Below are 72,089 nucleotides of genomic sequence, written 5' to 3'. Positions count from 1 at the left end.
GTCTTCCGCGCTCCGCTGTAAAGGCCGTGCCTCGGTCGGTGATGAGGACTTCTGGGGCGCCATGTCGCAGCAGGATGTTGATACATGCAAGCGCGTCCCGCGCTCTGCGATTACAGTTGTTAAGCGGCGAAACGTGGTTGCCCGATAAAGATAAGTACACGTGTCATTACCCCCCTCTTAAAAAGCATCGACCCGATGCTGCAAACAAACGAAAGTAACAAAGAAAAGCACTCGTATCAAAGAAAACAACAAACTAAGGAAGTTCATCAGCGTCCGTAAAATGGTTTAAGGCGCACCACGTGGACCACTTCAGATCGTGCGCGGCGCCGCTGTGAGTGCGAAATGCCGTCTGGCACGACCTCATAGTCTAGTGCGCCAATACGTCGGATGACCTTGTAGGGTCCGAAATAGCGTCGCAGCAGCTTCTCACTGAGTCCTCGCCGGCGTATCGGGGTCCATACCCAAACACGGTCGCCGGGCTGGTACTCAACAAAGCGTCGTCGGAGGTTGTAGTGTCGGCTGTCGGTACGCTGCTGGGTCTTGATCCGTAGGCGGGCGAGCTGTCGGGCTTCTTCGGCGCGCTGGAGATAGCTAGCGACGTCAACATTCTCTTCGTCAGTTACATGCGGCAGCATGGCGTCAAGCGTCGTCGTCGGGTTCCTGCCGTAGACCAGCTTGAACGGTGTGATCTGTGTTGTTTCTTGTACCGCCGTGTTATAAGCGAATGTTACGTACGGCAGGACGGCATCCCAGGTCTTGTGTTCGACGTCGACGTACATCGCTAGCATGTCGGCGAGGGTCTTATTCAGCCGCCGACATGCCTTCCAAGGAAGGCGTCGTCATCCTCGTCATCTTGCGGCGGCGGGTCAATGGGGGCACGTGATAGGCAATCGGCGTCTGAGTGTTTTCGTCCGGACTTGTATGTTACAGTGATGTCGTATTCTTGTAGTCTGAGGCTCCACCGTGCCAGCCGTCCAGTGGGATCCTTTAAATTCGCTAGCCAACACAAGGCGTGGTGATCGCTGACGACTTTGAATGGCCTGCCATATAGGTAAGGGCGGAATTTCGCTGTAGCCCAAACGATGGCGAGGCATTCCTTTTCGGTTGTAGAATAATTGCCTTCCGCTTTTGACAACGACCGGCTAGCGTAAGCTATCACGTGTTCATGTCCATCCTTTCTCTGGACTAGGACGGCACCGAGGCCTAGGCTACTGGCGTCAGTGTGGATTTCGGTATCGACATGCTCGTCGAAGTGCGCAAGTACGGGCGGCGACTGCATGTGTCGTTTGAGTTCTTGAAATGCGTCGGCCTGCGGCTTTTCCCACTTGAACCCGACGTCACATTTAGTTAGCTGCGTCAGCGGCTCAGCGATGCGCGAAAAGTTCTTGACAAATCGCCTGTAGTAGGCACACATGCCAAGAAATCTACGCACTGCCTTCTTGTCGATGGGCTGCGGGAACTTTGCTATGGCCGCTGTCTTCTGCGGGTCGGGGCGGACTCCAGATTTGCTGATGACGTGGCCTAAAAATAGAAGCTCCTCGTAAGCGAAGCGGCACTTTTCCGGCTTCAGAGTAAGTCCTGATGACCTGATGGCCTCTAGTACTGTTGCAAGCCGCCTAAGGTGAACGTCGAAATTTCCGGCGAAGACGACGACGTCATCCAAGTATACGAGACAGGTCTGCCACTTCAATCCTGCTAAAACCGTGTCCATGACGCGCTGGAACGTTGCAGGCGCCGAGCACAGTCCGAATGGCATAACCTTGAACTCGTAGAGGCCGTCTGGGGTGATGAAGGCGGTCTTTTCGCGATCTCTTTCGTCGACTTCTATTTGCCAATAGCCAGACTTGAGGTCCATGGACGAGAAGTATTTGGCGTTGCAGAGCCGATCCAATGCGTCGTCTATCCGTGGGAGGGGGTATACGTCCTTCTTTGTGATCTTGTTCAGACGACGATAATCGACGCAGAAACGGAGGGTTCCGTCCTTTTTCTTCACCAGGACAACAGGGGATGCCCACGGGCTTTTCGACGGCTGGATGATGTCGTCGCGCAGCATTTCGTCGACTTGTTCTCTTATAGCTTCGCGTTCTCGCGGCGAAACGCGGTAAGGGCTTTGACGGAGTGGTCGAGCGCATTCCTCGGTGATTATGCGATGCTTGGCGACTGGTGTTTGTCGAATCCTCGATGACGTCGAAAAGCAGCCTTTGTATCGTCGGAGCAGACTTCTGAGCTCCTGTTGCTTAATCATAGGGAGATTTGGATTAATGTCGTAGTCTGGTTCGGGAACCACAGTCGTCGGGGTAGATGCGGCGGAATCCGAGAGGACAAACGCATTACTTGTTTCCAGAATTTCCTCGATGTACGCGATCGTCATGCCCTTGTTGATGTGCTTGAACTCCTGGCTGAAGTTTGTCAGCAACACTTCAGTTTTTCCTTCATGCAGTCGAGCGATCCCTCTTGCGACGCAAATTTCACGGTCTAGCAGTAGACGTTGGTCGCCTTCGATGACGCCTTCTACGTCAGCGGGTGTTTTGGTGCTGACCGAAATAACAATGCTGCAGCGAGGCGGGATGCTCACTTGCTCTTCGAGCACACTCAAGGCGTGGTGACTACGAGGGCTCTCCGGCGGTATCGCATGATCTTCCGACAGTGTTATTGACTTCGACTTCAGGTCGATGACTGCGCCGTGTTGGTTGAGGAAGTCCATACCGAGAATGACGTCTCGTGAACACTGTTGGAGGATAACGAAGGTGGCAGGGTAAGTCCGGTCATGGATGGTTATTCTTGCCGTGCAGATCCCAGTCGGCGTGATGAGGTGTCCTCCAGCGGTTCGAATCTGAGGGCCTTCCCATGCGGTCTTAACTTTCTTCAACTGGGCGGCGATGTGTCCACTCATTACGGAGTAATCGGCCCCTGTGTCGACTAAGGCAGTGACTGCGTGGCCGTCGAGAAGCACGTCGAGGTCGGTTGTTCTTTGTCTGGCGTTGCAGTTGGGTCTTGGCGTCGGATCACGGCTGCGTCGTGTTGAACTGAAGCTGGAACGTTGCGTCGTCAAGTCGTCTTTCGTCGGTGTAGTCTTGGCTTCCCGACTTCTTCGGGACGGCGGCGTGTCGTCATTAGGTCGTCGGGATGGTCTCTTCGTCGTCTTCGTCGGCGGCGGAGGATCTTCGCCAGTTCGACGAACAGCAACCGCAACTCCATCGGTTGCTGCTTTTAGTTTTCCGGATATGGGCTCGCAGAGCGGCCCCGGGCTGGGCCGGTGTACGGTCGGCGCTGCGGCGACAGGTAGCGGCCTGGTGACGGCGAACGGGACGGTCGTCGAGGGCTCCACTGAGTGGCGGCGAGGTAGTCGGCGATGTCACGTGGGCGCTCTCCAAGCTGTGGACGCGGCGCGTTGACGGCGAAACCTCGCAGTCCCATCTCTCGGTATGGGCATCGTCGGTAGACGTGACCTGCTTCTCCGCAGTGGTAGCAGAGCGGGCGGTGGTCAGGAGCACGCCAAACGTCTGTCTTCCTCGGGTAGCTGCGCTGGGCGACGGGTGGGCGTGCTGGCGGCGGCGGTGGTGGTCGACGGAATTGCGGCGTTACGGGGCCCTGGCGCGGTCGTGGAAGGGGACCTTGACGGCGGGCGACGGCGGCGTAGCTCATCGATTGCGGCTGAGGCTGCGGCGGTTCTCGTTGCACTTGAGGAACTCCAAGCGATCGGTGCACCTCTTCGTTTACGATGTCGGCGATCGAGGCCACTTGAGGCTGCGACGAAGGCAAGACCCTCCGCAGTTCCTCGCGCACAATGGCCCTGATGGTCTCGCGCAGATCGTCCGTGGCCAGCGATTGAATTCCTGCGTAGTGGGTAGAGCCTGTACGGCGGTTGAATTGCCGGTTCCGCATTTCGAGTGTCTTCTCGATGTTCGTCGCCTCAGAAAGAAACTCTTCGACGGTCTTCGGTGGGCTTCTTACCATCCCGGCGAAAAGTTCCTCCTTTACCCCACGTATCAGTAGGCGGACTTTCTTCTCCTCGGCCATATCCGGGTCGGCGTGGCGGAACAAACGGCTCATTTCTTCCGTAAAAATGGCAACGTTCTCGTTTGGTAGCTGCACTCGGGCGTCCAGCATAGCTTCAGCCCTTTCCTTGCGCACGACGCTTGTAAAGGTGCGTAGGAAGCCGCTACGGAACAGGTCCCACGTTGTCAAGGTCGATTCCCTGTTCTCAAACCAAGTTCTGGCGGTGTCTTCTAAGGCGAAGTAGACATGCCGCAGCTTCTCGTCGGAGTCCCAGTTGTTGAATGTTGCGATTCGTTCGTAGGTCTCCAGCCATGATTCCGGGTCTTCAGTCGCTGCTCCATGGAAGGTTGGTGGGTCCCGAGGTTGTTGTAGGATAACAGGGGACGCCGGGGCAGCCATTGGCGTTGTCTTGACCACGATCTTCTTTGTCGTCTCAGGCAGAAGTCCGTGCTCTGGGGGCAGTCCTTGCAGTCTGCGGCTAGCACGCTGGTCTTCGGCGATGTTGGTTCTGTCCTCGGGCTTCGGGCTTGGGTCGCGACTTTGCGGGGGCGTTCGGTACATGAACGCACAAGCACCTCCACCAGATGTCACGTGGTGGTGACGTTGAATAAGACAGTAGCAATACTGTGAACAAGAAAACTAACTTTTATTGGGCGAACCTGTGCCCACAAAACAGGCTACACTTATAGCGCAACGATAGCGGCGAACACGCTCGGCGATCGTCGAAAATCTGATCAGCGGGTCAAGCGCGTCGGCTTTTATAGATCAGCCATCGAATGTTCCAGATTAACTGATGGGACCCGCGTGTCTTCCACAAAGTTCTACACCATTCGTGTCACGCGATGAAATCTGATAACACAAGGTTCGGCGACAACAGACACGCGGATAGAAGCATCGATAACTTTCCAGAAACTTCGGATACATGCAAGCGCGTCCCGCGCTCTGCGATTACAGTTGTTAAGCGGCGAAACGTGGTTGCCCGATAAAGATAAGTACACGTGTCAATATCTTAGATGGTAGAGCGGCTGTCCCGGAAAGACGGTGGTCCCGGGTTTGAGTCCCAGGCCTGGACGGTTTCTTTTTTTTCAACTGTGAGGCTTTCCTTTCGAGGAATCCGTACGGGTTTATTTTGTAGCAATTGCTACGAGCGGGTGGATGTGCGATTTTCCCTTTATTATTAATGTGTGTGCGTATGCAACAATGGGGGTGCTGAGAGCAAGCTTTAAAATAATGTGTGCTATGTCCCCAACAAAGAATTTAGTGTCTGCAGCATTTTTACAAATAATATGTTCACAGGTTGGCAGGTATGACATAATGTACAACAATAATGTACAACACTTTTGCTGTAGATGCCATATTCATAACGTCCATTTTCTGTCTACTTGAATCGTATATTTAAAATTTGGCCCACCTTCAGTTTGACCAAGTTACATAGGTAGCCCCCTCTGAGGTAAATATAAGTAGGGGCTATTGTAGATAAGCATGATATACCTACTCACTGTATTGTGACATATATTTTTAGGGACTGTGTTGTGAGGCATGCATATCCTTTTACCTGTGTGTCTTGCTGCAGGTTGCCCGACAAAAGCATAAGTGCTCTGCCCACCTTTATTATTATGCTTTCATGCAGACTTCTATCTGTGCCCACATAGACTCCATGTTCTTAATTACATTTTTCTAAGTATTCACTGTTGTGCATTACATTATTGTGTTACATTACTGTGCATTACATGTTTTATTTTGGAGGGGGGTATTCATTTCTATAATAGTACAGAGTATAGGACTTCAAAACAAAAAGCCACGAAAGGTGGCTTAAAAGTGTATGAAGCTTGTAATTATACATTCCATCCCCTAAAGCGCTGCCAGTAGTAAAACATTCATAATTCTCTTTTTTAAAGCTAGCTGCCAGATACATAGTCCCTTTATGAGAGTATGTTACTTTTTTTTATCTTTGGTCTGACTTGTTTTCTTGAATGTTCTCCTTGTTAGTTCAGAATTTGTTTTCTTGCCACCTCATGCAATACTCCAACTGGAGCCTATGAGCTATGTGTATAATAAATAAGTAAATTCCTAAAGCATGCAGCAAACCATGCAGCATAGCATTTAAATGTTGCCAGTTTATAATGCTTCTCGAGTGCAGCGCAGCATGGAGCTTGAGGCTGATCTCTTCAGATGTAAAACAAAAATTGCAGGTTATGAAAATGTGGTCGTACAAACTGCTGGTTACGCATGTCAGTCAGCCTGTTGCAGTGGTCACAAGTGAGAATGTAACCAAAAGCTGGGCGTGCTCGGCCATATTGCATATGGCACAGGATAAAGCCTCACCTCTTCTATTGCTTCTCTTATAATAATGGCCTCCGAGTATACATGCCGAGTTATGCTTCTGGGGACACTTATTAGTTAACCTTATCAGGTAATACCATTAGCCTTATGGGTGCTATAATCTTGAAGTGCCTGCAGGATGGCCAGCATTACAATACACATTAAAATTATTGTACAAGTCATGCAATGGTATCGGGATTGGCCCACCAAGTGACAACCTTTAATTACACTATACCTCGGATCAGCCCAGCTCACTCAGTCAGGGAGACATCCATGCATAAGGGGAGGGGTATAACAAATAGAGGGCGTTCGATTAATGTTTCTCACATAGATAGCTCATATATATAATCTTTCTTAAATTGGATGCTTTGTTGCTCAAAGTGAAATTACTTATGTGCATAATGTCAGCATTTCGATCCTATTTATGCTTAACGAAAGTTGCTTTGTTCAGTGTCACTTTTCATATTGTTTCGCGTGTGATTCTAAGCTCACTTGTTTTATAGCTGCTATAGGTATGGCTGGACCTGGAGAAGAAGTGTAAGCAGACCATGCTATGTTGCTGATCTGCGCTGATCTCCACATCCAAGTTGGTCCCACGACAGTTGGGCGCCATTGTGCCTTGATTCATTGACAAGGTGATATAATATGGTGAGTTTGTCCTTCAATATAGGTATTGAAAATTATGTTAAGGAAAAAAGACAAGGATTGGTCTTTATGATAGATACACTCATGTTCTTTCTTTAAGGTGTTCTTTTGACACTTCTGCATGGACATATTTTTAGAGAATTATAACAGTCCTTTATTGCAAAGTGCCATGTCGCTAGTTTATGCGTTAAACTAGCACTCTTTCACCAAAAAAAGCCTTAATTAGCACACAATTCACAAGGAAAGAAAGGAGGCAGCAGGACAGAGTGCTACTAACAGTTTAGTATTATAGCTCGCACAGTGATATTGTGCAAAAAGGTGAAAGGGGGAGAATAGATCTGAATATATGCTGTTTGCACAGAAACGAAAAGGACGCATCACATGGTGAGCGTTACACTTGTTTTACAATGATAAGAAGCAGTCTCACTGTCTAGTAATTCTCTGCATGGGGAGCTAGTGCTAGGTTCCTTGTCATACATATAAGAAAAGTCTCAGATATCTCTCCAGCGCTTTTGTCTTTATATTTTGTCACGATAAAGCAGCTTTCAAACATAGGTGCATGTGCACCGAGAGCAGTGCACTACCACTGCTAACTGACCCACGCATCAAGTTTGCTTGGTCACGCTGCCAGTCATTTATACATTGGCCGGTTTGTCCGATGTAACCTCTACTGCACGAAATGCTATGTGATAGACTCTGCACCAGTGTACTGTACGTGCTTTCTTACATGATTTATTTTCAGAGATAGTGATGCAGGCCTTTTCATTATTTACATGCCTACACAACAAACCAAGCATTATCTGTGCTTAGAAAGAATTGTAGGAAAATCCAGCATGAGGCAACTGTTCTTAGCACGAAACAAACTTGATTCGTTGGTTTTCGTTCATTATTGCGATCACACTAAGGCATACAAGCTTGTAGGCTGTGCTTCTGCAATTTGTACAGCACACTGACAGCACTGGTGTGGGCCTCATCTGTGGGCTGACTGATGGCACCTGCTACGGCGTAGACCACTTGTGTTGGGCGAGGCACCAATGTTGACGTTTGTTCCCTTGTGCAAAACAGCAGTCCTAGGTTTAGAGTAGTTGTAGGAAGACAAGGTAAATATAATTTCCATGGCTTGAGTGGGCTCATTTCTCTTGGGGCATCTAGCTTTTTTTCTTGCAACTGTGCAGAGGTGCATCCCTAGAGTCGGCGTGAAAATGGTATAGAGTTGTGCATTCGGGAACTCCTGAACAATGATCTGCTGTAGTTAGGGCTTTGCGAAAATGCACTATCTACCAATTGGTAGAAGGTGCATTATTCAGCCACTGATTTCCTGTTGGCATGATTGCACTCGTGCTGTGACTAATTTCTTGGCTTGCCGAATTATCTTGAGGCCCCGTGCTGATGATGCTACCGATGTCTTCATGTGCAGACTTTTCAGGATGAGGTTTTTTGCTTTGCAAATGTTGTTGAAAGGTAGGTGGTGCTTACAGGTAGCAATTCTAGATATTAGTGAAATGAATTGGCCCATCTTGCTTCTTCAAACATCGTCGCGCCGACATCAGTTGCAAAAACAAAAAACCTGGCCTACTCGCAGCGTCGTGCACGAAGAAACAAACAAATCAGCTGCTGGATTGTCTTGACATCGCATATTAAGCTGAGACCGGAACTGCTGTACCTACAAACCAGGCAGAAACGATGATGATGAGCAGGGATTTGCAGTAGCGCCACTTCGTGGGGCAGCAAGGAGGCTCCGTTCAAAACAAAAATGTTGTTCAGCAAGTAGAACCTTGCAACGGTCAGAGTCGGTGCATGGTGCTCTCTATCAAGTTGGCTCAAGGAGTGTCCGAAAAATCAGACGAGAGGATGCAAGGCATCCGAATTTTCAGAAGTTCTTATACATTATGGTCCATGGGGAGAATGGCGGTGCCGTGAAGCAGACCGAGTAATCATGTCCGAATTTTCGGAGTCCGGAAAATCAGTGTGTGACTGTACCTATACCTATGTGTCTATGTATACCTAGGTGCAACAGTGTTTGCTATGATCTGTGCAAGAATTGCTGTTGCCCGTAGATGCCCAACATGTCGAGTGTCAAATTGTAAAATACCTTGCAAAAGTGATCTACGGAAAAATACCGCTTCTGCTATATTTCGCTTTTGCAAGAAATTTAGCGGCTGCTGGCACCTACCTTAAAAGGCTTTACGTATATGGTCTTCGCATGGCCAGGGCCTTCTACTTTTGCGAGTTTGCTTATCTCGAAATTTACCCCGATTTTTATAACTTCAAGTTGGCGGGATCCCTAGTCTCCTTTAACGTGTACCCAATAGACCTTACGTAGGGGTTTTGGCATTTCCCTGCCATCTAAATGCAGCCATTGTGGCCGGGACTCAATCCTATGCCCTCTGCCTGAGCAGCGCAATGTCAAAGCCAGTACACTACGGAATTTTGCTGGCAGAAGGGTTCAGTTTCTGAATAATTTATTATCTGAACCTGTCGGTGTTGTTTTTATAAGTATTTCATGTTTGTATTCTGTTGCTTCAATACTAGTAATTATTGTTAATCAAACGATGTGTCCATCTTTTTTCTATAAGACTTGCTTCAATCGCCTGCTAATTATGACAGCTTATTCTCCCACAGTAATCCATGTTCCCTTGAAACATAGGCATTGCGTGCAACCACATATTTTTCAATGATTTATTCATTATCTTCTATGACCGGAATGATGAACCTTTCTTATCTGTGAGAACATAGGCAAATTTGCCTATGTGCTAACCTGTTGCATGAGTCAAGATAAATCATTGGCTTTACTTTTTCAGGTGCCCTGCTCGCTCTCACCCAAGCAACCCACTCCAGCGGTCTTCTCTCGGCAGACTGGATGCATCGAAATACCGTTAGAAGGTCCAATAAACAGTGCTTGGGACATTTATGACATGCTTTTATTTAAGCCGGAGGACTTCAGGCTTAATGAAAGCTCAAGTGGGTGTACAGAAATACCTACGTAAAGTATACTTGTCTTTTTCACTTACAAGTACATGCCAATACTTTGCCTGACATTTTTCACCCCAAAATTACGCTTTACTGTGTATTTGTGAACAAACCATTACAGCAAAAAGCACTGCATTAAGACGAGTACAAGTAATCGAACATATAAACTTGCAAGAATTACATTTGCATACTTGCAGTAAATATGAAAATGAGGTACAGTCTTCTTCAGGGTGCATTTTCTTGTTGGTCATACATAGAGAACGTACTCGTGGGTCATACAAAACTTGTTCATGATGTATCACATCAGTGTTGGTAGTGCTAATCAATTTATGCCGAAAATTGTGTTCGTCTTCGTATCAAGCAATGTACCAGGCAAACCTACATATGAAAGTGCCATTCTTGTTGCGAACCTAATGCAGATCTACTTCTCTTCAATGCTGATCGCAAATACAAAAGTGTACAAAATAGGTGTAAAGAGTAAATTATATTAAACAACATCAATCCACTCTGAAAGGACCTGGTATGAATGTAGCAAAAAAGAGGTCTGAACAGGGGCAAACAGGTCTGGCTTAGATAGGACAGGGGAGTAAACGGGTCAGGATTAAACAGGATTTAAACGGGTCAGGTTTAAACAGGATTTAAACGGGTCTGGTTTAAACAGGAATAAACGGGATTTAAACAGGTCAGGACTGAACAGGATCAAACGGGGTCCCGTTCCATAACCCTATTTGATGAAACCCGTTTGAAACCAAATAGGATTTTCTAGTAGGGAAGGCCACTGGTCCCGTGTCTTCAATGTGACTTCTAACCATGCGGAAAAGCTCAGGACGAGGGAATGAGTGAAGCAAGTCTTCTGCATCAATAGAAAAAGCGAACCTCGTTTAACAGCTCTTCGCATAAAGTAATAACCTTCTTCACCTTAACTAACGACACATCCACAGGGACAAAGTTTTTTGTGATGGCCTCATTTGCCTTCTGTAGAGAACAGAGCTTTTGGCATCACAACAAAGCCACCCTCTTTGTCCCCAACTAATAGGGCCTGATTCTTGTTCTTCAGGTAGTTAACAGTGCATTTGACACGTAATTTTGGAGCAAAAGGCGCACCTCTTATGTTCCGGCGACTCTACGCCTTCAGCTATATATCGCTCGCGCTCATCTGAACTGGCTCCCGCAGCCACATTTCTGGCTATAGACAGATTCGTGCCGCTTCTCCTTTAGGCTCGATACAAAACTTAGGATCACGGCTTAGCACTTCTACAACCTATTCCGGCAAGTCACACTCACCGATGCGGGTAAGTTGCTTTGGTGGAACTTGTTGTCGCACTTGCGCTTTCTTCAACGCACACAGATTTTTAAGACACATGATCTACAAAAATTTGGAAGTTCTTGTAGCCTCGAGGGTCAGCGTTCAGAAATGTAGGTCACCATTCCGATCAGACACCTGCAGGTAGTTCTGCAGGTGTCTGATCTGTCGCCACAGCTCGGAGTGCATAATTTTCATTATCCTTCTTGAACATCTGGCAGACGGGAAGCACGGCGCAAACAGGGCATGAACACCAGATATGTGACTTCAAGGAAGGCTGCAAACGGCGTTCGATTACAGCTTGACGTGGCAGAGAACGTGTTCGACTACTTTCGCCGCGCAGGCGACACAGTGATCTTTAGTACGGGGCACAAGTTCGCTCCACAATAAATCCTTAATTTTTATCAACCTGTAATGATTGACTGACAAGATAGTTGGTTCATTATCACACCTAGAGCAGCGCTTCAAGACGGGACACACAGGAGGAACCACGCACACATTGCGCTTACATGAAAAGAAGGCACACCTTGGTCAAAAAGAAAGAAGAAAAAAGCGTGAAGACCTCGCACCCAGCACATTGTTACAAGGCACTTTTCAAAAAATTGATTTCTTTCTCGTACACTTAAGAGACGGGAAGCTGACGCAATCAACATTTAAGCGCTTAATCTCAAAAGCCTCTAAGATTTTCCTGGTGTATCGAAGCATTGCATAAACAGCCTGATTAGTGCCCTTTCTTGAGCCTAATCCACTGTCCCTATTACGGTAGTGGGAGAACCCTTTAATATTCCTTTTGAACATGTTCCCGCACTTGCGTTTTCTGCTGGTCGCTGAAATCGGCAATCGCCTTCTCTGGAGTAGTTCTCCCGGTAATAGCCCATCTTCTAAGGGTGTTGACCTGTAGCTAAGTATCCCCAGCCGGAAATTATCTCTTGCTTATTTCTTTTTTTTTTCAAAGTTGTTTTAGCTAACGGCACGCCTTGCTTTGGTAGTCTATTGCACCTTGCGAACTTCTGCAGCTTGCTATGCAGCAGAAGTCTCGGGTTCTGAACTGGGGTCCATCGTACGTACAAACCTCATATGGAATACCATATCTCGCAAATATCGCTCCCAGCTTGTCGATGACGGTCATCGCTAATCTGTGATACAGCTCCTCCACTTCTAGAGACGTAAAAAGAGCGTCATACAGGGAAAGATACGACCTTCCTACGTATTCGAATAGCTCACCACCTATGCTATAACGTAACTTATGGGGTGCAGACCTAACGATGAGTGGTGCGCTGGGTTGATTATCTGCATAGAGTTTGCAGACAGCACACCTCTGGACCATTTCTGCGATATCTGCCTTAACTTTTGGTAAAAAATGAATCTTGTTGCGTTCGCTTTACATCTATTAAGGCCCATGTGGCTTTCATGGACTCATCCCATCATCTCGCCTCTCACTGACACAGACAAGATCACTTTGAACCTTTTAATACAATATATTTCACAGCTGACAGTTCGCCTGTGAAGTGTATAAGCAGTTTTTTATTACTTCATCTATGGTCTTGCAACCCGACCATCGGCTGTTCATAGCTATAGCTCAAAAAGCAATCGCTGATATGGCGCCTAGACTACAAAGGTTTTTCACGCGCCTGATCAAACATGACTATGTTCTTCGATACATTCCAAGAAAAGAACTTATCTTGGCGGACATACTCTCGTGAGCCATCACCGTGAGGCCAGATCAGGACGATACAGACGCTGATATCACGTTGAAGCGGCCGCACGGTGCAACCCCTTCCAGCGGGAGCAGGGCCTCGGGCGCACCCAGGAGCACACAGGGATGTGCTGAGGCCACTGGGACTACTACTCATGACAGGTCACATGGGCAAGAATTGGCAGCAATTTAAGCAAGCGCTGGAGCTCTATTTCACGGTAACAAAGCCGCATGACAAGTCCCCGAGCAAGGCAGCCAAGACAACAGTGCTATTGAGCTTATGAGGGGAGGGCGCATGGGAAGTCTTCAGCAACTTCTTCAGCAAAGGTTATAGCAAAGCGATCGCCGTTGTCCCTTTTGACGCGTACTTGGCTGCTGAAACAAATGAGGTCTACAAGCGATATCTGTTCCGGAAGCGGATGCAGACAGCGGGGAGAGTTTTGCACATTTCGAATGAGACGTTAGGATGCAACACCGATCGCGCAATTTCGGAGAGCTAAGAGACTGCATGATTCGCGACAAAATTGTTATCGGCAATGGCAACGACAGCCTGCGGGCCAAACTCTTGGAAGACAACGAGCTCACTCTGGCAAAAGCCGACAAAATATACAAAGCATCAGAGGCAGTTTTTGGCCCCAGTTTTACGCCCATCACCATGTCGACGTGGTCAACGCTTCGCATTGCAAAGCAGCTGCCTGTGATGCGTCGCAATGCGAAGCATTGACCACGTCGAGATTGTGAAGGGGTAAAAACTGCTTGCGTCCTTTATTGCCCTTGCTTATAAAGTCACGGCAATTTCGAAAAAGGAAAAGTAAAGGTAAAGGGCGCGGCTCGTGCGGAGTAGAAATTTTCGCGGGCCCTTCATACCATCCTGGACGCAAGTTCTTCAGCCGCTTACCGACCTGCTGCGTCGCGACTCCAAAAACACGCCACCTTCCACTGGTCCTTGGAGCACGAACAGTCATTCGAGCAGGCCAAAACGCGATTGGCAATTGCAGTGTTGCTGATTGAACCGTTCCCTGACGCGCCAACTCGCCTTATGGTAGACGCGTCGACCACCGCAGTGGGTGCAGTACTGCAGAAGCATGGTAGCACAGACTAGAGTAGGCTGGGCTTCTTTTGAAAGCGCCTCAAACGTACAGAAGCTCGCTCAGCACCTTCGGGATGGAGATTTTGCCTATGTATTGTGCTGTCATGCATTTCCTACTTTTTGTTTTTTTTTTAAGGCGGTAGCTTTTACATTCTGACTTACCACAAGCTGTTAACGCGTGCTTTCAACAACAGTTTTTCATACTCAGAACGTAAGCTTCGGCTACTTTCCTTTATCACCAAATTTTCAACGGACATCCGCCATTTTTCTAGGACCGAAAATCAGGCAGCTGGCGCACTGTCGCGCACGGGCGCTTTGCTTGATGACACTGTGGATTTCCATGTTGTAGCCTGAGCCCAGCAAAACGACCCTGAGCTACCCTAATTGCGAGAAAACGGCCCGTCATTCTAGGTAGCAGAGCTGCCGCTTCGCTACATAACAACGCCAGTGATGTGCGACACATCGCAAAGAGCTCCTCAACTGTTTGTGTCCCATCAGTTTCGGCGGCCAATATTCGGTTAACTGCAAGGGCTAAGCCATCCTAGCATAAGAGCGACACAGAGGCTTATGACAGACCACTCCGCCTAGCCAGGGATCAACAAAGATGTTCGAAGCTGCGCAAGAAGATACCAAGCCTGTCAAACCCTGAAAGTGACCTGGTACACGCGTTCAGAGGTGCAGCCGTTTCGACCACCACAGAACCCTTTCGATCACGTGCATTTGGACTTGGTGCGGCGTCTTCCGCCCTGCCAAGGTTTCAGTTATTTTTCAGGTGTGTCGATTGGTACTCAAGGTGGCCTGAGGCGACGCCTCTGCAAGACGTCATGGCCAAAACAGTGGGGGAAGCCTTTGTTGCGTCGTGCGGGTCGCGTTACGGTTGACCCTTTGCGCATAACTACTGACCGAGGCCGACAATTACAAAGCTCGCTTTTTTTCTGCCCTGGCGAGTCTGCTTGGTACGCGCCTTCATCACACGATGGCTCGCCGCCCACAGAGCAGCGGCATGCTCGAGCTTCTCCAGCGACAAATAATGGCGTCATTTACCGCCATGCTAGACAGACAGTACTTGGTGGAAACGATACGTTTTGCACTAGTGAAGCTGCGAACAACAATTAAGGATAACCTCGGAGTCAGCGCAGCCGAGATGCTCTAAGCAATTCGCGTTCCAGGCCACTATTCGGGCACCCAGCAAGGCATACCAACAATGGCCGAGGAGCACTTAGGCTACATTTCTGGTTCGACCAGCTTCGACCTACACCCCAACGTATCGCCCGTGCACAGCTTGTGTATAGTTTCCCCACAATGAACACAACCACACACCTCTTACTGCGGCGCGCCTCTATCAAGCCACCATTTACTGCTTCTTATAAAGGTCCTCTTCGTGTGGTTTCACGTTCAAAGAAATGCATCATGTAACCGCGCAAACAACAAGGGACAAAGAAGGAAACACACAAGACAGGCGCGGAGTGTGTTTTCTTCTTTGTCCCTTGTTTGCGCGGTTCCATGATGCATTCAATTATCGACCACCAACTAGCCCACCTATACCTGTTAAATACGTTCAAAGAAAGCCTTGAACATTGACACTCGCGGCAAAGAAGATACATTGTCGTGCGATCACGTGAAACCAGCCCGTCTTGAACATTGTTAACTCGTCACTCCTTCCGTCATTGACACCTAAGCCCCCAGCATTCTAGGGACAGAGCCCCTTGTGGCGACCGTTCGTCACTTCGTTGTCCCCACGGTGAGGATCATTGTCCCTTGCAGCGGAAACCCAGTTTGCCTCGGCATTGGTGCCCCCTACTCTATTTTGGAACCGAAGAGATCACCTGACTGGGGTGCCAACCCTGCCACTCGGCAAATCTGCTTTTACTTTGAATAAAGCAAGTCAACTCCGTACTCAACCTCTAAGAACGAGCTCGGTTTGGCCTCCGCCAAACCGAGCTCTCAACAGCAGATAGGGCAAGTATAATAAAGATTAATTACGATGACATAACTGATCCCTAATGAATGAGTCATAGTATTTAAGGGCAGTGACAAAGATTAAATTTAAGCTAGACTGACATTATGGGTCTTATAAGGAGCAATTAGAGTGCGCTGCACGTGGTCTCTGTTTCCTGTCGTTTCACTACTTTTCTTCCACCAAGCTTCCAAACGCCTCCTACTAATTTCTAGAGCGGATATTTTTACTTTTCGCCTGCTCTTGCTGAACCCTAAGGCTTCAAGGATGCAAAGGCTTCAAGGTGCATTAGTAGCACAATAAAGAAACCCAGGCAGTCAGAATTATTCTGGAGTCCCTCACTGCAGCGTGCCTCTAAATGAAATCATGGTTTTGGCACCCAAAACTCCAAATTTAATAAACATTAATAAAAATTTATCCAGTGAAGGTTTACAAACGATGCACTCACATGCCACGAGAATGGCCTGAGGACGACGGCAGCACGTCCAACTTTCCTGGGTGCACGAACAACGAAAGTGGTGCGGTCCAGCAGGTATGGGCTCGAAAAAAGAACCCAGGCATGCCTATCAGCCAGTACACTCATTCCACCTGCTGCAATGTCGGCCTCCTGCACATCAACGTTTGTAAACGTCAATATTGTAACTGACGAAGAAATTTTCCATTTTTGCTAGTTCCTTATACATAACAACACATGCATTCCTGAAACGCAAACTGGCGGCACCAAAGATTATTTCTGAGACTAATTTATTACTCCCAGACTTCTAGCGAGATTTCTATTAGGATTGTCCTACGGCGACAACAAAAAAAGCGTCAAAGATAGCAGACATGTTCATCATCATCATCATCATAAGCCTGGTTACGCCCACTGTAGGGCAAAGGCCTCTTCCATACTTCTCCAACTACCCCGGTCATGTACTAATTGTGGCCACGTTCTCCCTGCAAACTTCTTAATCTCATCCGCCCACATCACTTTCTGCCACCCTCCGCTACGCTTCCCTTCCCTTGGAATCGAGTCCGTAACCTTTAATGACCATCGCTTGTCTTCCCTCCTCATTACATGTCCTGCCCATGCCCATTTCTTTTTCTCGATTTCAGCAAAGATATCAATACCTCGCGTTTGTTCGCTCACCCAATCTACCCTTTTCTTATCCCTTAACGTTACACCTATCATTCTTCTCTCCATAGCTCCTTGCGTCGTCCTCAATTTAAGTAGAACCCTTTTCGTAAGCCTCCAGGTTTCTGCCCCGTACGTCAATACTGGTAAGACACAGCTGTTATATACTTTTCCCTTGAGGGATAATGGCAACCTACTGTTCATGATCTGAGATTGCCTGCCAAACGCACCCCAGCCCATTCTTATTCTTCTGATTATTTCAGTCTCATGATCCGGATACGCAGTCACTACCTGCCCTCAGTAGAGGTATTCCCTTACCACTTTCAGTGCCTCGCTACCTATCGTAAACTGCTGTTCTCTTCCGAGACTGGTAAACATTATTTTAGTTTTCTGCAGATTAATTTTTAGATCCACCCATCGGCTTTGCCTCTCCAGGTCAGTGAGCATCCATTGCAGTTGGTCCCCTGAGGTACTAAGCAAGGCAATATCATCAGCGAATCGCAAGTTACTAAGGTATTCTCCATTAACTCTTATCCCCAATTCTTCCCAATCCAGGTCTTTGAATACCTGCTGTAAACACGCTGTGAATAACATTGGAGAGATCGTATCTCTCTGCCTGACGCCTTCCTTTACTGGGATTTTGTTGCTTTCTTAATGGAGGACTACGGTGGCTGTGGAGCCGCTATAGATATCTTTCAGTATTTTTACATACGGCTCGTCTACACCCTGATTCCGCAATGCCTCCATGACTGCTGAGGTTTCGACTGAATCAAACGCTTTCTCGTAATCAATGAAAGCTATATATAAGGGTTGGTTATATTCCGCACATTTCTCTATCACCTGATTCGTTGTTCAGTAGCCTTTCCGGAATCCTGCCTGGTCCTTTGGTTGACGGAAGTCTAAGGTGTTCCGGATTCTATTTGCAATTACCTTAGTAAATAGTATGTAGGCAACGGACAGTAAGCTGACCGGTCTATAATTTTTCAAGTCTTTGGCGTGAACTGACATCATTTTATCGCGTCAATCCTAAAGTAGTGATGGAATAAAATGATGTCAGTTCAAAGTAGAGCCTTGTCTTATCGTCTTTCTTGTGTCCGTTGTTTTGATCTAAACAAAGAAATTATGGATTCGCACCAACTAACCCGCCAAAGCATTGTGCTTATGTTGCTCTGCGACCGTTCTTTTGCGCCAAGACGGGCAAAGAACAGTATTCGTTATTGTCATAGTCATAGGCAAGGAAACATGGCAAAAACCAAATGTAGCCGCGTTTTAAAAAGATATTTTTTGGTGCTTCCGTTTGACATGGTGTAAACGGCGCAAAATGTAGACGGGACACGAGACGAGTGGACAACACCACGAGCCACGTGTCCTGTCTACGTTTTGTGCTGTTGACACGAGGATGGGAAACCATCAAGCCGAAGCTGCTATTCCGTTTGACAATCCACTCTTACTGATAGCTCCAGTGTCCAAGTAACATTCACTGGTGCAGTTATATGAGATCACGTCAAATACATGTTTCTTATTCCGCAATCTGCAGTTGCTACCAACCCACCTGTGATTGTCGTAGGTGAAATACGCAGGAACTGTTAATGTTGCAACGAGATGGAATTGGGGCTTGTATCAGTCCCGTGCTTTGCAGCGTGCTCATGGCGAAAAGTCACCATGCACTGATACGGCGTAATAGAAGAGAAGGGTGCTGTAGCATATTTTGGGTATATGGTTCTATTTTCCATTTGCGAACAACTTACAAGCTATTTCTGAAGATGTTTTGGCAGATTCCGTAAAGAATATGAAAGACTGGAATTGGTGCTTGAGTTAGTTATTTCGTTTTTCTTTTTCTTTCGCATAATCAACTAAGGTCAGGAAGCGCCATACACAACGTAAAAATCATGTAATGCAAGGAGAAAAAAATGCGCCCACTTGTGCTTAAGTTTCTGTAGGTAGCCAGTTCGTTCTAAAACCAGAAATATTTCGTTCTGGAAAGCCATTGCGTTGTCTCCAAGGGGTAAGCATGGGCGCAAAATGATTAGTTGGTTTTGTAAAAAAATCGGAAAATATTTTGCCTTTTGGTTTTTGTAACGGGACATATAAATAAAATGCAATTTACGGTGATTTGCAAAGAAGGAAAAGAAAGGGGGTTAACCGAGGGGCCCGATGTCATTAGAAGCCAACTAACCAAAACAATAAGGACAACATTGGAGAAATTGCTTCTACTTACCAAGTGAATGAAAGAAATGGTAAATAAATAGAAATAAACGTAGGTCAGCTGCGATACTCTGTGCGCATGCATGGCTGCGCAGAGGCTGACATTTGTTTTGTTCCTATTTTCTCGACTCAGAAACTGGGTGTGTGATAAGATACCTCGCCAGCTCGGGCAGCGTCAGCAGTTACAGCCCCGCTGGGGCACTCGTGATGCGGTCTATAAAAGCCGCTGCTTTCTGATAATAAAGGTTCTTTGGTTGTTGCTTGTCGAAGGTGTAAGACGCACATTTCTTTGAGTCTGTTCGCGACGCAAACATGGTGTCAGAAGTGGCGCCCGCCGATCTGAGGCACCACGGCTCTCGGACGTCAGACTAGCCCTGAAATGAGTACGACGCGGGCCCACTAAACAGTGCCAGACACCGGACACGCCAACGAGTGCCTTACAAGGAAAGACCAAGTAAGATGGCTTTCTTTCAAATTCCTTCTCACGAGCCCTACAGCTTCGCAACGCCCAACGATTGGCCTCCCTGGAAATAGCGATTTCTTTGCTTCCGAACTGCGTGTGGACTAGACGGGAAGCCAGAAAAAAGTCAAGTTGATGCATTGGTGTATCTAATGGGACCTCAAGCCGAGGATATCTTCAAAACGTTCAAGCTTGAGCCCGGCGACCAGAAGTTTGAGGTCGTACTGCAAGAGTACGAGGCCTACTTTGTTCCTCGATGGAACATCGCATATGAAAGGGTCAAGTTTAACACCCGAACGCAACAAGACGGAGAATCCGTCTAAGATTTTGTTACTGCACTGCACGCGCTTCCTTCCACGTGTGACTACGGGGAGCTGCGGGTCGATTTAATTGGAGATCGTCTCGTGGTGGGTCTTCAAGACCATAAGATCTCGAGAGCTCTTCAACTCGATCGGGACCTAAATCTACAGAAAGCATTGTTGGTGGCATGACAGCACGAGACCGTCAACCAACAGCAGGCAGATATTCTCCGCGTGCGAGAACAGGAAGTTCACCGAATAGCGTCCAAGAGGAGTACGTGACGAGTTGGGGAGAATGCGCCTTCGCCTGAAAGTGGAAACAACGTTCCCAAACCACGCCGCTGGTGCGGAAGAAACAGGCACAGTCGCGCGTCCTGTCCAGCGAAAGATGCAGTCTGCAGAAAGTGCGGCAAAAGAGAACACTTCGAGGCGGTTTGCCGATCAACCAGAGCTATCGGGAACGTCGAAAACCGGACTGAGGAACCAGGCTTCCTCGGAGTCGAGTCCCATTCATCCGCTTACAGGTGGGAAGTTCCCATTCTTGTTGAATCCTCGAATGTGGTATTTAAAATAGATACTGGAGCGGACGAAATGGTCATTCCGGCGGAGCCCCGGCCTGGAGCTTCACTCGCATCTTTCCCGCGATAAAACTTCAACCAGCAAAGCGCCGGCTTCAGGGGCCTGATGGTGAATCCTTTGCCATATCTGGTATGGCTGCCATGAATATGACGTTTGCAGGAACGAGAAGCCGGGAGGGCGTGTACGTACTTCAATGCCTCCAAACCCCTCTTCTTGGGAAACCAGTGATAGAAAGGCTCTGCGTAATACTACAAATCAACGTAGCGAAGAAACTGGACCCCGAATCTGATTTTCCACAAGTGTTCCAGGGACTGGGGACCTTCAAATAAGAGTACGACCTCAAGTTGAATACGGAAGCAAAGCCTTTCGCGCTGTCGTCCCCACGTAGAGCCTTTGTTCGAAAAAACAAGTCGAGAGCTCGAGCGGATGCAAGCAGGGGCGGGGGGGGGGGGACAATCCTCGGTTTCGGCGGCACAGGAAATTGGCGTCATCTCTGTAATGGGCGAACGCAAAAATCCGTTTCTGTTGCATGGCCTCGTAGATCGTCGCGCGCACGCGCGCCGATCCAGGTGGCCGAGCCCTTCCCCATCCCCAACTCCTCTCCAATCGCCCTCCCTCGTTACTACCCTCTAACTCCCTCACCTTCGACTGCTCAGCCCACTGCATGACGTTTCATGTTTCGTTATCTGCTGTTATCGCGAAGCATGCGCTGCTGTGCGTTGACCGGCGTGGCTAGTTTCGTCAGTTCTGTGGTCCTCGGTAGCTGTGTGTTTGTGCTCCGCGATGTTTCACCCGTTTCACGACTCCTACCGCTCGTGCATCGTGCGGTGGTGCACAAATACCTCAAAAACAAGTCCTGCAAGGTTGTTCCGGGTGCCTAAACACAATAGGTGAGCGCTCAGGCCCAATGACATCACAAGGCGCATGTACACGAACACAGCCCTGTCCGTTTGTGTGCTCCATGAGGCTCCGGACGTCGTTGCGCCTTGAGTGTGCTACACTTGCCTCTTCCCGGTAGAGAAAGCTGACAAATAGATGTTTCTCCTCATTGTCACCTGGTCTGTGACTTGTGTTTTTCTGTGCCAAGTCTCATTCTGCAACTTCAGTAACTTGCCCCGCTTTCCATACCGCCCTCAGTGCTTTTCCTGTGTATCACGTTCTACAAACCTACTAACAGCTGAAAAATTACTGTTAGTGTTTGTGTACTATCTCAGTAAACCCCGATGGGAAAACAGCACGAACAACCTTCATATGTAGGCATGATACGCTTTGTTTTTTTCTGGAAAGCATGAGCATTGCATGTGTCGCACATGCAGATTTTTGCAGTTCATGTTTATTATACAAAGGACAGCCCAGTAGGTACGACTTAGTGCCTTAAGTGACGTAATTTTATTGCTTAGCATTGCATTCGGGTAGAAAGAAAAGACTTGTTGGCTTGTTTTACCTGGTCTTTGATTGAGGAATAAGCCTTTCTGCGAATTTTTTCTATGTGCTGCTGCAAAAGCCGACTACCTTCTGTTCCCCTTGCCACCGTTACTCAAGTTGTGGCCAAGTGCAGAGTAATGTGTTAATGTGTGTTTCAGTTTTTAGGACAATATTATTTTTTCTGCCATGTTTTTTTTTGAATTTGTTCAGCAGTAATGAACATGTCACGCATTTCGTATACTTTCGTGCAGTTTTATAAGTAAGCTTTCTTTTAGTATGGCTCTCAAGCAAACAATGTTAGCATTTTATTCTATCTTTCAGGTATTTTGCGTGTCATTGTTTTTGCCATTACCAGTGAGTTTTCCTTTCTTATATATGTCATGACTGTGTCATACACCTCGTCCAATTTTGTGCAATATCTTGGTGCACATATCAGGAGCTCATCTACACTTAGGTCTTGAGGACGTTACATAAAAATCTTGTTTCTTTATGTGTGTACATGAAACGGCCTTCGCGTATTCTACCGCTTTCTTTTGTTATTTCACCATCTGTGAACTTTTGTCTTTAGCACTCTTGTATACGCCATGAACCTTTCACTTCTGCTCATTTTTTGAGCGTGTATCACACCACGTTGTAAGAAAAATCTGTTTTCGGAAACGAAGTCAATATAGCGAGACTAAACACCTGTTGTGTTGGAAGTGGAATTTTTTTTATGTCCCAGCACATGCTGGTATAATATGAGTATGGGCAAGACTGCGTGCGCGCTAACGCATAGCCGACGGCGCACCACGCGCCAGCTCGCAAGCAATGCCAATGTGCGGCGTAGCGCGCGCATTGTTTGCGAGCTGGCGCGACGCGCGCCGTAACAAGCGCGCTATTAAAAAAAAGCGCCGTTTACGGGTAAAAACAAAAATAAGTAAGCGGCGCGCGTGGCATGGGGGAAAAGGGGAAAGGGAGCGGAGCGGGTTGACATAAAAAAAAAGGAAAGAAAAACGTTTGGGAGATGAGGTGCCGCGCGGCTGCTGTTGCTGTTGCCATGACAACGTAAACAATCATTTGCGTCGCCATTTTGCTTTTGCGTCGCCCATTGGTTAGGGCCGTAACTGAAGGGAACCTTGGCGCTAGCGTCGAAAGAGCGCCTGCTCGGAAGCGGCCAATGGGAGCCATACGGAGTGTCCCCCCCCCCCCCTAATGGAAGCACTAGGCGTCATTTCTCCTGTCACCGAGCCTACTACATGGTGCGCACGTATGGTTCTTTTATTGAACGACACCTATGGTATGTCGTTCTTAAACCCTCGGGTGCTGTTCGAATCTGTGTTGACTTCACGGAAGTCAACAGATATGTTCAACGAGACCGGCATCCCATCGCAGCCGTCGAGTACACCATCGGAATGCTACGGGGAGCCAGCACGTTTTGGAAACTCGACGCGAACTCGGGTTTCTGGCAGATACCGCTGCGTGAAGGGAGCAGAGAATACGCAACTTTTATCACACCGTTCGGACGATTTTATTTCAACCGGCTTCCGTTCGGAATTTCGACGGCCCCCGAACATTTTCAAAGTCGTCTGCCACATGGACGATGTGCTTATTTGGGTTGCCACGCATGACGGTGATGGACCGCCTCCGCACAGCGGGCATGAACAGAGATAAGTGCGAATTCAGTGTCAGGCAGATTTCATTTTTGGGACATACAATCGGGAACAACGCAGTGTGTCCCGATAAGCAAAAGTTTGACGAGGTGACAGAAACGCCACACCCGACGTCCAAGATAGAGTTACGGCGCGTATTGGGCATGGCAAATTATCTGGCCTGATTTGTGCCCCGTATGGCGGAAGTCCTTCAGCCTCTTTCGTCCATCATGAGCTCAAGACAGGATATTGTGTGAGGTCCCGCGCAGGAAGCCGCCTTCAAGAAGTGGAAGACTCTTCTTTCATCGGACCCTGTTCTCAGAATCTGATTCAAAGATGGAAACAGTGGTCACAGCAAATGCTTCATCAGACGGTCTTGGAGCTGTCCTGCACCAAAGACAAAAAGACGGTCAATTCAAAGTGATGTCTTATGCTTCCAGAAATCTTACAACCACCGAGCGGCGATACGCCCAAATTGAAAAAGAAGGACTTGCCCTCGTGTGGGCTAATGAAAAGTTCCGTGATTATCTCGTAGAAAATCACTTTAGCCTCAAGACAGATCACAAACCACTCGTATCTTTGTTTCGGTGAAAAAGATTTGACGAACTAACAGCGAGGTTACAAAGAATGCGCATGCGTCTGATGCGCTACACGTATGACATTGTGTACGTTCCAGGCCGGGTCTTGACGGTGGCGGACGCGCTTTCTTGGTCACTTCTTCCCCAAACGGAATCCCTGGAATTGGAGGACTAGATCTAGGGCTATTTGCGATTGGTGACTTCATCAGTCCCGGTAATAGCGCCGAGGTTACAGCTTATCGCCCAGGAGCAAGAGCAAGACCGGTATGTCAAGCTCTTATGAACCTGTGTACAAAAGGCTGGCGTTGGGTTTGACATGAAGCCTTCCTGGAATGTGAGGCAAATCATTGCCCTTGTTGAAAACCTGCTGATGTGCGGCTCTTGGATCGTGATCCCATCGACACTACGGCAGCCTATCCTTAAAATAATTCACGAGGGACACTTCGGCATTGAGAAGTGCCGGGCACGTTCCAAGAGCTCAATTTGGTGGCCAAGTATCGACGCGGACATTGAACGACTTGTTAAGAACTGCCACAGCTGCCTCAAGCAGAGCACCTACCGAAAGATGCCTCTGCAACAGATTAAGTTTCTAGATAGGCCATGGCAGCGCATTGCGATGGATTTATTTTTTCTTGAGGGAAAATGGTGGCTGATCATCACGGATTATTTTTCACGATACCCGGAGCTCGTAGCGCTGAAAAACCTGACTTCGTCAGCAGTAATAAACCACTTCAAATCCATTTTCGCCAGACACGGGATTCCGTAAGTAGTTGTTTCTGATAATTGGCCACAATTCTCAAGAGCCTTCGGCGCTTAATTTTCAAAGTTGGCATCAAAGTACAACTTTCAACACGTGCCATCTAGCCCTCACTATCATCAGAGCAACGGAATGGCAGAGTCCACCGTGAAAATTATCAAGGGCTCCATAAAGAAAACTGCTGACGCTTATAAAACTCCTCTGGCCTACAGAGCAAGCCCACTGAAAAACGGATACAGCCCCGCCGAGCTGCTCATATGGAGACGACTGCGCATGGCCCTACCCACATCCAGCGAAAGCCTCTAGCCTCGGACACCAGACTTCCAAGAACTGGCAGCTTTCGAGAGGTCGCAGCGTCAGCGCCAGAAGTAGAGACTACGACCGACGTCACGGAGTGCGCGATCTGCCCGAACTGTCCGAAGGAACAGACGTATGGATCGTAGACCTCGAAAGAAAAGGAGTTGTTCAAGGAAGCACAGACGAGCCCAGATCGTACTGGGTCGACTCTGGGGAAACTTCTCTACGGAGAAATCGCACTCATCTCCTCCTGCTGCCTCTTACTAGTTTAGAAAACAGCCGAGGAAGAACGCAACTGACAGCGGAATCACCAGAAATAGGCGATGATGAAAGAAGTAGCGCGCGACAGTGTAACGATCCCTGGCACAATCACCTACGAAGCGGAAGGTGTGTGGTTCCTCCAGAACGATTTCAAGCTTCGTAACAAAAGTGGCTTCATTAAAAAAAGAGAGACAGAGGAAGATGTGCGCTAAGATAGCTCACCAGCTTGGGCAGCGTCAGCACTTACAGCGCCGCTGGGGCACTCTTGATGCGGTCTATAAAAGCCGCTGCTCTCTGATAATAAAGGTTCTTTGGTTGTTGCTTGTCGAAGGTGAAAGATGCGCACTTCTTTGAGTGTGTTCGCGACGCAAACGCTGGCCATCTTGACTAGTGGGATGTCCGGCCGATCAAAAGGCTACATGAACAACAAAGACGAAACGGTTAAATATCCATCCACATAGGTTCTACCAAAGTCACTCATTTCCCTACTATATTGATACTTTTCGAATAAAATTCAAAAACTAATTGCGTAATCTTGTCCAAGAGGCCAAATAACAGAAATGCCAAGCGGCAGCAGCACCGAGCGAACATAACCACTTACTCTGCTGCCGAAACTGTGCAGATACGACGGAGAGCGGTCTTCACCTGGATCGTCTGAAGTTGCCCGGCCCCATCGGACACGGCGGGCTGCCTGGGTTCCCCTGCCACTCGTGACCGTTCTACTCCTGTTCCACTGCACGACCGGCTTCGCACGAAATCACTGCTGCTATCATCGCTGCAACCATCCAGTGCGCCTGCGCGCCGGACGGAGCCATCGACCATATAAATATCGGAAGCACCTGGCGAAGCGTTTCATTTGGCAGTGGCAGCAGCACCGAGCGAACATAACCACTTACTCTGCTGCCGAAACTGTGCAGGTTAGTTTGTACTCACATTCTTCTTTTTGATGGTGCTTGTGCTGCGGTCGCTGCCAAAGACCTGTAGTGTACTTTCATGTGTTGGTTCTAGCGACATCTTGTCGCAGTGAAAACCATGTCTAACGTCTGCTGCACTTGTAATGTGGTCTTTCTTGAGAATGAAGGACGCGTAGTTTGTTCAGAGTGCGCACACGAGTATCATTTCGGAAAATGTGCGGGGCTGGCGGAAAAGTCTTTCAAAGGAAAATCTGACGCTGCAAAGAAAGCGTGGCGATGCCAAGATTGTCGGAGCCCGGCGTCACATGGTAGCTGCAGTGACGAAAGCAAGACCGATGCAGATATAAAGGCTATCCTTACATCTATTAATCTTAAGCTTGAAAGCCTGCCAGCCCTCGTAACTCGAGTGGACGCCATAGAAGAATCTATCACGCACATGTCTGCCATTTTTGAAGATTTAAAAAACACAATCGGTGTGCAAGAAAATGAGATTAGAGTGCTCAGAAAGAAGGTGCAAGAACTTGAGGAAAGGGATAAAAACAACTTATCAGCTCAAGTACAACTTCGACGAGAAGTAAATGATCTTGAGTTTAGAAATAGGCAGCTTAATTTGGAAGTTCATGGTGTTCCTTCTCTGAAAGATGAAAACTTGCTCACGATATTGAATGAGGTTGCCGATAAGCTCAAGGCACCTCATCTTGTTGAACAGGACATTGCCGCGGCACATAGGCTGCCCGCTCGGAAAGATAAGATACCCGGCATAATCGTGCGCTTCACAAGGCAGGCGATCAGAGAATCGTGGTTGAGCAAGAGGAACAACCTAAAAGACAGTAACCCACACATCTTCATCCAAGAAAACTTAACCAGGCACAACCGAGAACTGCTTCTAGCAACAAAAAACTGGGCGAAAGAGGCCATGTTCAAATATGTATGGTATACCCAGGGGAAGGTTCTTGTGCGTATGACGGATGGGGCAAACGCAATCCATATTAAAGGCCTTGAGGACCTTCATCGCCTTCAGCCAAAATGAAGTGTGTAATGAGTGCTATACTTAAGGGAAGAGGGCAAAGATGTATGAGCACACTTTTTACTCACCAGATGACCTGAACATTATGGTATCTAATTTTAGGTCTTCCGTACTAAAATGTGTACACCTAAACGCAAGGTCTGTCCGCAACAAAATATTTTCTTTTGAAGAATTCTTCACTAAATTTTCTTTTAGCTTTTCTGTTATGTTCAGTGAAACATGGAGCACGAACGAGAGTGACGTTTTCAGAATGAAAGGCTACAATACGTACTACATCAACCGCCCTTGTGGTCGCGGAGGTGGCACTGCAATTCTCACTTTGGAACAAATGGACTGTGAACTGCTTGATTCATTTAGCATAGTGACTCCAGACTATGAAGTGTTAACTTTAATTGCAGATAAGGAAATATATTCGGTCTGTTATCGGCCGCCAAATGGGCATATTTCAACATTTTTTGACTTTTATGAAGGCTTTGTTTCATTTGTTGTAGAAAACAAGTATAAGCTGATCGCCGCAGGTGAATATAATATTGATATGGGTGTTAACACACTTACTAGTACAAATTTTACCAACCTTCTCTTGTCATATGGATTTGACAACGTTATTAAAGAGCCAACAAGAATAACAACTGAATGTGAGTCAGTACTAGACATCTTCATAACAAACCTTTCATCGCAAGATATAATAGCTGGTGTCCTATCATGTTCCATTAGTTATCATCTTCCCGTGTTCCTTTGTTTACAAGTTGCCCGCACTGTAAACTGTTCTTCTGCTACAGTTTTTACCAACCAGTAACCGATACGGCTCTTGACGCGTTTAGGAACGAGCTGCTTCAAACAGACTGGCGTGAAGTACTGAATAGTCATGATGCTAACAATGCCTACAATGTTTTTTTAGATACCTTCAAAAGATTGTACAATGCGAATTTTCCTGTTAAAAAACGTAAAAAGAGCAGAAAAATTCGAAAGCCATGGGTCACACATGAACTGTATCAACAAATGAGAGTAAAAGATAAGCTCTACAGACAGTTCTTAAACACCCGTAATCCTGATGATTTGGCCGTCTTTAAACGGTATCGGAACCAACTAACGAAACAACTGCGTACTGCACGTAAAGAGTACTTCTCACCTTTTTTGGACGACAAAAATGTGCCGAGTGAGTTGCTATGGGACAAATTAAACACGCTCTTGCGTCGCGATAACCAACGTACCTGCATTTCTAAACTAACAATTGATGGCCAAGTTTTGCACGACGCGGAAGTGGCTGATGCTTTCAATATTTTTTTTTTACAAATGTTAGTACGCCAGGAAGCTCCTCAAATGCATGTCAGTATATCAGCACGCGGAATGAAAAATCAATATTTCTACAGACAGTGAATGTACAGGAAGTAATTTCAACAATAAAAAATTTAAAGAACAGCAGCAGTAGAGATATCGACGAAATTCAAGTCAAACCAGTAAAGTATGTCGCAGATGTCATTGCACCAGTTCTAACGCATATTTTTAACAAATGTTTGACGACATCGACATTCCCAGTGCAAATGCAAACCGCAAAAGTAGTAGTGCTTTTTAAAAAGGGAAGCCGAAATGAATTGGGCAATTACCGTCCCGTGTCTATCTTACCTATATTTTCTAAGCCCCTTGAAAAAATAATACACTGTAGGCTTGCAAACTTTGTTCATCACTGCGAAATAATAACGAAACACCAGTTTGGGTTTAGGAAGAATATGTCTACAGAATTAGCTCTGCTTCACCAGAAAGAATATATTTTAACTCAGTTTGAACGCAAAGCAATAGTACTCAGCCTATTTGTCGATTTTTCCAAGGCATTCGACCTGGTGAATCATGATGTTCTGCTGCAGAAGCTGGACTTTTACGGCATACGAGGGTGTGGATTACAGTTATTGCAATCATATTTATCTCATCGATGTCAAGTAGTCCAAATAAACAACACACGGTCACGAGTGCTGCCACTGCCTTGTGGTGTTCCACAAGGAAGCATATTGGGTCCCTTGCTATTTAACCTGTATATAAATGACATTGTTAACATTAATCAGAACGCCAAATTTATTATATATGCAGATGATACCAGCATACTTTTTTCTGGTAATAACATCGATAAACTTGTCTCTGATTGCAATGATACCATAGTCAAACTGCAGCAATGGTCCTTATCCAATTACATGAAGATTAACGAAAATAAAACAAAAGCAGTTGTCTTCCGGCCGAAAAATAAACCTGTTCCTCCTCATGCCGATATTGTTTTAAACTCTCACCCAGTTGACATTGTTGACCAGTTTAAATGTCTAGGTGTGATATTCACTGCCAATCTGTCCTGGGAACCGCATGTGAATTTTGTATTAGCCAAACTTGCTCGAATAACCGGTGTAGTTGGTCGTCTCCGGTACGTGCTTTCCACTAAAACAAAAATATTGGTCTATAATTCTCTTTTCTATCCACACGTCAACTATTGCCACCTTGTCTGGGGCACAACTACGTTCTCTAACACACAAAAAATATTCCATATGCAAAAACGGTATCTACGCCACGTATACAATGCTCGTCATACTGCGACCACTGCAGAATTCTTTCACAGGGCACATGTTATTACAGCTCACAAGCTATACCGCTACCGTTTGAGTGCTCGGTTTAAATATGAAGTGAAAAAAAATATTCATAGCCTTGATGCCTTGGCACATTTAGAAAGAAATGATAAATGTTACAAGACTAGACGTGGAGAAAACTGGAAGGTTGCTGTACCACGCTTGAATTCTGGTATGGAACGTTTGTGTTTCTCTCTGCCATCTCTTTTAAACTATTATCAGTCACTGAATTTTGATTTATTTAGTTGCTCCGCTGTTACACTTAGAGGCCTGTTTGCTCATTGACTAACCTGATTTCAGCTATTCTGGTGTTTGTTTTTATCTAGCTCAAGACTTTTTCTTTTCTTCTGCATTTATGAAGTGTCCTGATACGCTTATTGCTTGTTCATTCTTTTGTGTTGACTGTGTTTGATTGATCTGGCTCAGGATTTTTTATTTTATTTATTTGCTTTGATCAAGTGTCTTGATTTCTTTATCGCTTGTTTGTGACCTGGTGCTGTCTAGACGCTGCCTTATATATGGGTCTGCGGACTCGTCAAGCCACCAAGTGGCAGCTTTTTTTCCGTAGCCCCTCCATCTGTAGCACCTGATGGAAAATAAAGATTTGATTTGATTTGATTTGATTTGATTTGATGTGACTCGCCTTACAGAGATGGGTGAACATGTCTGAAGGCAAGTCATGATTTTCTTCTAACGCAGGTTATCGACTGCACCATCGCGCACGTACCTCATATAGATGGCAGCGCAGGCGCTGAGCTTCGCACATCGGAGACTACAGTAGTCAGGGCGAAGAACGGAGACCAGGACGCCTACGGTCACGATGTGGGTCCAGTTACCTTGTTTAGAGAGTGCCGTCCGTTGGTCAATGAGCTATGGCCAGACGAAGGCCTTGTCAACGAAGTACAGAAAGCGGACTAGATCAGTACAGCAATGGGGCGTCAGGCCGGCACCAACAGGACTGTGCAACTCATGCATGTTTTTTCGTGTTTTTTTTGCTAACGCAGTTTGGTGATTACTCAAGACAGCGTTTCACATTTTATTTAATTATGGTGCCGGTTCCGCCCCGAGGTTCAAGTGCTGATTCAAAGTACCATGCTGTTTATTATCATCCCACACGTCGCTGTGTGTTGCTGCGCAGATATGCATTCTATTTTTTTGCTTTATTTCTCTGCAGTAACGTAGAATTAAATCCCGGTCCGACTACGGTGAATCAAATTTTGGGCCGTCAAAAAGAAATAAAGACCAAATGACAGACTTTTTAAACATCGCAGGATCAAACCAGAATAGCTTTACTTGAAGTCATGACTAGATACAGCGGAAGGTGCTACGGCGCAGTTCGCAAACTTAAAGAAAGCTTATCCGCTAAATTGAATGTCTTGGAAAACTGCAGCAGGCGATGTAACCTGATATTCTACGCTGTCGCTGACAATGAAAGTCTTGAACTGCGCACTGCATATGAGAAAAAGTGCAAGAAATCTTATCAGATTGAAGAACGTCTGTGCAGATTGAGATGGCACACAGACTTGGCCGGTACAACATCAATAAACCTCTGACGCTCATTGCAATGCTCTCAACGTTTAAAGTTAAATGGGCAATTTTAGGCAACGCTGAGGAGATAATGGGGTCCCATATTAGTGTATCACAAGATTTTTCAGAGGCAGTGCGCAGGAAAGTAAGTTTCTTCGGCAATTCGGTCAAGTGGATACTACTGATCGTGGTCACGTAAATCTAAAATAAGAGCAGTTGTTTCTAAACGGACAAATATATCTATATGACGAAGGTAGTGGCCAGGTTGTGCAAACAGTATGACGCATGCACAGCTCCGTAGAGGATGTAACGTCCCTCATTGTCAACCGCCGTAGCATTAAACAAAAATGTGGAAGATTTCCATACCGTACTATGCATGACCAAGCCAAGCGTTGTGCTTGGGACGGAATCATGGCTAGACGAAGATGCAACAAATAACGAAGGTCTCTTGAAGTGTTACACGTGCTTTAAAAACGATACAATCTGTCATGGCAGTGGTGTCTTTGCACTTGTTGACAGCATAGATGCTTGTTCAGCACTGTTACGTTTCGCCTACGACGCGCGGTATAGCCGGCGCGGATGCAACGGACGCCGGGCTTCGTTGAAAGCGGCGGACATTTTGGCCCGTTCAGCGCCGCCGTAACGCCTCCCCGCCAAGCGCGTCCAGGCACGTTTCAATGCCACGTGTCCTCGTGTGTGCATGTTGGTGCCCACGCTTGTCAAAGCGCGGCAGCCGGGGAGAGGAGCTCCCCCAACTGTGAAGCGAGGAGGTCTGACCGGTGCCGGCCCGGCGGATGCGTCACCTACTCGTCTCAACGTGTCTCTCAGCGTGTCCGTGCCCCGCATCACGTGCGCCTCAGACGAGGCGTTCCTTCTTGCCCTCGACTCCGAGAGTGTAAAAGCAGCTGCCCCCGAACGCCAAGAGAGAGGCTCCGAATTCTCCCGTCGAGTAGCGTGCTCTCCCGTCTCTCCACTTCGGTCGACCTGACCGGCCGCTCTTTTGCGATGCTAGAATAAACAAGCTGTTCTGGTAGCAGTTGATTCATGCTTTGCCAGCACCTTCGGATGCTTCCAGTTGTGCCCCAGGCCGCCAGGCCAACGCTACCCTTGGGGCTTGCGACCCAGATGCAACAGCACTTGATATCGGTTGCGGGAGATGCGGGGACATAGATTGCAAAATTAGATTTCCAGACAGAAAAATATTCTCAGTATGTTCTTTTTACAGGGCTCATACAAGTTCTATCATAATCACGTCTGATTTTTTAAAGAGAATAGAGACAGTAAATACGCATTATATTGTGAGAGATGGATAGCTTAATATCCCTGATATTTCTTTGAAGTGGGAAACTTTTAGTACGAGAGCTACATCTGCACTAGCGAAGCAAATGTCGTATGTAGTTAAAGATATTTCCTTCACCGAGAAGGTAACACATGGCACGAGAGAAAAGAACACCTTAGACTCATTCTCAACTGATCAGCCAAACCGGATTAGGACTGTTTGGTGATACTTGGTATTAGCGACCATAAAACTGTGCTCTCTGAAATGAAGCTGACGTATAAATAGACGCAAACATCGACAGCGTAGAAAGATGTATTGGTATAGCCAGGCAAACTTAAACCAACTAGGTCTTGGATTACAGGAATTCTTCCCGGAATTCAAACTACTTTCGAAAACAGGCGCAGTTTGGGAGATATGGCTTATCTTTAAAGCAAAAATGCTTGAGATTGAAGAAAACTGTGTCCTCGTGGGTGCAAAGCACACGGCGTAGTAAGTATAAGCCATGGTTTAATGCTGAGCTAAGGTGCCTTACTGGTCAAAGAAACACGATATATAGGAAATTTAGAGCGAAGCTCCCTCTCGCACATTTCGAGCAATTTCTTACCATAACCAAAATTCTGCAAAGAAAAATCCGTCAGGCTAAGACAATGATTTCACGCTCTGCCTTCTAGATTTAAAACAACGAAAAATCAGTCCAAAGATAACCACACAGAGCCACCTTTCCTCGTAACTAGGACAACAGGGAATGCCCATGGACTGTTGGAAGGTCGTATCAACTCGCACGAAGCTCCATGTCGACTTGTTCGTTGATTACACGACGTTCTGAAGGATATACATGATGCGGACGTTGCCGCAATAGTGGTTGTGCGCCAGCATCGATGATATGCGTAACAGTTGGCGTCCGGCCAAGGGAAGATTTCCCTACATCACAAGAAGGACGAAATTATTCTAGAAAGCACAGAAGTTGAGACCGCTGGACCAATGTAAGGGCATCGGCAATAGAAGAACGCAACACATCACTGCGCGTTAGGTCACACGTAGAAACACCACTGAGCGCACTGGAACTTGCACAGTAACTGTCGCTGGGCACATCCATAACTTCGACGTCTTCGATCTCTTCTACGGTGCCAAGAGCACGTGCCCTCGGAGCTGCGACATAGGGTATAGAAACGGGTCGCAAACAAAAATGGTGCTTTGGCCTTGTGTGATGTCCACTGTTAGACAGAATGCCAGTAAGCTATCGCAGGACACGAAAGATGTGATCAAGAAACGCCAATGTGTGAAAGCCTATAACCCTACAGGTAGAATATATCTCGCAGAACTTTCCAAGTTAATCAACAGGCGTAAGACAGCTGACATATGGATAGAATTGAACATGCTCTCAGTAAGGGAGGAAGCCTAAAAGCAGTAAAAAAGAAAATAGGAACAGGCAAGAATCAGATGTATGCGTTGACAGACAAAGCCGTCAATATTGTTACGTAGGAAGATGCAGTCGAAAAGCTATATACAAGTATATTTACAAGAAAGTACGCCGCACTTGGCCAAGAGGCAACAGCCCGCGCTAGTCTCTAATCGTCGTCGTCGACTTCACACTGCTCGCCTCTTCGTGATAGCAAATACTGTTCCGTAGCACTACCCCCGGCGGCAAAAGCGCCGTCCCGGAGCGATTAAAGGCCGGACTCGGAAGTGGTGTAGCAGGTCTTGAGCCTATTGACATGCACGACGCCACTAGATGCCAGAGGAGAGCACGAGGTTGAGCTCACAGGAGCAATTTCGTACGTAAAAGGCGTCACCTGGTGCAGCACATGGTAGGGCCCTGTGTATCGCGAAAGGAGCTTTTCTAAAAGTCCGACGTGACGAGAGGGCGACCACAGGTGCACGAGCGCATCAGGCGAAAACTGTACGTCATGGTGGCGGGCGTTGTACTGACGCTGCTGAATGGTTTGCGAGGCCGTCAGTCGAGCACGGGCAAGCTGGCGTGCATGGTCGGCGCGGGCGATGGCGTCGCGCGCATACTCGCTTGTTGTGATCGCAGAAGGAGGAATTGCCGTGTCTAGGGGCAAGGTAGGTTCGCGACCGTACAGTAGACAAAATGGAGAAATTCCGGCGGTGTCGTGCCGGAAAGAATTGTACACAAATGTGACGTAAGGAAGGGCAATGTCCCAGTCGTGGTGGTCCTTGGAAACGTACTTGGACAGCATATCGGTAAGAGTACGGTTTAACCACTCTGTCAGGCCATTGGTTTGAGGACGGTATGAGGCAGTCAGCTTGTGTGGAATGGAGCAGGAACGCACAATGTCGGCGATAGCTTTCGAGAGGAAGTTTCGACCATGATCAGTAAGCAGCTGTCGCGGGGGCCCATGAAGCAAGATAATGTCACGCAAGAGAAAGCCCGCGACGTCAGTGGCGCAACTGGTAGGGAGAGCCCGTGTGATAGCGCATCGGGTGGCGTAATCAGTTGCGATGGCTACCCATTTGTTTCCGGAGGATGACGTGGGAAAGGGACCGAGGAGGTCTAATCCAACACCAAACAACGGTTCCACAGGGACAGTGATCGGCTGGAGATGACCGGCAGGTAGCACCTGAGTTGTTTTCCGACGCTGGCAGGGATCACAGGTAGCAACGAAGCGTCGGACGAAGCGAGCGAGTCCAGGCCAATAGAAGCGGCGGCGGACGCGGTCGTACGTGTGGGTTACCCAAAATGTCCTAGAGTGGGTGCGTCATGCATCTCAAAGAGCGCAGTTGATCGTAGGTGTTTTGGCACGACAAGAAGAAGTTCAGAGTTGTCAGGGAGGACGTTCCTTCGGTACAGAATGCCGCCCTGGAGGACATATCGGCGAACGGATGCGTCGGTAGGTGAAGAGCGCAGACGCGCGATGAGTACTAGCAGCGATAGGTATCGGTACTGCTCATCGGCGATGTTAGTGAGGGCAGGCACAGAGAAAATGCCGCTGTCGCTACTACTGTCGGCGTCGTCAGGCTCGTCTACCGGGTAGCGAGACAGGCAGTCAGCGTCCTTGTGTAGTCGGCCAGATTTATAGGTGACAGTATACGAATATTCGTGGAGGCGTAAGGCCCAGCGACCAATTCGTCCTGTAGGATTTTTCAGTGAGCATAACTAGCAAAGCGCGTGAGGGTCTGTGAACGGAAAAGGGTCGGCCATATACGTATGGGCGGAATTTCGCAACCCCCGAAACTAGGGTCAGACAGTCACGCTCAGTGATGAAATATTTGCGCTCCGCGGGTGAGAGAGGCCTGCTGGCGTAAGCGATAACATGGTCGTGACCGCGCTGGCGTTGTGGCAGTACTGCGCCAATTTCGCGACCGCTGGCACCAGCGCGGACTTCGGTAGGCGCAGAAGGATCGAAATGGGGCAGAACTGCAGGCGTTGTGAGAACGTCGATTAGATGCGAGAACGAAGGGGCCTCGCTATCGCCCTACTGGAAAGGGGCATCTTTTTTCAAAAGCTCGGTTAGTGGTCGTGTTATGGCAGCGAAATTTTTCACGAAACGGCGGAAATACGAACAAAAGCCGATGAAGCTGCGCATATCCTTGACACACTTCGGAACAGGGAAGTGCGTAACAGCATGGATCTTGCCTGGGTCCGGTTGCATTCCGTTCGCGTCAACGAGATGTCCAAGGACGGTTATCCGACGACGGCGGAATTGGCACTTTAATGCATTGAGTTGCAGACCGGCTCGCCGAAAAACGTCCAGGACTGCTGAGAGGCGCTCGACGTCCGTAGCGAATGTTGGCGAGAATACTATAACGTCATCAAAGTAGCACAGTCACGTGGACCACTTGAAACCGTAAAGACGGGAGTCCATCATGCGTTCAAAAGTGGCAGGGGTGGTACATAGACCGAACGGCATCACTCTAAATTAATAAAGACCGTCGGGTGTTGCAAAAGCAGTCTTCTCGCGGTCGAGATCGTCCACGGCAATCTGCCAATAGCAGGAGCGAAGGTCAATGCTGCGTAAGAAGATGCAGACGAGAAGCTGTATACAAGTATATTTACAAGAAAATACGCCGCACTTGGCCAAGAGGCAACAGGCCGCGCTAGCCTCTAATCGTCGTCGTCGTCTTCATACTGCTCGCCTCTTCGTGATCGCAAATACTGTTCCGTAGGAATATTATTACTAATATGGATGAGATAGTTCATGCGGCCTAGGAGTACTTTCTCTAGAGATTTGTACAGTACCAGTGGCACCCACGACGATAATGGAAGAGGGAATAGCCCAAAGGAATTAAAAATCCCACACGTAACGCCGGAAGAAGTAAAGAAAGCCTTGGGAGCTACGCAAACGGGCAAGGCAGATATGGAGGAGCAGGTAACAGCACATTTGTTGAAAAATGGTGGGCAGATTGTTCTATAATACCTGCCCACCTTATACTGTTCATCCATAACTATACGCGATGTGTCATGACTTCGAGAGTTTCGGAATCTTGGAAGAACGCTAACATAATGCTAATTCAGATGAAAGGGGATGCCAAAGACTTGAAAAATTATAGACAGATCAGCTTACTGTCCGTTGCTTTCAAAGTATTTATTAGGGTAATCGCAAATAGAATGAGGACCACCTTGGACTTCTGTCAACCAAAGGACCAGGCAGGATTCCGTAAAGGCTACTCAACAATAGACCATATTCACACTATCAATCAGGTGATTGAGAAATGTGCGGAATATAATCAACTCTTATAAATAGCTTTCATTGATTACGAGAAAGCGTTTGATTCTGTCGAAACCTCAGCAGTCATGGAGGCATTACGGAATCTGGGTGTAGACGAGCCGTATGTAAAAATACTGAAAGATATCTATAGCGGCTCCACAGCTACCGCAGTCGTTGCTTTCCATAAAAAAAGCAACAAAATCACAACAAAGAAAGGCGTCAGGCAGAGAGATATGATCTTTCCAATGCTATTCACAGGGTGTTTGAAGGATGTTTTCAGAGACCTGGATTAGGAAGAATTGGTGTAAGAGTTGATGGAGAATACCTTAGTAACTTACGATTCGCTGATAATATTGCCTTGTTTAGTAACTCAGGGGACCCATTGCAATGTATGCTCACTGACCTGGAGAGGCAAAGCAGAAGTGTGGGTCTAAAAATTAATCTGCAGAAAACTAAAATATTGTTTACCAGTCTCGGAAGAGAACAGCAGTTTACGATAGGTAGCGAGGCACTGGAAGTGGTAAGGGAATACATCTACTGAGGGCAGGTAGTGACTGCGGATCCGGATCATGAGACTGAAATAATCAGAAGAATAAGAATGGGCTGGGGTGCGTTTGGCAGGCATTCTCACAACATGAACAGCAGGTTGCCATTATCTCTCACGAGAAAAGTGTGTAACAGCTGTGTCTTACTAGTGCTGCTGTACGGGGCAGAAGCCTGAAGGCTTACGAAAAGGTTCTATTTAAATTGATGACGACGCAACGAGCTATGGAAAGAAGAATAATAGGTGTAACGTTAAGGGATAAAAAGAGCAGAGTGGGTGAGGGAACAAACGCGAGTTATTGACATCGTAGTTGAAATCAAGAAAAAGAAATGGGCATGGCAGGATATGTAATGATGAGGAAAGATAACCGATGGTCATTATGGGTTACGGAGGGGATTGCAAGGGAAAAGAAGCCTACCAGGGTGAGGTGAGTGGATGAGATTAAGAAGCTTGCTGAGACAACACGGCCACAATTAGTACATAACCGAGGTAGTTGGAGAAGTATGGGAGGGGTCTTTGCCATGCAGTGGGCGTAACCAGGCTGCTGTTGCTGCTGCGGCTGCTGCTGCTGCTGCTGCTGCTGATGATGATGATGATTTCCACTGTCGCAAAAGGCAGCAGCAGACCTTTCCGAGTGAGAAAGCGGCCAGATGGAGACAGCAGTGGAACAGCGTTTGAGATTCCGCTCTAGGACATGGGCATGACCCTCGAGGCGTTCGGAGGAATGTCGGTATTGGCTTGGACATGTAGTTCCGTCTGAAGCGAAGAATTCTCGGTGAAAGGCAAACCTCACAACAATGAGAGTTATATTTCGGCCCATGTGCAATTAATAACTGCATTGTGGCGCTAGAGGAAATCCCAGCCCAGGACAATGTCATGAGGGCATTAGAAAAAGACGCTGGTCTCTATGACGTATAGAATGTCGGATATGGCAAGACGAGCAGTGGAAGCCGCGAAGGGTTGAACATGCTCAGCACTGGCTGTGCGGAGGGACAGCCCTGAAAGGGGCATCGTGATTTTCCGAAGTAAGCAGCAAATCTTAGCTTTCATAACACATACCGCTGCTACAGTGCCCGCGAGTGCAGATGCGCGAACACCGTCAAGAAACACTTTGATTGTGTCTGAAGGACAGTGGTAAGGACTTTCACATTTCGACGGGGACGCATCCCTTGGCTCTTGGACTGCGACGATTAGTCGACGGCGTGGAGAAGGTGGAGTTGAGGTCGGGCGCAATGTGGGCGACATAGACGACGGGGCGTGGGGGGGGGGGGGCGCAATATGGCCGGTTGCACTGGCTTGTCACGGGTGGTCTGGCACTAGGTGGCTGTAGACGATTAGAAAAACGTGTGGCGTGACGACCCTAGCCACACGCAAAGCATATTGGCCGGTTGTCCTGAATTCGCCACCGGCTTGCTGGGGCAGCTCCGATCCATGTCACAGAACGCGTTGTACGGAGCGGCTGCTGTCATGACTGCATGATGGACGGTAGTCGGGGTCCAGGCATGAAGTCGGCAGAACGGCGAGGCCTGCACTGTTTACAAAATTTAGCCGAGGTCGGGGTTTTCGTCACTCATTTGCTTTGAAGAGGTTCTTGTACTAAATGATTACCCTGGCATGCTGAGGTAAAATGTGCTACATTACAACGTTTTACTACCGCCTCAAAGAAACTGAGTAAAAGGATGTCATTAGCCACATCACGTGAACGGAAAGAATCCATACTGAGTTTAAAACCTCGTGATCTGGAACCTTGCTGGAAATAACGTGATTAATATTGCCATTAAACATCACAAACCGTCATAATCTTCCAATTAAGCCTATACCTGGTGACAGGCACGACCATGCTATCGGAAAACGTACCGTGGCGGTGCGTGTGTGAAAACTTTTATTGTAATAAGGTCCGGAGGCTCGACTTCTTTAGGCAAGGCGGGCCGCTCCCACGTTGACACTGTCAGGTCAAGCCTTTCAGCGACATCATGGGCCTTCTGGACTGCCCTTAGTTGGTCGAGAAACAATGGGCTTTGAATCCTTTTTTCCCACTGTGTGCATTCTTCAACGCGGTTGTGGAGAGTCGCGGGACACCCCGCCAGCATATGTCTGATTCTAATGATGCCATAACGATCATTGTAGTCCATCTTAATGTCCCTCTTTCGATATACTTTACTAATGCTGTATGGTGTGGGATATGTACCCGTTTGCAACAAGCGCAGTGAGATTGCCTGAGCCCTGTTCAGTTTTGAATGTGGCAATGGGAATTACCTGCGTCCTAAATAGTAATGTTTGGTAACGTCATTGTATGTTAATAAATGATCGCTAGATTCCCTGGCTTGACGGTGAACGGCTCGGTTGTGACTGTCAGGGTTAGCAAGTCCTCGTGCCAAGTCATCGGCAACCTCATTGAGGTTTACCCGAGTCTCGTCCACTTTCCCCATATGCGCAGGAAACCATCGGATTTTAGTTCTCATAATCCCAATGTTTTCTAAAAGTTTAGCTTTTAGAAAACTCCAGCTACGTAGCCTTGCATCGGCCACAATATTGCTGTGTTGACTTTCTTGGGGATGGAAGAGTAGTACGTACAGCAGCGCGGATCCCGTAAGCGCTTGCTTGGGCTACAACTGAACAATTTATGGTTGCCAGTGGCTCAATTGGGAAAGCTGTGTACGGAGCATGGCCGTATTTATTTGTTTATACGTGCTTGCAAGCAGTGCGCCTGTTTACCTTCCACCGAAGCTCCATCTACCGTAGCATGCTAGCCCACCACGGCCTTTTAATGCAACAGCGTTAAGAAGCTCATGTCGCAGAAAAGCCGGTGTCGTCGGCGGCGTTGGCCATGAGCGAAATATCTCGGAAGCAAATTCACAAATAAAACCAACTTGCAAGATGGGCTGGGTGGAAATCGAACCAGGGTCTGCGGAGTGTGAGACGGAGACGCTACCACTCAGCCATGAGTTCGATGGTTCAAAGTGCGACAAAAGCGCCTCTAGTGACTACGGTGTGACCTTAGAAACGGGCCGTAGGAACTTGTACTGTTCTGTAAATCGGTAATTTTGAGCATGCAAATTACAGAAGTCGCAGTTAAACGCGTAGCGACGTACGTTCCCGCTACATTTCTTCTGCGCTTTCCGCACACGCAGAGCAATCTTGCGGGAAACACAGAAGATCCTCTCCTCGCAATGTACGGCGCTGCCCCGATAGGTGGCGCGCCATGCGTGCATTTGGGCTGTGCAGGGACCAGTGCAAGGCACGTCGGGGCCCGGCTGTCCGTGCCGATCACGACGTTTGGCTCACGTAGATCGTTTTCCCCACCGAGACACCGAGTTCTTTGGTTCGTTCCGCTTGCTCATGCGCACATTTCGTTGCCGCGCCGAACGCTGCGTTGCTCGACGCTCACCGCGTGATTGGTGGGTGCAAAGTCCGGTGCGGTGCGCCTCATAAGTGATCGCTGCGCCGTAGCGCATTGCCTTGCACCCCTTGTCGGGTCGACGGGAACGCTGTCGCGTTCCACTCTTGAAGGCGAAGCTTAAACGTCTTCCAATCTTTTGTTCCCTGCGCTATGAGCAACTGCGCTTTCACCGATTCAAAATGAGGCGACATATTGTTACGGAAAGATGAAAGAAGTGAGAGGAAGAAGAAGATCGGAGGCGCTGGGATGCTGCGTGGTTTTGGTGGTCAGCCACCTGTTCTTCGAAGAGACACGGCAAAGGTGTGGTATGAAAACCAGGATGAAGAGTTAACCAGCAGGGACCAACGCAAACAAAAGTAGACAGAGTTGTTTGGCAAAACAGCCGGCCGTAAAATTGCCGCAAAGCAGGAACTGGCCTCATGTGCCCAATCACCCACAGAGTCCTATGTCTCGTACATCCAGAACGTGCTGGCACTTTGTCGTAAAGTTGATCATGACATGACAGTAGATGAGAAAGTCGGGCACATGCTTAAGGGCATTGCTCATGAAGCCTTAATTCAGCCCATGTGCAAAAGCTGCTCTAGAGTTGATGCTATCATTAAAGAGAGCCGACAATTAGAGAAGGCAAGAAGCCGACGCGTCTTGCACCCAATCGCCTCATTCGCGATCGTTTGACATCAACTGGATGCGATGGCGCTAGCAGCTTTCTGCTCGCGTAGCTTTGATGCTGCCACTTTTTCCGTTCCTCTCGTACAAACCATCGTTCCCAGGAACGTGAAAACACTGGTTTACATTCTGTATGTGCTGTCGCCAATCCCAGAGCTAACGAACGCCCTTCTACTATTTTCACTTCACTCCAACGCTTCTGTCCGCGTTATCGCAACACCGACTGTGTGGAGAACTGTGGACGACAAACCGATTTGTTTCACCTGTCGCGCATTGGACATGTCGCCAGATACTGTCGCAGCTCGTGACCCTCATTGCCTCGCACGCCGACCAACCTGAGCCGTTTTGATGCAAAGGCCCGCAACGTTTCACCCACCGCCGAGTGTAACTGCGCCGACAACTCTGCTAGGAAAGCATGGTACAGTCGCTCACCATCACCACGCGGAGACCAGTCTCGTTCACCACAAACACGTCGTCCAACTTTCCGTCCGCCGTAGCCACGTCGCCTTTCGTCCCCTGTGGTGTTCGGCCGCACCCTTCCGGAAAACTAAGAAATGCAGCCCCGGAGGTGGTCCTGCATTGCCTACTACCGCAGCCAATCCTCTGTATGTGCCCACAAGGAGAAGTGTAACAGACGTTAAAATAGACGGCGTACCTGTGCAAGCACTCGTCGACACATCAGCCCACGTATCCCTCATGAGTGCTAGCCTACGCAGACGTTTAAAGATGGTCCTCACCCCAGGAGCTGCCCGAGTGCTTCGCGTGGCCGACAGTGGCGTGCTGGTTGTTCTCGGAATGTGTACTGCGCGTTTAATCATAGCCGACCGCCCTACTTCTTTTCTCTTTGCTGTGGTCGACCACTGCCCTCACGACGTTACCCTTCAGTTTCAGTTTATTTCTTTAATAAGAAGGAGACATACATGTTTACACAAGTATACAGAAGGAGGTCCCAGAGCATGTGGCTGAAAGGGGACCTCCTGTCAGAAAATATATACATTAAAGGAAACACAAAGCATAAAATAGCAATAAAGTAGTCACTATGAGGAAGATTATACAAAGGATATGTACAAATCGTAAAGTAATATAAAGTCAATAGCTAGTCGTATAATTAAAACAGTAGTTTAAGGCATTTGTCACAGCATAAACCAAAATACTTATAAAGGCTTTAAATGAGAGAAAAAAACCGATAGAAAAAGAATAAAACGGAAAGGAAATGAGCAGGAGTGAAGTGAATAGCTTAGATATGTGCTATATTTTGGCTATCTAGTAGAAAAGTGAATAATGTTTCCTTGAAGAAACCCAGAGATGAAGAGTGCTTGACATTTAGTGGGAGGCTGTTCCAAGTGGATATTGCTGCGAAATATCCAGATTGTTTTCTATAATTAGTATGTATTAGTGGCAATAAAAAATTGTTAGCTGCAAACCTTGTGCGGTTAAAGTTAACCAAAGTAGCCGCAGAAAATATATTTACTTGAGAAGTATTACGTATTACCTTAAATACCACTACGGCTAATTTATATTTAACAAGTTGTTTTACTGGAAGTATTCCGTGGTTTAAAAGCATATCAGAAGCACTGCAGTAGAATGGGCTGAACGACAATATCCGGATGGCTTGATTCTGCAAATGCTGTAGTGGTGCTATATGAGTTGGATATGTGTTACGCCATGCTGTAATGCAATAATTGAGATGGCTGTGAATAGAAGAATAATACAAGGTCAGCAATGTTGGTTTGCGCAAATAATATCTAGATTTAGGTAAAATTCTAATACCGGGAGAAATTTTGCGCTTCAAATAGGCGATATGCTTCGTAAATTTTAATTTTGAGTCAAGAATTACTCCAAGAAATGAGCATTCATTAACTGCACTGATGTTAAGAGAGTTTATGTTGACAGAGGGAATGAATTCTGGTTTCCTACGATTCGAATAAAAAAGCATAAAAGGCATTTTGGTAGGATTTATGCTTAGCGAGTTAACCTGGCACCACGTTAAAATATTTTTTAGATCAGTGTTTAGCTTAGTAGTCAGGGAAGTTAGTGAACGATCGGTTGCAGGTAATGTAGTGTCGTCGGCGTAAAGAAAGACCTCAGTTTCTGTTAAACAACTGGGTAAATCATTTATATAAAGCAGGAATACTAGCGGGCCATGTACAGACCCCTGCGAAACCCCTTTATTGGTTATTCTGAAATTAGAAAGTGGGGAACTAAAATACACAGCTTGTTGTCCATCTGTTAGGTAACTTTTCATAAGTGCTAATGCTGGGCCATCGACGCCTACTGCTCGTAGCTTAGCAAGTAAGCTGACGTGGTTTATGGATTCAAATGCTTTGGATAAGTCAATAAAAACTGATCGTGCGTAGAAACCGGCATCTATAGCGCCTTTTATTTTATCCGTGAAAGAAAGTACAGAACAATCATTCGAGGATCCTACCCTGAAACCAAATTGATTTGGCGAAAGAATGTTAAGTTTTTTTAGAAGTATTCGGTTAAGCGTTTTTCAATACCTTTTTCGATAACCTTGCTACAGAAAGGAAGAATAGCTATAGAGCGATATTTAGAAATGTAGGAGTGGTCACCCTTTGTAAATACTGAAATACTTTTTGCTTTTTTTAGTTGACTTGGAAATACTCCAGTCTTAAAGATCAAATTGATAGCATGAGACAACGGGCGAGCGATAAAATGAGCTACTAATTTAATATTATTAGAACTCCTTTCGTCCAGACCTGCTCCTGTAACCTTTAAATCATGTATGATATTAATTATTTCATCAGGGCCAGTTGGAAATAGGTACAATGATTGTAAGCATCGCTGAAATGATAGTTGATTATCAGTGGTGTGATCAGAGGAATGGTCACAGAAGAACTCATTAAATGCGTTCGCGATTTGTTCTGTTTGTTCATACGTGGCATCTGATGAATGAAGCGTACTTATTGGTTAAGCCCGATGGGTTCGGTCCAAGAAGGAATTTATTATATTCCACTGCCGTTTTGAATCTGCACCGGCTTCAGCTATTCCGAATTCATAATATTTCTTTCGGCTACCCTGAGCAGCCGGTTTAGCAAGTTACGATAGATCTTATAGCGACTTTTAGTCGAATGCTAAAAGGGCGTTGTTTAACTTTTCGGCACAGGTTATCTTTTTTACGCAGGCTAGACAGTAGACCATTGGTTAACCAAAGGTTCTGTAAAGCTGGAACATGTCTTCGGCATGTTACAAAGCGTGTAGGATTAGCCAAACATTTCTTTATGTTCTCCGAAAAGTCATTAAGTGCAAATTCAGCGTTTGACTTTGAAAACACAGAACACCAATTTTGCTCGCCAACGCGAGTGATGAAGTAATCTTTATTATTCACGGCTTTATAGAATTCATGACAAGGTTTATATAATTGATAAGGAAGTTTAAAAAAGACAGGAAAATGGTCAGTGATGTTTTTTTCAAGTACACCGCAAACTGGAGGGCCCATAAGGATGGAAAATATGTGATCTATTAAGGTGGCCGAAGCCCCTAAATTACATCTAGTTGGAAGGGAAAACAATGATTCGAAGCCAAATACATGAAGGCAGTTAGTGGAGGCAGCAGTAGCAGAGCTGCAGTCATCGAAAAGATTGATGTTAATGTCACCATGAAGCACAATATTATTCTTTTCTGAAGACAAGTTACCAAGTATAGTGTTCAGGTCTTTGCAAAAAGCAGATATGGAAGTTGGAGGTGAGCGATACAGGCAACCTGCAATTGCCTGGTTCACATCTTCCAGTTCTATCCACACAGCTTCACAATTTGGCATTGAAAATGATATGTCATGTCATGTCTGTAACGCACATTTGGAGATATAAAAACAGCGACACCTCCGTAGCTCTGATGAGGGTGGTAGCAATATTCCGAAGCATAAGAGGGAAAGCCAAATAAATCATTATCTACATCTGAAAGCCAAGTTTCAGAAATGTAGGTGAGAGAAAATGTGTGGTCTAAAGATGCTAAAAAGTTGTGGATTTCATCATGGTAGTTCTTTAGACTTCGAGCGTCAAAGTGAATAGCAGATAGGCATGGGTTCCTAAAAAAAGATTCAAGTTCTTCCGTTGAAAAATAAGATGACATTATCGAACGGAACAAAATAGGTTAATTTTCTGACCCTCCCACAACTACCCGAAGACCGATAAATCACCCTATGACAAGATACGGAAGACTCGACTGTCACTCGTCTTTCTTGGTTTTATTTGGCAATTCTCGGTCTATAGAAATTGCCATCCTTTTTCCGTTTTCAGTGACTGAGCTTTCGCAAACAGCACTTTGTTTTCTCTGGTCAGGTGATCATTAATATAAATGGGAACATGATTCCGTCCTGCGAAGCCGAGATCTTTAGAATTTAGGCGAGCCTTTCGTGCCTTAGGAACAAAACCCTGCTTCTTTGTCCTTGAGCAGAACCGAGCAATAATGTTCTTATTGCCCGTTCCTGACCTCGTTGGGACGAGGAGTGCAACATCGATGTCGTCGTCAGAAATGGGACAGCATATTTTTTCACCGATAGCTTTCATGATCGCCAGACAGTTCTCGCCCTGTCTGCATGCTATTCCCTTAATTTCCACATTGTTTATTCTTGACCGCTGCTCAAGTTCAGACAGGCGCTTGTCGAGTGCTTCACTCTCCGTTTTTAGTTCTTTGTTAGCTGCGCTCAAAGTAGCATCTTGAGCTCGGGCTTCCTCAACCATTGAGTTGATCATGTCGGCACTTTGAATCAGAGACGCCACTTCACGCTTCATTTCAGCAACGTTTGGCTCTGTTGATAGCTTTAGCGAACACTTTTTTACAAGATCAGCGACTGCCTTGTCACATCGACCCTTGAACATGGCTTCTAACTGATCAATTCGTTTCGCGAGCTCCGTACAAGTAGGCATAGTGGCAAGCACAAAAATAATACGAGCACCTGGAGCAGCAGCAGTCACGGAAGATACGGTAAATAGAATGAATGCTTGACCAGCAGCGGCACTAACCTGCAAAAGCAAGCAGAGTATTTGTCCTGAAGTTCGTAGTTTCCGGCCATGACCACTGCTGCCAACTTATGCCAAGTCGATTCTGCCGTCCTTCTTATACCAACAAGAGCGCGAGGTCACGATCAGGAAGGTGCGCAGAGGAGGCTATCGACTCAGGTGGTCCACGCAGCCAGCTTGCCCGGTGATGCACGAAGATTAATGACGAATACGATGCAGAGGATGCAGACACAGCACGTGGGCCGAAGTTACCATGCGCGGCTTGCAGGTATAGAGGACGAGCACTGCAAGTGCAAGCAGAATATTTTTCCTGAAGTTCGTAGTTTCCGGCCGTGACCACTGCTGCCAAATCAGTTGGATTGGACCTTTTATCCACTCATTCTGCTCTCACAGACTGCGCGACCGGCGTTCTTCATTTGGAACTGCCTCAACTCACCGATGCTCCGAGCACCGCCCCACCGCAATTGTACTCGCTTCAGGATGTGCGTCTGTCACCCGAGGCAGTTACTTACGTCACTTTGACGGCCCAGCCACAGGTTCCTGACGCTGAATATGTGCTTCGCCCCATCATCGACGTGCTTTTGAACCGGAACGTTGCTGTTCCGCATACGTTGGCCACCCTTACTAATAACGACGTCGTTCTACCGCTTCTGAATTAAACCTGTGTCCTCAAGTGCATTCTGGCCAGCATGTTCTTCGCCAGCGTTTCTAGTGGTTCTGTATTTGACATTGAGAATCCCAGAACAGGCTCACACATTCGCCGCTCTCATCGGGTTTTTGACCACCCTTCCCATATTTGCCCATTTTGATCTATCTGCACCGACCGAAATCCACACTGACGCAAGCGGCCATGGCTTCGGCGCTGTTATAGCTCGCCAAACAATAGAATTGTACCGAGTGCGCGATAGCTTACGCCAGCCGCCTGCTGTCCCCTTCCCAGAGAACTTACTCCATCACCGAGTGGGAGCGCTTGGCTCTAGATTCGGCTGTGACCAAGTTCCCGCTATATTTCGACCATCACGCACTCTGCTGGCTGTCTTTCCTTCGGTACCCGACTGGACGGCTTGGTCGCTGGGCTTTGCGGCTCCAGGAATTTTCATTTACTGTCCATTAAAACGCTGAACGCCTCTGCCAGGACACTGACTGCGTCTCGTGTCACCCCGTGGAGCCTCCCAATCCGGTGCGCATGTTCCGGTAACCTGCGTGATGGCTTTGACTGGCATGACCGACATGCGCACAGAACAACAACGCGACGCATCCTTACAGTCCATCTTCACCGGAGTGCAATCTGGAAACACCGGCGGCACGTCCCGCGTTTTCGTGCTGCATGACGGCATCCTCTACCACCGTACTATCCCCCCTGACGTCCCTGAGTTGCTCCTTGTCCTTCCTCGTCATCTGCGATCAGTCGTTCTCGAACAAATACACGATGCACTGGCGGTGGGACACCTTGGAGTTTTGCGTACATACGACCACGTATGACGCTGGTTCTTCTAGCCGGCTCTCTACCACTCTGAGAGTCGTTATGTCGCAACTTGCGAATTGTGTCAGCACCGGAAGAAACCTCCCCTAGCACCTGTCGGACTACTCCATCCAATTGAATTTCCCTCTCAACCATTCTTTCACGTAGGCCTTGACCTGCTTGGCCCTTTTTCGGCGACGACTAGAGGGAGTAAGTGGATCGCGTCGTTGCTGATTACGCGACACGCTACGCGGTTACAAAGGCGTCGCCGAGTAGTTGCGCAACAGACGTCACCGAATTTCTTCTCCCGACATCATTCTCCACCACGGTGCACCTCGACAGTTACTTAGAGACCATGGCCGCTCGTTCTTATCTCGAGTTGCCAACGACCTCGTCCGCTCTTGTGCCACTGAGCACAAGCAGTCCACCGCCTACCACCCACAAACGAATGGTCTTACGGAACGTCTCCACCGAACAATCACAGACATGCTATCAATGTACGTCTCCGACGATAACCGCGACTGGAACGCCACGCTAGCTTACGTGAGGTTCGCGTGTAACTCGCCCCGACATGAAACCGCAGGATATTCACCCTTTTATCTCTTGTATGGTCGCGACCCCACATTTCTGTTTGACACCATCCTCCATTATGTCCTGCGTGTTTTAACTGAGTATGCTCGTGAAGTCATCGATCGCGCTGACATGGCACGTCAAGTCACCCGATCTCGTTTATTAGGCTCGCAGTATATTGACACGTGTACTTATTTTATCGGGTCTCCACGTTTCGCCGCCTAACAAATGTTATGTATCCGAAATTTCTGGAAAGTTATCGATGCTTCTATCGACTGTCTGTTGTCGCCCAACCTTGTGTTATCTGATTTCATCGCGTGACGCGAATTGTGTAGAACTTTATGTAAGGCACGCGGGTCCCAACAATTAGTCTGGACCGTTCCACGACTGCTGTATAAAAGCTGACATGCTTGACCCGCTGATCAGATTTTCGACGATCGCCGACCGTGTTCACCGCTATCGGTGCGCTATAAGTGTAGCCTCTTTTTGCGACCACACTTTCTCCCAATAAAAGTTAGTTTTGTCTTTCACAGTACTGCTACTTTGTTCTTCAACGTCACCGCCACGTGACATCTGGTGGAGGTGCTTGTGCGTTCATGTACCGAACGCCCCCCGCAAAGCTGCGATCCAAGCCAGAAGCCCGACGATAAAACCAACATCTCCCAAGACCAGCGTGCTAGCCGCCGACTGCAAGGACTGCCCTCAGAGCACGGACTCCTACCTGGGACAACAAAGAAGATCGTGGTCAAGACAACCCCAATGGCTACCCCAGCGTCCCCCGTTATCCTGCAGCAACCTCGGGACCCACCGACATTTCATGGAGCAGATACTGAAGACCCGGAATCCTGGCTTTAGACCTACGAACGAATCACGACTTTCAACAACTGGGACTCCAACGACAAGCTGCGGCATGTATACTTCGCATTAAAAAGCGTCGCCAGAACGTGGTTTGAGAACCGGGAGTCGACCATGACAACATGGGACCAGTTCCGTAGCGGCTTCCTGCGCACCTTTACGAGCATCGTGCGCAAGGTAAGGGCCGGAGCTATGCTGGACGCCCGAGTGCAGCTCACCTAACGAGAACGCTGCCATCTTTACGAAAGAAATGAGCCGTTTGTTCCGCCACACCGACCCTGAAATGCCACAGGAGAAGAAAATCCGCCTACTCATGCGTGGTGTGAAGGAGGGACTTTTTGCCGGAATGGTACGAAGCCTGCCAAAGACCGCCGTCAAGTTTCCTCGCGAGGCCATCAGCATTGAGAAGGCACTCGAGATGCAAAACCGGGAATTCTACCGCCGCACTAACTCGACAAACTGCGCCGGAGTTCAATCACTGGCCACCGAAGACCTGCGCGAGACTATCCGAGTGGTCGTTCGGGAGGAGCTACAGAAGCTGTTCCCATCATCACAGCCTCAAGTGGTTTCGATTGCCAACGCCGTACGTGAGCTGCTCCAACAACACCTTGGAGTAGCCCCTGAATCGCCGCAGCCTCAACTGCAAGCGATGACATACGCCGCTGTAGCCCGCCGTCACGTGTCCCCTCCGCGCCCGCGGCAGGGCCCCGTGATGACACAGTTCCGTCGTCTACCGCCACCACGGCCGCCAACACGCCAACCTGTCACCTCACGCGGGGTTCCAAAGAAGACTGATGTTTGGCGCGCCCCCGACCACCGTACGCTTTGCTATCACTGCGCAGAAGCCGGGCATATCTACCGCCCACGCCCATGCCAGGAGATGGGACTCCGGTCCGAGGGTTCACCGTTAACACACCGCGACCACAGATTAGCGAATGAGCTCGCGATATCGCCGACTACCTCGCCGCCACACAGTGGAGCCCTCGACGACCATCCCGTTCGCCGTCACCAGGCCGCTACCTGTCGCCGCAGCACCGACTATACACTGGCCTAACCCGTGGCCTGTCAGCGAGGCCCCGGAAAACTAAAAGCAGCAACCGATGGAGGTGCGGTTGCTGTTCGCCGAACTGACGAAGATCCTCTGCCACCGACGAAGACGACGAAGAGACCATCTCGACGACATAATAACGACACGCCGCCGTCCCGACGAAGTCAGGAAGCCAAGATTGCAACAACGAAAGGCGACTTGACAAAGCGACGTTCCAGCTTCAGTTCCACACACACGACACAGCCGTGATCAAACGCCAAGACCTAACTGCAACGCAAGACAAGGAACCACCGACCTCGACGTGCTTCTCGACAGCCACGCAGTTACCGCCTAAGTGGACACAGGGGCCGATTACTCCATAATGAGTGGCCACATCGCCACCCAGTTAAAGAAAGTGAAGAGTACATGGGAAGGCCCTCAAAGTCGAACGGCCGGAGGACACCTCATTACGCAGACTGGAATCTGCACGGCAAAAATTACCGTTAGTGACCGAACTTACCCTGCCACCTTCGTTATCCTCCAACAGTGTTCACGAGACCTCATTCTCGGCATGGACTTCCTGAACCAACACGAAGCAATCATTGACCTGAAGTCAAAATCGATAACGCTGTCGGAAGATCAAGCGATACCGCCCGAGAGCTCTCGTAGTCACCATGCCTTGAGTGCGCTCGAAAATCAAGTGAGCATCCCGCCGCGCTGCAGCATTATTATTTACGTCAGCGCTGGAACACCTGCCGACGTAGAAGGCGTTCTCAAGGGCGACCAATATCTACTGCCCCACCGTGAAATTTGCGTCGCAATCGGGATCGCTCGACTCCACGGATGGAAAGTGGAAGTTATGCTAACCAACTTCAGCTAATGAAAACGAGCAATGTCTCTGCCCTCTCGGATTCTGCCGCATCTACCCCGATGAGCATAGCCCCCGAATCAGACTTCGAAGTAAATCCAAGTCTTCCTACGAGTAAGCAGCAACAGATCAAAAGTCTTCTCCGAAGTTACAAAGACTGCTTTTCCACGTCACCGAAAATTCGACAAACACCAGTTGCAATGCATCGCATAATAACCGAAGAGTTTGCAAGACCACTCCGCCAGAGCCCTTACCGAGTTTCGACGTGACAACGTGAAGCTGTTAGGCAACAATTCGATGAAATGCTGCGCGACGACATCACCCAGCCATCGAAAAGCCCGTGGGCCTCTCCTGTAGTTCTGGTGAAGAAAAAGGATGGAACCCTACGCTTCTGTGTCGATTATCGTCGACTGAACGAGATCACGAAGAAGGACGTGTACCCCTTTCCACGGATAGACGACGCATTGGATTGGCTCTGCAACGCTAAATACTTCTTGTCGATGGACCTCAAGTCTGGCTACTGCCAAATAGAAGCCGACGAGAGAGATCGCGAAAAGACCGCCTTCACCACGCCAGACGGCCTCTACGAGTTCAAGGTCAAGCCATTCGGAGTGTGCTCGGCGCCTGCAACGTTTGGGCGCGTCATGGACACGGTATTAGCAGGATTGAAGTGGCAGACGTATCTTGTTTATTTGGATGACGTCGTTGTCTTCGCCGGAAATATTGACTATCACCTTAGGCGGCTTACGACACTATTAGTGGCCATCATGCCATCAGGGCTCATTATGAAGCCGGAAAAGCTTCTATTCCTAGGCCATGTCATCAGTGAATTCGGAGTATGCCCCAACCCGTAGCAGACAGCGGCCATCGCAAAGTTCCCGTAGCCAATCGACAAGAAGGCAGCGCATAGATTCCTTGGCATGTGTGCCTACTATAGGCACTTTGTCAAGGACTTTTCGCGTATTGCGGAGCCGCTAACACATCTAATCAAATGTGATGTCGAGTTCAAGTGGGAAACGCTGCAGGCCGACGCATTTCAAGAACTCAAACGACGCATGCAGTCGCCGCCAGTACATGCACACTTTGACGAGGACGCTGATACCGATATCCACACTGACGCCAGTAGCTTAGGCCTCGGTCCCGTTCTAGTCCAGAGGAAATACGGACTTTAACGGGTGATATCTTATGTTAGCCGGTCGCTGACAAAAGCGGAAAGCAGTTATTCTACGACTGAAAAGGAATGCCTCGCCATCATTTGGGTTACAGCAAAATTCCGCCCTTGTCTTCTACGGTAGGCCGTTCATACTCGTCAGTGACCATCACGCGTTACTTTGGCTAGCTAACCCAAAGGACTCTTAAGGACGGCTGGCGCGGTGGAGCCTCAGACTGCAAGAATATGACGTCACCGTAATATACAAGTCCGGAAGAAAACACTCTGACGCCGACTGCGTATCACGCGCCCCCGTTGATCCCTCGCCGTAAGACGACGAGGATGACGACGCCTTCCTTGGGACAATAAGCGCGGAAGACTTCACTAAACAGCAACGAGCAGACCTGGAGCTAAAAGGCCTCGTCGAGTATTTGGAAGGGAACACCGACGTTGTCCCTACGGCATTTAAGCGCGGGTTGTCTTCGTTCACGCCACAAAGCAACCTGCTCGTGAAGAAGAACTTCTCACCAGTCCGCGCCAGCTACCTTCTTGTACTGTCAGCGCTGCGTCCAGAAATACTGCACGCCCTATACGACGATCCAACCACTGGGCGCCTCGGATTCTCCCGGACGCTGTCGAGGATACAGGAAAAGCATTACTGGCCGCGTCTGACCGCCGACGTCGCACGGTACGTCAAGACTTACCGAGAGTGTCAGCGACGCAAGACACCGCCGACATGGCCAGTCGGATTACTACAGCCAATCCAGCCTCCTTGCCGACCATTCCAGCAGATCGGGATGGACTTGCTGGGACTCTTTCCGACGTCAACAACCGGAAATAAGTGGATCGTCGTAGCGACGGACTACCTCACCCGCTTCGCTGAAACTAAAGCACGGCCGAAAGGTAGCGCAGCCGAAGTGGCGAAATTTTTCGTCGTGAAAATCCTGCTGTCACATGGTGCCCCAGAAGTCGTCATCACCGCCAGAGGAACGGCTTTTACAGCAGAGCTCACACAAGCCATTCTGCAGTAAAGCCAGACAAGCCACAGGAGGACAACTGCATACCATCCGCAAACGAATTGTAGCGAAGTGACGCAGCCGTGAGATATCAGACGCATCAACTCACCAGGGAGACGGAAGAAGAATGGGGATGAGCTCTGGCAGGGGCAAGTCCAAATCCACAGGTACGATGACGAGAAGTAGCATTTCAATTACTAAGTTCATTCACTTGAGATTTACTTTAACACTGTATAAAAATATTTACAAAGAGAACGATGTTATACCCGTCGTCGTCGGCCTGCCTGACCAGCCTGGTCTCTCCTTGTGAAGTTGCGCCGTGTCTGCTGATGTCTACTTGCTCACTCCCAAAAACTACTCGAACTATCCCTTAAATAAGTTTACACAGCATCCAAGAGACACTTTTCTCCACCAATGAGCTACTTCGTTACTCCGACCAATCAGGCAAGCCGACATCATCCAATGAGCGTCAGAGTTCAAGGGGTCAAGAAATGGTCGCGTCGACACTCCGTACACAAAAACACTCTGACCATAACTAATAGGCTTTGGCAGCCGAGCGTGGGACGAGGACGCGTCAGGTGCACGTGTGACGTCAGGCGCGGCGGCCGGGCGGCAGTACATGCCCGGCGCCGCCGCGATTATTTGGGGTACGAAGGCTTCCCCCCCGCATCGCGGAGCCCACAATATTCCCGGAAAGCAAGCAAAGAGGCCCGCGCTAGACTCTTTCCGTGACAGAATGGTCTCACGGAGCGCCTGAACAAAACCGTCGCCGACATGCTAGCAATGTACGTCGACGTCGAGCACTAGACGTGGGATTCGGTCCTGCCGTACGTAACATTTGCTTACAACACGGCGGTGCAAGAAACAAAACAGATCAAGCCGTTCAAGGTGGTCTACGGCAGAAACCCAACGACGACGCTCGACGCCATGCTGCCGCACGTCACTGACGAGGAGAACCTTGACATCGCTACCTATCTCCAGCGCGCCGAAGAAGCCCGACAGCTCGCTCGCCTACGGATCAAGATTCACCAGTGTACCGACAGCCCACACTACAACCTCCGTTGACGCTTCGTCGAGTACCATCCCGACGACCGTGTTTGAGTATGGACCCCGATACGCCGATGAGGACTCAGTGAGGAACTACAGCGACGCTATTTCTGACCCTACAAGGTCATCCGCCGTATTGGTGCACTAGACTATGAGGTCGTGCCAGACGGCATTTCGCATTCACAGCGGCGCCGCGCACGATCTGAAGTGGTCCACGTGGTGCGCCTTGAACCCTTTTATGGACGCTGACGAACTTCCTTAATTTGTTGTTTTCCTTGCTACGAGTGCTTTTCATTACTACTTTCGTTTGTTTGCAGCATGGGGTCGATGCTTCTTAAGAGCGGGTGCTGACACGCATGCTTATCTTTATAGGGTGACCAGGTTTCGCCGCCTAACAAATGTCATCGCACAGTGCTGGATGCGCCTGCATTTATCCGGAGTTTCTGGAAAGGAATCGATGCTTCTATCCACTGTCTGTTGTTGCCGAACCCTGTGTTATCTGATTTTATCGCGTCACGCGAATTGTGTAGAACTTTGTGGAAGGCAGCCGGGTCCGAACGATTACTCTGGAACATTCGACGACTGCTGCATAAAAGCCGACTTGCTTGACCCGCAGATAAGATTTTAGACGGTCGCCGACCGTGTTCGCCGCTATCGTTGTGCTATAAGTGTAGCCTCATTTTGTGGGCACAGGTTCGCCCAATAAAAGCTAGTTTTGTCTTTCACAGTATTAATACTGTGTTCTTCAACGTCACCACCACGTGACAATATACAAAAAGAGCGCTACGACCGCTGCCATCGCGATGTTAAGTTCGCGCCAGTTGCTTGGGTGCTCCATTGGTCATCATGTCGTAGGGTTGGGCTCTCCCAGAAGCTTGCCAAGTTAACAACGTAAATTGCGAGATGTTGCCGCTACAATTTGACGCATCCTCAAGTCAGACGCTTGTTGACGTCGTGCATGTTCCACTGCTGAACCCATACTTCGCCCGCAATTCTTCGTCTGTCATGCGTCGAGATGGCGCTTCGCCACCCGGCAATCCTGTTAAGGGAGGATGAAGGAGGAGAAAGGAAGAATATGGGAGACCCTGGCTACTGCATGTTGTTGGTGGTCTGCCATTTCAACTACTCTGACTCATCCATTGTATATATTGTAAATATAGTCTTTCTATACTCGCAACATCCCCGTAACAATATTTTCGAAAACACAAAACTTCGCACCATAACCGGTGAGCTCTCAGGAATAACTCTGAGGAATAGTCGCAAAAACTTCGTGACGGGAGTGAAATAGTAGTCCGACTATCGTCCCCAACAACATTCCTACATATGAAAAAATAAATACCTCTATCCGTTTTCACATACAAATACACGATCAGCAGGGGAGTAAATTTTACACCCGACTGGTACGTAGTTTAAAAAACGGAGAAACAGGAATGCACTATGGGACGAGTGGTTCACTCCCATTTGCGTTATTTTTGTTTACAGTGGACTTGAAGACAGTGGCTGGATCCTCGTGACGACTTCAGCGTAGCTGAGTGGTGCAGCCACCTAAACCTGTTGGGGCGGCGCAACGGCGTCCGCGTAGCCTTGGGGTGCAGTCGCACGAAGATGTTGGCTCTGGTCTGGCAAGACCGCAGCGATTTCCAGCTCCATCGCGCGACGGAGCGGGGGCATAAAATTCGATGCAGGCTGTTGGAGAGGCGGCGGCTGAGCGAAGGACATCAAGGAGACCTGGCGTGCAAGTTCCTCCTGAATGAACGCTTTCATTTCAACAAGGAACGCTGACTGGTAGGAGATGCTAGTCAAACCAGCAATAAGGTCGTCGCGCGAAGAAGCGCGACCTGTCAACGAGTGCTGCCTCCGTAGCTACTCGTATCTTTGGCATAGAGTGATGATTTCTGCCACGGACTGAGGATTCTTGGCCAGCAGCATGTTGAAAACATTGTCGTATTACTTTTAAGACATTTCTGCGTTTGTGAGGCTCCGACATCCTCTCTGACTTTCTTGCACAAGTGCAGCATATCATCCATGTAGCTGGTAAGTGGTTCACCCGGCTGCTGTGGGCGTTCGCACAAACGCGATCCCCCTCGCAGCTTGCGTACAGCAGGACGATCGAACACAGTCACTAAAGAGGTCCTGCTCTATAATATATAATTATGTATATGCATACAAGACGTAGGGTTCCACATCAGATCCGAAGGTATAACGTTCATAAAAGAAAAAAAAAGGAAGACGAACGTCATGGCATATGTCTTTACTAACGTTCCGGCCGGAGGAACGGCTTTTACCACACCTAGATTAGCAGGTCAAATAAGATTAGGAATCGAACAAACAGTTACAACGTCTAGAAAATATAAAAAGCATGGGGGAAGCGTTTAGTGCCCAACAATATGAGGACAAGAAGTGCAACAGTTTATTTTGAAACCATAAATTTCTTCCACATCACACATGTGCTGCCTGTAGACATCTTTGTCATCACGCAAGTCGATAGGTGCTTGCGAGATAGAGCGATAGACAGTTTTGCTACACAAGTATCCCCTAGCCGGCCTATCATATCACGTGAAGCTTTTCTTTGTTTTATTTTGTTCTTGTTCTTCACAATTTTTTATTGCATTTCTAAAGCGTTCATCAAGACACCCTCCACTCATGTCTGACACATTATAGCTATGTTCCCGGAGGCGATGATTAAGGCACTTTCCGCTTTGAACAACATAATATTTCCAGGAAGTCAATAGTTTGTTGTAGGCCATTGCTTCGGCACATTCACCAAACTTGGTCTGGTGTTTGTTTTTGCACGCAACCTTTTTGTCGGCGGCAAGATTGGTCAATCTAAAGAAACGTTGCAACTTATGGGGTGCGGGAAAAAGAAGTACTTCAACAGTCGCACGTTAATTTATTTTTTTTAGTCAGTACGATAAGCTGTAGATACGCATAATACCCGCAACTCAGTTCTTGTTTTAGCAGATAACGGGAAAGCATAAGTTTATGTTGAGAGATTTTTTATTTATTTATTTATTTATTATACGTCAAATGTCCCTGAACAGGACATTACATGAGGGAAGGACACATTGAAAAAGTGGTGTGTCTGGTTAGGTTATGTGACTTGAAAGATGGTCTTCGATGGCAGCTTTGAAACGAGAAATGTCAGTGATAAAGGCGATGTCAGAAGAAAGGGTATTCCATTCACGGGCTGTGTATTGAAAAAAAGAACGTTGATACGTAGTGGAATGGGCGCGTGGTAGATACACAGCATTAGGATGTGTGTGGTGGGAAAAATGATGGGCTGGAATGATGACCTGCTTACCTGTGGGCTGTAAATAAAATAACCTAAAAAATAAAACGAGAGCACTTTTGCGGCGGGAGGTGAGCGAGGGAAGACAAAACCTGGATTTTAAGGGTGAAACACATGTGTTATAGGAGTAGTCAGAAAGGATGAATCTGGCCGCTCGGTTCTGAACCGATTCAATGGTATTAATAATATTAACGTTCTGGTTGTCATAAACTTGCGCTTCAGAAGAATTTAAGCTTCTAAGAGTTTGACAGCGGTGCGCAAGCAGTATACAACTTCGCTCACCTACCGGTTTTGCACAGATTTTGTGCGTTCCGCCAAGGAGCAAGCAGCCGAGGGACGACTGACTACCCGGTCTATGTGAAGGAACAGCGTAGCTTCATGTGCAAACAGACCGAGATTTCATCTCGTTCAGCGCACTGTCAAGATCGCTGATCCAGCGGCACGCCTTCGCCAGCTACCTGGCGCATCACCACTCAGCCCACCAATCAGCGTGGAAGGCTCGTACCTGCTGCCTTTATAACGGACGGCATTACGGGTGGCAGCTCAGTTTGACAGCGGTGCGCAAGCAGTATACAAGTTCGCTCACCCACCCGTTTTGCACAGATTCTGCGCGTTGCACAGATTCTGCGCATGTTTAAATGACTAATGTGTCCACTTCTTACGCGTTCACTGCTCGTATCCTGTGGCAGTGCTCGTTCTGAAAGCTTCGAAGACCATCTACACTCATGCGTGTGTTCAATATATATGCACAGGATGGACTTGCCGACTAGTTGGTTGAGCATTTTAGAAGAAGAAACAACGCAACACAAGGACGACGCAAAAACATGGACCACACCACGAAGCGCTGGTGTGGTTGATGCTTTTTTTCGTCCTTGCGCTGTTTCTTCTTCCACGATACATGCACACCACAGGTACGCGAATGTTTAGGAGCATAGTGGGTTAACTTTGTTTTCCCCGTTTCCTCTCAGTGTCAATGGCGCAGTGCGTTGGCCGCAATTGTGCACGCTTACCCCCATATTCAGAAATGCATCATAGCTTGAAGCCCATGCTTGACTTGATCTAAATTACGCAAGTCATGAACGCACCAAAAGAAACGCAGTGAGCGTCTTTGGGGACATTGTATTTGTACGTGTATAACTTTGAGTGCTTGCATATTACCTTGCACATATTTGTCTTTTTCCCGAATTATGTCTCAATGTGCGCGTTGCTGCGTTGTTTTGACATATTTGTCGCGCCTTCTATGTATATTTTTGCCTTTATATTATTACTGAGAGCTGTAGGGGTACCGGGGCCTCGTCAGGCCTTACCGCTTTTTGTCCCGGTGCCCTCTTTTCCTTGAAAAGAAGAATGAACTTCACCTTACAAACGAAGCTACACGAAGAAGAAACACTTCACTCTATGTGAAGGGGGCCTGAAAGTCTGCTTGACAAGGAGTAGTTCTGATTAGGCTGTGTGGCGAGATTTCAATGCATGCAGCATACATTGTAAGTCAGGTAATATAATGACGCGTTTTGCCTGGACTCTGCTTGAGGCCCGGTCCAATGTCCCAACTATCACCCGGAGTTCGGTCGGGTCGTGGGTATCAGTAGTCTTGAAGGTAGAATGTATCGCACAAGAACCAGCCTCGTGGTAGGTTATTGCTCCTTCACTGATGCGTCGGTCGAAAAGTGTTGGCTCGGTGGCGGTCTACTACGCTGCGCGTGTGTCGCGCGTCGAATGCTACCGGACGGTGTGCATGTTGGCCGCCCATGTTTCGGTGCGTTAGTGTGGTGTCGACGACACCAATGTCATGCCGCGGTAGAATTTCCAGTAGTTCTTGCGATGTATGTGATGTTTGCTTTCGGCATGTAGGCCAATAGGGTCCTCCCTTGTCTGGTGTCCTTTAGGCGTTCCCTGTGGCCTGTCTTGAATCCTTTGATAGTTTACAAGAACATTCTGCCTCGTTTTTTTTTTCTGTGTTGGTTCTTTCTTAGACGCAACTCTTCCTAAAACATAGATATTTCGATGGACACGCGGAGAGTGGGAGACTGCGCAAATCGATGCGGCTCTTCCACACGAGTCTGTTTCGGAAGCCCTGTGATAACGCAGAAAGCTGCTGTGTGATGTATCTGCAGTTGTTTGGAAGTTGTTGGCAGTCAGCGCTGTCTGTGTGTTTCTCATGATGTTCTTATTGTAAGCGTGAACTACCAACATGCCAAAGTCTCTACCCTTCATAATCTGTGCCTAGCACTGACCAAGCAGATCCGAAGAGCGGGGCATGTATATCGCTACGGATGTCAGGCGTCAGGAGAACGTGATCTTTTGGGGTGAAGGCAACCGGTCAATAAACTCAAACATGCTTCCTGAAGGTATCAATTGTGCCGGATTCGAGACCATCGTTATGTAATAAAGGAGAAGAAAGGGAGTTGACCAAGGGGCCCGATTTTTATTAGTCATATCATAAGAAGCCAACAAACAGTGACACCAAGGACAACATAGGGGAAATTACTTGTGCCTAATAAATGAAATAAGGAAAAGATGAATTAGTCGGTGAGGACTACTAAGGAATTTCCTCAGCGACGCGTTATTGAGTTTCTCGACATTTTCTTTGTCTTCGAACAAAATCACGTTTGTTCGAAGAACTCCCCAAGATCTTCGAAGCCGTTGTTAAACTTTCAATCCATGCAGTCCAAAGTAGTAAAAAACGGAATTGCCATGTTGTGCCATAAGTCACCTTAAGGCACAACTTGTAAACTTGCAACTTGTAAACTTGTACCGCCTTAAGTGGTACAAGGTTTCAGCCTCACAAACAAACTCAGGTAGACCATGTTTCGTGCCGTTCACGCAAGGAATACGATCGAGCCAAGTGTCAGTCAACACAGAACGCCGTTGCTTTATCTGCTCAACTATTTATACGTTGTGGGTAGGAGAGGGAACATGTTTAAGATGGCTTTCAAGGGAATGTTCGTCGATTCGATTGTTAGTGGGCATGCGCAGTAATGCCGAGTTGAACATGATGCGCATGTCTTTATAAAACACGATACATCCTCTTTTCTGTACAAACACGAAAGTGAAAATATTATCGAAAGGCATAGCAAGGGGTTACGAACATTGCTTAAAATCGCTGCCGTATTGGAGGCGCAGTGGTGGTCTTCTTTGCCGTGTTGATCTCCTCAAAGGCGGGCTTATCTCATTTGATTTCGCCGGTGCACCTCTGTTTGACGACGTATCTTCGTTTACAATGCCGCCGTTGTCGCTTTCATTGTCCGTGGAATCTCCGGTGGATGACTCCATGCTGAAAGGTTCGGCTGTCGCAAGAAGGTGCTGCCGGTTCCGACGCAGCATTTTGCCGTCTCCTGTCTCTACTCGGTAGGACCTTGGTTGCTCCGCTCGCATCACTCTGGCTTTGGTATCCCATCGGTCTCCGCGCACTCGCACGACTTGTCCTTTCCGTAATGTAGCCAGGGAGCGTCTCGGCTGTTCCGTCTGTCGATGCTTCAGCACAGACGTGCTGGGTACTTCCGCAAAATCCGGCAATGGCATTCGAAGCCATCGACCAAATAGCAGTTCACGCGACGATCTGCCGTCTTCCAGAGGACATGACCTGTAACTGAGCAATCCGAGCCTGAAGTCCTCTCTTCCTTCAGTTGTCTTTTTAAGGATTTTGTTAACCACCTGTACCCCTTTCTCGGCCAAGCCATTTGAGTGTGGAAACCGCGGGCTTGAAGTAACATGCTGGAAATCGTGTCTTTCTGAAAAGAGCAGAAACTCGCGGCTGGTGAATTGCGGTCCGTTGTCAGTGCACACTTCTTTTGGTAGGCCGTGTCTAGCAAATATTGCGCTTTGTTTATCAATCACACCGGCTGCTGACGTGTCCTGCAACTGCTCAACCTCGGGAAAATTAGACAACGCATCATACGCACAAAGATACGATTTCCTAGCGTACTAGAAGATGTCAACACCATTCCTACACCAGGCATGCGCAGGCACTGGGCGGATGAGAAGTGGTTCGCTGTGTTGCTTGTAAGCGTGCTTCTGGCATATTGAGCATTTTTTAACCAAATTTTCGACATCAGTGTTGATACAGGGACAGAAAACAAAACGACGCGCACGTACTTTGCACTTATTTAGTGCCATGTGGCCTTCATGATTGTTCTTAATATTTCTTGGCACATGCTAATTGGCACCACGACCTTGCATCCTTTTAGTAGCACCCCGCTTACGGCTGACAGTCGACTTTCGAAATTCTTAAGCCGTCCCTGCACAGGCTGGTTCTTCTGAAGGCACGTGACGACACTGTGCAAGTAGCTGTCATTTCGCGTTTCTTTTGATAGACGCTCTAACGTGGCATCGCTTCATCAACATCATCAGCAGCAGCATGGTTACGCCCACTGCAGGGCAAAGGCCTCTCCCATACTTCTCCAACAACCCCGGTTATGTACTAATTGTGGCCATGCCGTCCCTGCAAACTTCCTAATCTCATCCACCCACCTAACTTTCTGCCGCCCCCTTCTACGCTTCCCTTCCCTTGGGATCCAGTCCGTAACCCTTAATGACCATCGGTTATCCTCCCTCCTCATTACATGCCCTGCCCATGCCCATTTTTTTTTCTTGATTTCAACTCCCTCACCAAATCTGCTCTTTTCTTATCCCTTAACGTTACACCTATCATTCTTCTTCCATAGCTCGTTGCGTCGTCCTCACTTTGAGTAGAACCCTTTTCGTAAGCCTCCAGGTTTCTGCCCCGTAGGTGAGTACTGGTAAGACGCAGCTATTATACACTTTCCTCTTGAGGGATAATGGCAACCTGCTGTTCATGATCTGAGAATGCCTGCCAAACGCACCCCAGCCCATTCTTATTCTTCTGATTATTTCTGTCTCATGATCCGGATCTGCCGTCACTACCTGCCCTAAGTAGATGTATTCCCTTACTACTTCCAGTGTCTCGCTGCCTATTGTAAATTGCCGTTCTCTTCAGAGACTGTTAAACATTACTTTAGTTTTCTGAAGATTAATTTTTAGGCCCACCCTTCTGCTTTGCCTCTCCAGGTCAGTGAGCATGCATTGCAATTGGTCCCCTGAGTTACTGAGCAAGGCAATATCATCAGCGAATCGCAAGTTACTAAGGTATTCTCCATTAACTTTTATCCCCAATTCTTCCCAATCCAGGTCTCTGAATACCTCCTGTAAAGACGCTGTGAATACCATTGGAGAGATCGTATCTCCCTGTCTGACGCCTTTCTTTATTCGGACTTTGTTGCTTTCTTTACGGAGGACTACGGTGGCTGTGGAGCCGCTATAGATATCTTTCAGTATTTTTACGTACGGCTCGTCTACGCCCTGATTCCGTAATGCCTCCATGACTGCTGAGGTTTCGACAAAATCAAACGCTTTCTCGTAATCAATGAAAGCTATATATAAGGGTTGGTTATATTCCGCACATTTCTCTATCCCCTGATTGATAGTGTGAATATGATCTATTGTTGAGTAGCCTTTACGGAATCCTGCCTGGTCCTTTGGTTGACAGAAGTCTAAGGTGTTCCTGATTCTATTTGCGATTACCTTTGTAAATAGTTTGTAGGCAACGGACAGTAAGCTGATCGGTCTATAATTTTTCAAGTCTTTGGCGTCCCCTTTCTTATGGATTAGGATTATATTAGCGTTCTTCCAAGATTCCGGTACGCTCGAGGTCATAAGGCATTGCGTATACAAGGTGGCCAGTTTCTCTAGAACAATCTGCCCACCATCCGTCAACAAATCTGCTGTTACCTGATCCTCCCCAGCTGCCTTCCTCCTTTGCGTATCTTCTAAGGCTTTCTTTACTTCTTCCGGCGTTACCTTTGGGATTTCGAATTCCTCTAGACTATTTTCTCTTCCATTATCGTCGTGGGTGCCACTGGTACTGTATAAATCTCTATAGAACTCCTCAGCCACTAGAACTATCTCATCCATATTAGTTATGATATTGCCGGCTTTGTCTCGTAATGCATACATCTGATTCTTGCCAATTCCTAGTTTCTTCTTCACTGTTTTTAGGCTTCCTCCGTTCCTGAGAGCATGTTCAATTCTATCCATATTATACTTCCTGATGTCGGCTGTCTTACGCTTGTTGATTAACTTCGAAAGTTCCGCCAGTTCTATTCTAGCTGTAGGGTTAGAGGCTTTCATACATTGGCGTTTCTTGATCAGATCTTTCGTCTCCTGTGATATTTTACTGGTATCCTGCCTAACGGAGTTACCACCGACTTCCATTGCACACTCCTTAATGATGCCCACAAGATTGTCGTTCATTGCTTCAACGCTAAGGTCCTCTTCCTGAGTTAAAGCCGAATACCTGTTCTGTAGCTTGATCTATAATTCCTCTATTTTCCCTCTTACCGCTAACTCATTGATCGGCTTCCTATGTACCAGTTTCTTCGGTTCCCTTCTCGGGTGTAGGCTACTTCGAGTTCTTACCATCCTGTGGTCACTGCAGCGCACCTTGCCGAGCACGTCCACATCTTGTATGATGCCAGGGTTAGCGCAGAGTATGAAGTCTATTTCATTTCTAGTCTCGCCGTTCGGGCTCCTCCATGTCCACTTTCGGCTATCTCGCTTGCGGAAGAAGGTATTCATTATCCTCATATTATTCAGTTCAGCAAACTCTACTAATAAATCTCCCCTGCTATTCCTAGTGCCTATGCCATATTCCCCCACTGCTTTTTCTCCAGCCTGCTTCTTTCCTACCTTGGCATTAAAGTCGCCCATTTGTATAGTGTATTTGGTTTTCACTCTACCGATCGCCGATTCCACGTCTTCATAGAAGCTTTCGACTTCCTTGTCATCATGACTGGATGTAGGGGCGTAGAACTGTACAATATTCATTTTGTACCTCTTATTAAGTTTCACAACAACACCTGCCACCCTCTCGTTAATGCTATAAAATTCCTGTATGCTACCAGCTATATTCTTATTAATCAGGAATCCGACTCCTAGTTCCCTTCTCTCCGCTAAGCCCCGGTAGCACAGGACGTGCCCGCTTTTTAGCACTGTATATGCTTCATTTGGCCTCCTAACTTCACTGAGCCCTATTATATCCCATTTACTGCCCTCTAATTCCTCCAATAGCACTGCTAGACTCGCTTCACTAGATAACGTTCTAGTGGCATGGATAACGTGGCATCGCTTACAAGTGACGATACAACACCTACGGCGTGAATCTCGATGTCTTCTTCTGCTTCATCCTTTTGCGGGTTTCCTAACTTGTACCTAACTTGTATACGACCTATTTTGGAATATGCTTGTACACTATGGGACCCGTCACAGATATGTCTGATAAATAAACTCGAAAAAATACAAAACAGAGCAGCCAGGTTGGTCTTGAGTAGGTACAGGAGGAGGCACAGTTGCACAGCAATGAAAACTGAGCTCAACTGGGAGTCCCTGTCGTCTCGCCGAAAGAGGCTGCGGCTAAAGCTTTTGTATGAAATCTATCATAACAAAACTGGAATCGATAGGGAAATGTACTTAAAACCGCCAAACTATATATCGGCACGCACTGACCACCAGTGCAAAATTAGAGAATACCGGGCTAGGACGGGCCTGTATGCCAACTCTTGTTTTTTTGTAAAAACTATCGCTCAGTGGAATAGACTGTCATGTGAACAGGTGCGCAGTGAGAATCAAGATGTATTCTTTTCGTGCTTGTAACCCCCCTGCTGTAACGCTTTTGGGCTAAGCAGGGATATGTCTGAATAAAGAATAAAGAATGCGCTGGTGCAACTACCGGGCGTATCTTGGCACTTCGATGTTTCCAGTGCGCTCGCGTGCCGAGCGCGATTTGCTAGCAGCAGACGCTGCGCTGCAGGCCCCGCTCTTTGCGCATCAGTAATGCGGGGAAGGGAGTCCAGTCGGCGCTTGCTGATCGGCCATGCCTAGTCATTCTGACCGCCAATAGATGACGCCAAAAGCGGACGTGCTTCCTCTTGCTGCCACTGACCGGCGCCCTAGGCAGCCGCCGCAGAGCACAGGCCACGCGCTCGCGTGTTCCCTTTCAAAAAGGACGACCCTGTACCTTTGAAATAATTCGGATGCTGATGCTATGCCGAAAGGAAGCCTGAGGAAGCGATAACGCCCAAACTGGGTCGAAAACGCTCAGATTCTGGATGTTTCTTCATGTAACGGTATTTCATTAAATCCAGATTTGGCGTCTAGTCGTGAAAAATATCGTGCTCCCGCAAGCTTGGCTTCTATCTCATCGCGACGAGGCATCTGTAAGTGCTCCCGCTTGAGACCTTCATTAATTTTCCTAGAATCCATGCATATACGTAGCTGACCGTCCTTCTCCTTGACGATAACGGACTTACCCAGTCTGTTGGCTCTTCCACCTTGGCAATGAAGCCTACCTTGAGCATCCCGTGGAGTTCAGCCCGCAGTGGTTTCAGCAGTGCCAGGGGTACTCGTCTAGCCATCTGGACCGTCGGTACGGCGTCTTGTCGCAACACCATTTCGTGCAGCCACTGAAGGGATCCGGTGCAGGTGAAGACGTCGTTGTATTCCTGCATGAACTCGGTAGTTCCCTTTGTCGTCATTGTATCAACCGACCTGACGAAGAGCCCCAGGCGCTCGCTTTCTTCGAGACCAATAATCGCGCGCCCCTTCTTTACAAGGAAGAAGTCGACTTTAGTCGCCGTCTTGCCGACTGTGACCTTCAATGTGGCTACCCCGAATTGCTTGATGATTCCTCCCCCATAGGAGCGTTGCGCTGCATTACTTTCTCTCATCGTCCCGCGGGCTGTAATGCGCGGTACATACCATACGGCAGAAGGTTCGCTTGTGCACCGGTGTCCACTTTCAAGTTGATGTGCTTGCTGCCGACTAGCGCTTCTGCTACCCAGTCACGATGGCTTTCGACAGTATCTACCGATACATCGAGAATCGTGAAGTCTTCGTCAGCATTGACGTCTGCCACTTGCCTGTTGCTCTTGCATTGCACAGCGAAATGGTTCTTGCCTCCGCACCGTCTACAGGTGCGTCCAAACGCCGGACAATTCCTCGAGCCGTGCTCCCGACCACACCTACTGCATTTAAATACTGGGGATGCAACAGTTTCCTTTGGCCTTGCTTGGATACAGTCAACTTGGCGCTGTTCGCATGGCCAAAGTTGATTTTGTGCATCTGACAACTCGGCGGATTTGCACACCTGCTCACCTTTCGCCAGTGTCAATTCCTTGTCCCTTAGCAGCTTCTGACGCACTTTGTCGTCGCTCGTTCCAAATACAATTTCGTCACGGATCATTGAATTTTCCATTACGCCGAAGTTGCACGATTTCGCCATGTGCCTCAGGTCCCTTGCGAATGGTTCAAAGGGCTCACCTTCTGCTTGGACTCGTCTTCAAAATAGGTACCGCTCATGTATTTCATTCACCTGCGCTTCGCAGTACTCATCGAATTTCTTGATGACGGTCGCATAGTCCATTCTTTCGGCGTCTTCAATGAAAGTGAAGTTGTTGTAGATTTCCAACACATCTTCACCTCCCAAACTGAGCAGTAGGGCAGTCTTCGTGCTATCGTGATATCATCCCGAGGCTTGTCTCTTGGCACCGAGGCTACTAGGAAAAGCTCGAATTTTTGCTTCAAAAGCTTCCATTGTTTGGCAATGTCGCCACTCAGGCGTAACGGTTCAGGAGGCTTTAGAATTCCATCATGGGTGGCGACGCACTTCTGACACCATGTTTCGTGCCGTTCACGCAAAGAATACGATCGAGCCAAGTGTCAGTCAACACAGAACACCGTTGCTTATTTGCTCAACTATGTATACGTTGTGGGTAGGAGAGGGAGCACGTTTAGGATAGCTTTCGAGGGCATGTTCGTCGATCCGATCGTTAGTGGGCATGCGCAGTCATGCCGAGTTGAACATGATGCGCATGGCTTTATAAAACACGATACAAACGTGATCGTTTGGGGTGAAGGCCACCGGTCAATAAAACCAAACATGCTACCTGAAGGCATCAATTCTGCCGGATTCGAGACCATCGTTATGTAATAAAGGAGAAGAAAGGGAGTTGACCAAGGGTCGACTGCTATGATAGTCATATCATAAGAAGCCAACAAACACTGACACCGAGGACAACATAGGGGAAATTACTTGTGCCTAATAAATGAAATAAAGAGAAGATAAATTAGTCGGTGAGGACTACTAAGGAATTTCCTCAGCGACGCGTAATTCAGTTTCTAGACATTTCCTTGGTCTTCGAACAAAATCACGTTTGTTCGCAGTACTCCCCAACATCTTCGAAGCCGTTGTTAAACATTGAATTCAAACATTCCAAAGTAGTAAAAAACGGAATTGCCATGTTGTGCCATACGTCACCTGAAGGCACAACTTGTAAATTTGCAACTTGTGAACTTGTACCACCTTAAGTAGTACAAGTTTCAGCCTCACAAACAAACTCAGGTAGACTGTTCCAATCCGAAATTGTGCGTGGGAAAAAACTCTGTTTAAATGCCTCTGTTTTGGCAAAAATCGGTTGTAGGGAGTGTTTGTGAGTGTTACATGTTGGTCTTCTTGCAATGGACTTTAAATATGAGGGTACAGATATATTTATTTTTCAAGACAAAATATTATGCAACGAATTTTAGTCTACTGATTTTTCTGCGTACTGCTAGTGTGGGAATGTTATGTGCAATCATGAGCTTAGTTCGAGAATCCAGCCTCTTATATTTATTAAATATAAATCCGATTGCTTTCCTTTGCAGGCGTTCTAAGCACTGTATATCTTTACCTATATTACCTTACCTTACTATACTACCTCACCTTACCTACATTACCTTACCGTATTACCTTACTTAAGGAAGAGATTAAGTGCCTTACCAGCTATCTCTCACGTAGACCAACCAGCATGTACCCGACTGACACCTGGTGATACAATTGAGTTTTGTGTCTTAATTTGTGTCTTCTTTCTCTTTTTCGCCGCAGTGCTCCCTTCAGTTGATAGTCGGCGTAGGTGTTGTACACTTCTATTCTCTTGCGTCTTGTCTGCACGCTCACCTTCTCTGCATAATGAATCCTTACCACTATAGCTCAGCTTTCTGTCTGTGGAGATGTTGCTTCTTTCAGTGGTCTTCTCAGATCGCACACAGCCATCTACGTCACGCCGTCCTGCCTGGTGCGCTGCGCGCTTTGATGAATGAAAGTAGCTGTTCTATCTCGAAGAGGTAGAAGGGGCTGGGATGCCCTCATCCGTCAGTACCGATGGTTTTCGTCAAAGATCGGCGTTCGGGGGGCCTCGAGGATTGGGGGAAAAATACCGTCGTGCCATCGTCTTGGAGCTGGCTGTCTGACTGGCCAGTTTTGAGCAAGACTTTGAAATAGCCCTGCGTGTTTATGCGAATAATATTCCAGCCAAAGTACCCGTAGCCGCAGAAAATACCTTCAAGTTAGCGTAGAATAAACAGATTAGAAAGAAATATACGCACGTAGTGTAAAAAAATATTTGTTTTTATACTTTGAAAGCGAAACCAAAACAGCAATAACTTTCTCCGGCGGGTGTCAGCGCTGTCGCTGCTGGGTTTCCTGGGGGGCCCGTCTAATGCATGTATGTGTTTTTTATGACGGTCTTGAAGTTGTGAGTAATGATATTTTTCTTCGCTGCGTTTAGTTGAAGCACCTCGCTGTTTTAGTGCACTTTTGTGACGCTGAGTGAGCGTTCGTCTGAAGGCGACGCGGCATACGTGAATAAGAGAAGCTGTGGCCTACAAAATCGGTGTTTATCTGTGACTGTGTGTTTACTATGTGCAACGGCCAACCAAGATAGCAACACTGTGCAAACGAAGAGAGCAGCGCACCTATAAATACGATCCCTTCTTATCATTAAAGCATTCTTCTTGTAGCCACGACCATGTGCATTACGCTCAATACATGGTGTCAGAAGTGGAATCGCTCACGGGACCATGACCGACCTGCACCAGCCTGAGCCACTGCGAGTGGGCAACAATGCAGCAGCGTCCTGGCAGGCATTCAAGCAACGCATCGAACTGTACCTGATAGCAACTGAGCCCACGAAGCAACGCAGTAAGGAGCAGAAAGCTGCACTTTTTTTGCACGTTGCGGGTCACGAAGCAATTGACGTGTTTAATACTCTGAACCTATCACCAGAGGAAGCTAAAGACTACGATGTTTTGGTTAAAGCATTTGAAAACTACTGCTTGCCTAAGTGTAATGAAACTTATGAGCGATATGTGTTTCACTCGCGTCGTCAGGCACACGGGGCGCCATTCGAACAGTTCTTTCGGGATCTACAACTAAAAGCAAGAACGTGCAACTTCGGTTATTTACGAAATTCCATGCTACGGTATCAAATTGTCTATAGCATTTGCAGCTCTTCCCTGCGAGAAAAACTTCTTCGAAAGAAAGACCTGACCATAACCACAGCGGTGGAATGCTGCAAAGCCGAGGAACTTGCCGAATCGCGAAATAGGGCATGGAATGAGGAAAACAAGATTGAACCTGTATTACGAACGCAAGCTAAACACGGACGCCAATAATGCCGGTATTGCAACTTCTCGCATGCGCCAAGGAAGTGTCCGGCCTACGGCAAAACATGCAATAAGTGCACGAAGCCTAATCGTTTTTCCGCCTGCTGTACGAGCAAGTGAGCAGCCGTTGATGACGTGGTCGAAGGAGTGGAGAGTGACAATGATTTCGACGTTCTGGAGATCAGCACGACGGAAAGTAAGCGTGGTCCCGAAATTCGCGACTGGATTGTAACAACGAGCATTGAAGGAACTGATGTGCAGCTGAAGGTCGACGCGGGAGCACAGGCTAACTTGTTGCCGCGTTCGCTGTTCAAAAGGCTCGCAACTAGACAGCAGCCGTACCCCACGAGGAGCATCCTGCGCCATTACGTGGGCGGCGAAATACCACACAGTGGAAAAACTCGCCTCGCCATGCAGTTAGACAAACGGCGTGTACTGCTTGAGTTCTTCATAGTAAAGAAGAAGCAAGCCATTCTGGGCGTCCGGGCAAGTGAGCAACTTGGTCTGGTCAACAGAGTGAACTCGGTGGACAACAGCGGGACATACGGATGCTTAAAGCAGGCATTCCCAAGGCTATTCACGGGCATTGGCAGGACGCGGCGCGAGTACAAAATGGTGCTCCGGAAGGACGATGTCCCTGTGGTTCAGCCAACCCGGCGTGTGCTTTACGCCCTCAAGAAGCCGCTTAAGAAGGAACTTGACCGGATGAATGCTGCGAACATTATCGAGAAGGTGGAAGTACCGTCAGACTGGTTAAGCGCCTTGGTTACCGTGAGGAAGAAAAATGGAGACTTAAGAGTATGCATGGACTTGCGGGCAAATAATAGGGCGGTAAAGAGAGAGCACTTTCAGTTGCCATGCCGGGAAGAAATCGAAGGTGATCTAGCGTATGCAAAGTATTTCAGCAGACTCGATGCAAACAGTGGGTATCATCAAATTCCCCTCGACAAAAAAAAACATCAGAAATCTGCACATTCAGTTCACCGTTTGGTCGGTATCGGTATCTGAAATACGTACTGAAATCAGCTTCTTGGGTGATAAGATTAGTTCCAAAGGTATTGAGCCTAATCCCGACCTGATAAAGTGCCTTTTAAACTACCCTTGGCCAACGAC

The 72,089-nt window shown here is 47.7% G+C and overlaps 2 long non-coding RNA genes across 2 annotated transcripts in view; both read left to right on the top strand.

The window, feature by feature from the left end:
* LOC135920159 (uncharacterized) overlaps nucleotides 1-10,072 on the top strand; it is a 14,208-nt gene extending 4,136 nt beyond the window's left edge. Inside the window, exons 3-4 of the long non-coding RNA XR_010570183.2 lie at nucleotides 6,825-6,969; nucleotides 9,768-10,072. This is a non-coding gene — a long non-coding RNA (uncharacterized lncRNA). The remainder of the gene's footprint in view (nucleotides 1-6,824; nucleotides 6,970-9,767) is intronic.
* A 9,493-nt stretch (nucleotides 10,073-19,565) lies between these two features.
* On the top strand, nucleotides 19,566-57,375 carry LOC135920153 (uncharacterized). Its single transcript, XR_010570181.1, has 4 exons — nucleotides 19,566-19,755; nucleotides 26,208-26,502; nucleotides 30,829-30,951; nucleotides 56,675-57,375. It is a non-coding gene; the product is annotated as an uncharacterized lncRNA (long non-coding RNA).
* The last annotated feature ends 14,714 nt before the right edge of the window (nucleotides 57,376-72,089 follow it).

The sequence above is a fragment of the Dermacentor albipictus genome, chromosome 6 (genome assembly GCF_038994185.2).
Source record: "Dermacentor albipictus isolate Rhodes 1998 colony chromosome 6, USDA_Dalb.pri_finalv2, whole genome shotgun sequence".
In the NCBI taxonomy this organism is placed as follows: domain Eukaryota; kingdom Metazoa; phylum Arthropoda; class Arachnida; order Ixodida; family Ixodidae; genus Dermacentor; species Dermacentor albipictus.
This window is presented reverse-complemented; position numbering and strand designations above follow the sequence as displayed.